The following is a 71,754-nucleotide window of genomic DNA, read 5'->3' on the forward strand; positions in this document are numbered from 1 at the left end:
TCTTCTTAAAATTCCTCCATGGCTATCAAAAAGCCAAATCAAGATTAATTTATCTACTGTCCTGATGTTTGCATACACACAACAAGAATGGTAACTGACTACCTTTGCTGGAATTTCATGGTTGAATCTTAATGTGCCCCGTAGGGCCAGGAAGCCAAGCCATCCAGCTGCCATCAAGCCTGCCTGCAGTATCTGCTGAGTTAGGTGAATCCCTCACCTGTAGCAACTCCACCTGAGCCCATGCTCCAGGCTTTAAGGCCCATCTCAGTAGCCCTCCTACTTGTTGCGGCCCAGAGTGTGTGGGGTTCTGCAGGGATGCAGAGGCATCTTTACTGCTCCCCTTCTACTCTTACCAACCGCCAGTGATGGTAGGGCATCAGCCTGACGCTCCAGCGCCAGCCATCTTCAGGGCTCCCAAGCAGGATACCAGGCTTTCTTCGTGGCATTTTTACTGGCTTCAAGTCTTTAGAGCTCAGATAGGGCTCTTCGAAACATGATACTCCAGTCAAAGTTTTCCGTTAATAAAACCACTATTAGGAACCAGTCTTACTGAATCTATGCAAAGAAACGTACTTATTTAGCATTGCCAGATTTCGGAGGAATTACATAAGGAGAAAAACATACTGATCTACTCTAAGATTTTCTGACTTTCCTTGCTAATTCCTTTTCATGGATTTAAAACAAAACAGTAACTGTTGGCATAAAACCTTCTTTCTATGCATAACCATGCCTCAGACCTTCTATTCTAAACAGGCTTTTTCCAGCTTTACTACCCCTGACATGGCATGGTGACTCAGGCCTGCAAGACAGTATTACAGGCTGCCAACTGTTAGCTGTCTCTCAAAAGAGACCAAAACCTGATGGGCACCCTTCCCTGCCCAGTTGGGCCCCTGCCCTCTTGGCAGCTAGGCACCCTTTACTTTTGGGGGTCACCCCACACAGCTCCCTTCCAGGACAGCCAACATACATTCAAACCTGCAAAAGAATCAAAGGTTAATATAACATATCAATACAATGAAACATAATATTGGCATCATGGCCGCTTTAGGCAGCCAAATCTTCTGCTACCAAACATGTGATCCTATAAATTGTCCTTGTCTCTTTGGAGCCATGTCCATGAAGATGCCGGCATTATCTAAATGTATTACACAGTATTGTGGGGGCTCCTGGTGACAGGAGTGATCGCGAGTCATGTTACCGGCATCAGGCAGGTCGAGCACGCCGTAGCTTGAGCGGGTTGCGTTGATCTCGATCGATGCTCCATTTGGTGATGAAGTCTTTCCGGATGGACCCAGGTCGCGAGGCCGTCTACCTTGAGAGCGGTGGGGGTCGTCAGCACCACAATGTAGGGACCCTTCCAACGTGGCCCTAGGGTCTCCCGGCGGTGCCTTCTGATGTAGACCCAATCTCCTGGTCTGTGCTGATGAGGAGTTGGGGTTGGGCTGGTCTCATAGATGGCGCGGAGGCGCGGCCAAATGTCCTCGTGCGCCCTCTGGAGCCCTCTCAAGGAAAGAGATTGTTAAAGAAAAGCCACCCAGTCCTCGCCAGTCTCCGAGTCAGACAGATTCCTCCTCTCTTGGAGAACTTCAAAGTCCTGATGGCTTCTAGGTAACCCTGTTTATCAGTTACAGCAGCAACAGGTACCAAACCCTTTCAGTACATTTGACCAGCTTCATTCCCGCTCACCTTTACAGATTCTAAGGCCCATTGTCTTCCTTTAACCAGCAAGCCAAATGACACTGGCCTGTATTATTTAATTCAGCACAGGCAGGGGGAAGGTCCCATGAAATCTCTGCCCTGAGGAACTGTGAGCCCCACCCTTAAATGTCCCAATCAGACTAGAAAAGCCACAAATACTTTTTAAATCTACCCCAGAATTCCAAAATCCCAACCCAGCACCGAATATCACATAGCAAATCAAAGTTCCCAGCAAACAAACAGACAGAGATGTTTACTAGTTAGGCGGGCAGATTCCACCTCTGACAGAGAGCAAGCGCTCTTGGGGCAAGCGTGTGCCTTTTTTTTCCCCACAGACTTCCACACTTACATGAACAAATAATTATACCCAAGTAGACATACAAACATCAAATAAACATCCAACTTACACCCTTTCAGTGAGCAGACAGGAACAGATGTGGAGGCCTCCCTTTCCCACATCCCAGGACAGGACTTTTGACCTACGTCTCATCCAGATAGAAATGGTACTCATATTGAACAAGGAAATCAAGACTAAATAGACACAATAACTAGATACATTCCCCATTAAGAACTTCGAGGTGCATGCCACATTTATACCACAAAATACCAACAAATCAGTTTCAGTTGTGTCGAGATACAGAACAAGTCCCTGAACAGAGGCAGTAGAAAACTGCCTAGGAATGCTTCTTTTCTACCTTTTTAAAAGATAGGCCAGATCCGAACCCTTAGCCAGTCCGAGCTTTGACTTCCCTCCGGAAGTCCCAGAGATGGTGAATACCATCTAGAAGCCATTCCTCCAGATACAGGACAAGTACCTTAGAGATTCTTGATAATCTACATCAGTAATCCATTCACACAATCCCCCAAAAGTTAAAGAGGAAGGAAAGAACCATTCAATGTCCTTCAAGAGGATTTCGGCGAAACAACAAAATCGACAGATTTAACACATTGGAAAACCAAGGCCAGAAGTACCCTCAGACGTTTCAGGGGTACCAAGGAAGGAGAAGTTAGGCCACGTCCAGCCCTTTTCACAATCCACCATCAGTGACAAGTCCCAGTTCACTGGTTTACCATTCATTTAATATTTCTTTTTCCTCCTATCATACCAAGGCCATGCTTTCCAGGTAGCTAGAACTTTTAAACCACAGTTTCTACCTGAAATAATTGTACTTTACTTTAGAAATTGGATTACTGCTATCCTGGCATAGCTGCTAAATTTCAAAATGGTCACAATTTTCCTGCTGGGGAATTCAAGAAGCAAACCCATAACTATTAAGGCCAAAACAGTCTTGGGTTTTTATTCTGTACACAGCAAAAGGTCAAGTTCAGCTCAAAACTATGCGCACTCGTTTTTAAACTGGCCTTTTCCTTTACATGTGCACAGAAATCCTGGATGCATTTATGAATTTGTAAAAGCTTTTCAATTCTCTATCTACAAGCCCTTTAAGAAATACAAGCTCTATTGTCGGCCCTTATAAAGCCAACTGCTCAAAACATTGGTCTATCATACCACTAAAATTATATTAAGACCGTGATTGCTAATTTAGTATTAAATAAATCTGGGAGGCAGGCACACGTTCTGGCCCATCTGCATTTCCTTAGTAAAACTCTGCCTTAAAACTCCACCCCTGAAATCCCATCCTGCCTCAGTGAGCAGACATTCCTTTTGTGATTGACTAAGTCAGAGGGAGGGGCCTGCTGTTCCAAGATGGCGGCCCCCAGGGGCACGGCATGCCATGCGGCCAACATGGCAGCTGCCAAGTCAGGCAGCTCAACATTGTGGCGGTCTAAACTGTTCTCTGACAGAAAATATGATTTCCTCATTCTCACAATAAACAAAGGAAGAGCAAATCAAAACCCCTAAAAGAGAGATGGCCAACATTATATTGCAGAACTTTTTAAAATCTTAGGTAGCAAATTAAATATGCTAGCCCAAAACCCTATCCGAAAATGGACGGTGCGCACATTAGTTTTAAGCCAGCTTTTCTCCTAACACGTGCACAGAAATCCCAGACGCATTTACTTGGGGAGGGGGTGACCTATTTCCACAGACCCTCACTCAGGCGGCCGCCCGACCGCCACACAAAGGAGGGGGGAGGGCAATCCCCCTCCCTCCACACTCCCACACTTTCACCAGACATTCATTCAGACTTTAAACAATCCATTCAATTCCTAACAACTTCCCAACTCCTGAGGGAGCTCTAAAGCCTCCCCCAATCTCCTTGAAATGATCAATCACAATACCCAAAGGAGCAGTCTGAGTCCATCCCATAACATCCGTCCAGTACAAACACAGAACACTAAACAGGGCCCGAAAATACAGGCTTCCAACTCCATGGAAGCAACTAGACGTTGGCCTTACGCCAAACTGGCAGGAGCGACCTGCCTTGTCTCAAATCCGCGAGGGGTATATCCATCCCTCGTGAGGGGCATATCCATCCCTCCTGGGGTGAGGGGCATATCCATCCCTCCTGGGGTGAGGGGCATATCCATCCCTCCTGGGGAGCGGAACGTCTTCCAACTCTCCCCCGCCTGTGGTCGTTCATGGCGCGTCCGCCTAGACACCTCAGGCAATTACAGATTCCAGAAACGAGCTCACACTGAACAGAACATACAACGACACACACATACCGCGGTCAGTCAGACTCTTCGGATCGGGGGTCCCTCGATGGTCTTGGGAATCCCGGATGAGCCCCCAAATGTTGTGCCCAGATTTCATGATTCCCAAGAACCCACAGGGAGCCAGCGAGTCCGATGCAAAAGCAAAGAGTCATTCATTTCAAACCTAGGTTTGGCTCCCCTGCCACACTCACCGATGCAACGGTAAGCTCCAGTGGCCGAGAGAGAGAACTCTGTGTGGAGAGAGGTTTTATAGGGGTTTGGGGTAAGGGGAGGAGAAAGGACTGTGGGCCCTGCTGATTGGCCAGGCGTGAGTACACAGGATGTGGTCATAGTGATGGCGTGCACTTCCCTTGACTATCTTCCGGGAAGAAGCTTGCTGAGCACATGGCCAAGTTAAGATGAAGGGCATAGCCCTTACCCTGGGGCAAGGTGGAGGGCGTACTCCTCGCCCTTTCATTCTCTCCAGCGAAGTTCTTCTGTCTCTAGAGAACGTTCTGTGTAGGTTCTGTGCCTAGGTTCTGTCTCTCTTAGTTCTGTCTTCTTACATCTGTATTTATACCAGTTGATTCAATCCTATCAATCTCTATTACAAAGGTTAAGGCGTTTCTTATCTCCATTCCAGGGAGTAAAGATTATGTAGCTTAAGCGTGATTGTTTATAGTTAAAGTGATTAACTACCCGCCTGGCACTTAGTTAAGAGGTTTTATTCCCTCCCTAACTTCAGGGGAAAATCCCTACCTGGGGAAACAACCTTTCTCAGAGAGGAGACCTTGGTTAAAACACATAGTGCCAAGAAGGTGAGCAAACATATTAAGAACAATATGCCATATATGCCAGGTCCCTTGAAACAGCAAGGATGGACCGGCTCCCGGCAACTTAAGAATGAAATAAAAATATTTTTTCTTTTAATTTATATGTATTTTTTTTCAAATAGCTACTAAATTATTATAAGTGCTTATTAAGTTATATGAACTTAACACTTAATGAATGAAACTATTAAGTACTTCTTGTGACCTGGGCGTTTAGTGAGGAAAGTACTGAGATATTAAGAGCGCCAGAGGTTTAGGTTTAGGAGCTTCTGGCCTAGTGGTTAAGAGCTCTATACGCAAATTCTGTCCTCAAGCTCTATATCCAAACTTCACGTGTTCCAATCCCAGCTGAGCTGCCTACTAGCTGCATGACTGATGGGCAAGTTTCCTAACCTCTCCCTGGGCCTCCGTTTCTTCACCTCGGTGTGATGAGGGTTGAGTGAAATGGCATTGTTAAAGCCCTCAGCCCAATGCCTGCCCCACCATGAACACCAGATAAAGGGGAGAGAGTTATATAAAGAAAACTGCGGGTTTCCAAAAGAATGCAGTGTGTTCTGCATTCCTTCTCCACCTGTCCAACGAACAGGCTGACCTAACAACCTTTTTCCTTGGGCCTTGGGAGATAAAGTCAAATCTGGAAACAGGCACCTGTGTGAGGGTCCTGTCCTAGCCCAGTCAGCCCTTCGTCACCAGGCAGAAGCCTACAGTCTGACAAAGGCAGGCAGGTTGTTTTGGTCAGTTGCGAAGGACACTCTATAGCACAGTGAGGAGCCCTGGGGCATCTGGCCACACTGAAGGGAAACAAAAGAAAAAGTTGTGTGCTTTGGGACAGGGTGGAGTAGGCTCAAAGCAAAGCTGTGTGTAGTCAAATCTAGATTGCGAAGTGGATCTGAGGTCCCATTTCCTTAGCAACTACAATGTTACGATAGATGTGGAAGGGAGGGTCCAAAAATCCCTTATCTAACGTTGTCTACCTGGGTTGTAATTTGAAGCTGCTTCTCTGTGTCAAAGTGAATTAGGGGCTCCAGGCAAGGGTGGGATGTTTCACTAATACAGCTCCAAACAGCGAAGTAATTTCTGTTCTGTCTGTGATTTTAGAGAGCAAGATTTCTCTGTGAGTAAAGAAAGCAATAGGTGGTGAAAACACAAGACAATAATACAGACGATGTCTTATAGAATTGTACACTTGAAACATATAATCTATTAACCAGTGTCACCCCAATACATTCAATTACAATTTTAAAAGGAAGAAAGAAGCAGTTCTCATGACACTTTGCAGCTGCAGCTTGTCCTTGGGAGAAAATGGTGTTTCCTGTTTTACACGGTAGCTGGCCTTATCTTTGTTATCCCAGCCCAATGAATCGCAGGGCATATTTTTAACTTCTCATTTCTTGTTAATTTTCATTTTCTCAGTCCCAAGAAAGAAGGAGGGGAGGAACTGTGTGGCAGCCAGGTAGGAGGAGATGTCAACTGCAGCCCGCCTTTCCAGCAGCAAGGAGGCCGATAGCAAAAGGGGCCTGTGTACCCCCCAGTGCCCACGGTGTGGTGGGTGCTCTGAGAGACCAGCTGGGGATGGGCAGGGCCTAGATCACCTGGAGAGAGGAAAGACAGGCCAGAGGGCTTTCACAGCCTGGAGGCACTCCCCTTCCCCACTCCCCACCTTCTTCTCTGGCTTGTGGCTAGCTTTCCTGGGAACTTCCATATTACCTCAGACCACAGTGAACACCTGTATTGGGAGAACTAGCACCAGCCTGTCTCTGGCTCTCAGAGAAATCCTGGGTGGAGTTGCCAGGTGCTTTTCTAATGACTAGAGTGGCGCTTTGACATTGAATATGGTCTCAGCCTCTGATCTCCAAGGTCTGGCCACAGTCTCCCTTCCCAGCTCACTGCATCCCTGCCCGTTGTCTTCACTGTTCTGGGATAATCCCCACCTTGAAGCCATACAGACCTGGTTTCAATCCTGCCGACCTCACCTACTGATTCTGGCAACCTGGATCGATTGCTTGCACTTGTGCCTTGGTTGCCAAATCTGATAAATGGGACTCAACTAATATCTACCTTACAGGGTTGTTAACAGAGTGAAATGCTCAGTTGCTCTGGCTCCATCTTATTCAAGACTTCTTTGTTCCCAGGGCCTTCATAATAGCGCTTTCTTTTTTTTTTTAATTCTCATCCAAGAATATTTTTTTCCATTGATTTCTAGAGAGAATGAACCTGGGACTGGGAGCTCACCTGGAAATTCGGCCCATCCTCTCCAAATGGGAGCTGCCCATTATCATGGAAAGATTAACAACCTTGTTGTAGAAACCAGAGCCAGCAGCCCTTTGAAGACCCCCAGCCTTTGCATACCTGCAGGCCTTTGCAAATCCCCATATCTGTAAGCTGTCCATCTGGCATACCCTTCTGCCTCCTTCCCCATGTAATCTTTGTCCTTCTACTCAATATAAGCAGCTTGCTTAAGGTGTGGTGCAGAGCAGACTTTTGCGGCTGACCTGCTGCTCTCCTGTACTGCCAGCAGTATTGGAATAAATGCTCATACATGATTCAACCCTGTCTCTGCTTAATTGGCTCAAGTAGTGACAGGCAGTAAGGACCCATTGATTGCCCAGTTACACTAGTGGAAAGGCTGAGACCTAACTGGCATCAGAAGGTAGAGTAGGGGGAACGGGATATTTATATCTCTTGTAAGGGTCAGTCAGAGTAACCGGTCAGACCAGGTGCAGGTGAGGGACAGGGGTAGAAGGTCCACTGGAAACTGGGTGAGGTGGTTTACTGGAAGCCTAAGGCGGTTAATCATGAGACCTATAATGAGAATAACAGGACAATGGCTGGGAGGGGTGAGAGCCCCAAGCAGAGCATAATGGAGCACAAGAAAGTGCCTAAAGGGAAGTATGTGCCCTGGATGGGGAATCACACACTCTAACCACTTAGCAAAACTGCCCAGGGCACAATAGCTCCTTCTTTAGACGTGCTAATCTTTAAAGCTTCAGGCTTGTGTGTGTGTGTGTGTGTGTGTGTGTGTGTGTGTGTGTGTGTGTTTCAGGTTTGGGTTTTTATAAAAACAGCCTTTCCCATTTTCCCTCCCCTTGATATAAAAGAATCCTAAACTCCATACTTTAAAAATGGACTTGAGGATCAAGGCTCCTATCTTCTCTGTTGGTGCCTTCTTGATAACAAACATTCCCTTACTCCAAACTCTGACATCTTAAGTTTTGGCCTTTTGAAGTGTGGGGCGCATGGACTTTGAACTGGCAACAGGAGGTTTGGGAGGACAGAATGAGGTGAAATATAGATGGCTGCCAAGCATAAACTGTGTGCCCGTAAGTGTAAATCCCTTCCCTCCTGGTGCTGTTTCTGCCCCTGCAATGTTCTTGCCCACTTCCCTTCACCAACCCAAATCCAAAAAGCCTCAGAGCTCGACGGAAGTTCCTGCCCAGCCCAGCCCCTCCTCTGAACACACCCCCCCCTCCCATCAGGAGAGTTTCAGTTTCAAAGAACAGCCTCTTCAGGTCCCAGCCCCCCAGCTGTGGCCCCAGCATTTGGTCCTGCAACATATCTCAGGCTGTCATTTGCCATTTCATGGTGAACCAAAGAAAGATGGAACTGGATAAGCCCTATGGGGACCCACTTGGAACCCCAGACTTGATATAAAGATTATTTTAAGCTGAAGACATTTGAGAGTCAACAGAAGCAGATAGAAGCCTTCTCAAAACATCTCTTATCTAACTAAAAGCAAAAACTTCTGAGAAGTGAGGACTGCCATAAATTCCTTCCTTCGGGTGAGTCTGCTCCCAGGAGAAAGAACAAGAGCACATGTGCCATAACTCCCCTCTCCAGGGACATTTTATGGCTCTGAAGACAGAGACCACATGCACCTACAGAAGCAAACATTCTTATCTCCCTTTGTTCTCCCCAAAACCCACTTGTCTTCCCTAAAGAAACCTATTTGTTCTTCCCATAGGAGCCTTTTCTCCCCATCACTTTTCCCAGCTAAGTTAGACGAGCCCCAAGATCTAACCCAGTGGTTCTCAACCTTCCTCATGCCGCGACCCTTTAATACAGCTCCTCATGTTGTGGTGACCCCCAACCATAAAATTATTTTCCTTGCTACTTCATAACTGTCATGTTGCTACTGTTATGAATCGTCATGTAAATATCTGATATGCAGGATGTATTTTCATTGTTACAAATTGAACATAATTAAAACATAGTGTGGACGAAAGGGGCCACACGCTGACCTGACAAGCTCAGGGAAGGCCTGCGTGGCAGCCTAGCAGACTCAGAGACCTAAAATAACCACAAAGGATGGTCTGAAATTAAACTTTGACTAAAAGCAGTTATGGTAGGCAGTTATGTCCTAAGCCAGTATCTTCACTGACAAGATCAACTTTGATCTTTACTGAGCCCATTTGCCTTTTTGCCTCTAAGATAACATTCCCTTGAAATGTCTGGGTAACTTGTAACTTCCCTTTTTCTGGAGCCCCTGGAGCACAGCCAAAAGTTCTGGGCGCCAGGACAGATACTACAAATTCCTTCATTATCATGTTAATTGATCCTGCACCCACCTAAGTATGTGTCCATCATTTTACTTTTTATCCTATCCTAGAGGTTCCCCCCCCCCCTTCACTTAATCCCACCTCCTTTAGTCTGTCACCAATGAATTTCATGTAACCCACCTATGTCCCTCCTTTGATTGCAATGTATAAACACAATTGTAACCCCGCTATTCTTCGGAGCACTATCTCAATTCGTTGAGGTTCTACTTCCCAGCATATGTTGACAGTTTGGCTCAAATAAACTCACAAAAATTCTTTACAGGTTTCAATGGTTTTTTTTACGTTAACAATAGTGATTAATCACAAAAACAATATATAATTATATATGTGTTTTCCAATGGTCTTAGGCGACCCCTGTGAAAGGGTCGCTCAACCCCCAAAGGGGTTGTGACCCACAGATTGAGAACCTCTGTTCTAACCACTCCTTTGAGTCATTCACAGAGCATGCCCATGGGAATGTGATCCAGCCGTAAATAAACTGCCCCATTCTCTCTCTCTCTCTCTCTCTCTCTCTCTCTCTCTCTCTCTCTCTCTTCTCTGTGATATTTTCTCTGAAGGTACACAAAAATAAATCAATTGCTTTTATTATGTGACTGTGAAGTATCGACTCTTCTGCATCCAATAAAGAACCAAAGATTACTTTTGTAACATTAAAATAGTCACTTGTAAAGATAATATCAATTGAGACCGTCTTGCACTGTGATTAATCCATTATAAACAAATGCCAATCTTAAAAACACAATTCCAAAAAAAAGTGCAGTTACACTGAGTATAGATAAGAAAGTACATGAATGCCCTAGCTGATTTGGCTCAGTGGATAGAGCGTCAGCCTGCGGACTGAAGGGTCCCAGATTCGATTCCAGCCGAGGGCACATGCCTAGGTTGCGGCTTGATCCCCAGTGGGGGCTCTGCAGGAGGCAGCTGATCAATGATTCTCTCTCATCATTGATGTTTCTATCTCTCGCTCCTCTCTTCCTCTCTGAAATCAATAAAGAAATATATTTTAAAAAAAGAAAGTACATGAACTCATTGGTTGTGCTATACCAAATGGATGGAAAGTAAAATTGATTTTATACTGTAGGTCAGTACACAAAACAGTTTATTCTTATAGTATTTATTATTGTGTTATTGTATTATTTGCTATATGAGCAACTGTAAACCTACTTTTGCCCCACACTGTATAAATAACTAACTAAATAAAATCCTATTTCTTCCCTGTATATGTACTTAGATTCCTTGTATAAATAACAGAACACTTCATTCCATTCACTTCAAAAGAAAGAACTCTTTAGAAAAAGATTGAAAAGGTTTGATAATTAACTCTCAAATTTTATGCTTAATTTTTCCACTTCTATCAATTTCCTGACATCCTATATAATAAAAGAGGAACGTGTAAATTGACCGTCCCTCTGCAATGCTCACCAGCCAATCAGGAGTGAGTATGCAAATTAACCTGACAAAGATGGCAGGCTGATTTGGATACACAGGCGCCAGGTGGAGAGCAGAATGGGAGAGCCAGCGGCTTGGGGGGACGTGGCTCCTTGGTCGCTCCCCCAAGGTGCCGGGCAGAGACCAGAGCGGGATAGCCGGCGGAGAGTGGAGTGTCTTGGGGAACTTGGCTCCCCAAGCCACCAGACGGAGAGCAGAGAGGGAGAGCTGGTGGCTTGGAGGACTTGGCAGATTGGGAGGTTGTGGGACGGAGGCAGAGCAGGAAGGGAAAACCAAGAGTGCGGGGAGCACCAAGAATTCTGGGAATAGTAGTTCTGGTGGCAGCCCCAGGACTGGAAGCAGAAGCCCAGAGCGCGGGGAACATCAGGAATGCTGGGAATTGTAGTTCTGGTGGCAGACGGATTTCCTAGACACTAGAGCAGAGTGAGCCTGGAGCAAGTTACTATTGAGGTGGGGGATGGAGAGAAAGCAAAGGTGAGAGACATCAGTAAAATCAGAGTGTCTAGGAAAAATAAAGGGAAGATATCCTAAAACTTCCAGGAAATCTCCACCAATGAAGCAAAGAAAAAAAAAAGCCTCTATTATGCTGTGAGCAGCAAACCAAACTGGGTTGGGGTCTCAGACAATTCGCTCATATGATTGCAAAGACAGACAGAAACTCCTGGATTGGAGAGGGCTCCCCTGAGGGCTCCCAGATTGAAGAGGGTGCAGGTCAGGCTGAGGGACCCACCCCTCCCCCGGTGCACGAATCTTTGTGCACTGGGCCCCTAGTATGTAACATAAGCAGTAAAATCTTTTCAGTAAATTGAGCAATTGAAGACTCAAGTAAAAACTCAGATAAATGTCTTTAAGAACTCTGGCAAGTGACATATATCCCATGTTGCCTTTGGTTTCTCATCTCTTCTTTGCTTCAAATTCCCCATGCAAGTTTCTTCTTTCCCCCCCCCCCAACAACCTGTGAGTTTTCAGCTTCCCTTTGGACTTTTACAAATTTGTGGCAGGCAATCACTTTGGCAATTTTTACATCAAGCTATTGGGTAGATAGTTGGTGGCTCAGTTCCTCAGTCTTCTCTATATTTTACTCATCCATAGCCTGGTTTATGCTCTTTTCAAGGCCCAACTTCTCAATAGTTTTTTTTTAAATACATTTGTGTGGTTTTTAAAGTATATATATTTTTTTATTGATTTCATAGAGGAAGGAAGAGGGAGAGAGACATAGAAACATCCATGATGAGAGAGAACCATGGACTGGCTGCCTCCTGAAAGTCCCCAACTGGGGATCAAGCCCACAACCCGGTCATGTGCCCTTGACCGGAATCGAACCTGGGACCTTTCAGTTCACAGGCCAACACTCTATCCACTGAGCCAAACCAGCTAGGGCTCAATATTTTCCTTTTTAACAGTAAGTTCAAACCTGCCATTGACTCTAAAATTCTTAGTTCCTTTCACTGGGTTTCACTTGAGGACTGCCCACTATGAGATTCTTCAATTTACCTTTTCTAGAGCATTTTCTTTTTTTTCCTTATGAATCTTGAAGTTCACAGTGTTTTTATGAATTCTTGAAATTTATTCCACATAAGAAAGGGAATTCCAGAAGAAAACTCTGTATAGGCATTTACATTTGCTTCTGCTTTAGTTTTTAGTCCATCTGTAGGGAAATCTGAGATCTCTGCTTTTGAAATGGTCCCATCTTTCTTATCTTCCTGTAAGTGAAGTCCAGAGTCTAATGTGTCTTCATCTTCAGAATTCAACTCAACATCACTTTCGTTTAAGCCAGAAGGTAGCGCCCACTCCATATCTTCTCTTCAGTCAGGAGCTGCTGCCCGGGAGCTGCAGGCCCTGACCTCTCAACATCAGATGGTAGAGGGAGTTTTTCCTCCTAACAAAGATTCTTTCCTTGACCAAACTCTAGTCAGACTCCTCTGAACTCTCTTCTCCACTAGGCCCTGACTTTTGGGTTTGCAGTTCATCTTTGTATTGCCACTTTTATCAAGAATCCTGCTGAGTCGGTTTAGTGAAACCTCCCACTGTTGTCTGACCACCTTGATACCTTTTCACTATGGCCTGCCTTCAATAAGGCAGGAAGGTATGGTCAATTACCCTGTTTTGCCTGTCATTTAAGCAAAGCATGACCCTGCCTCTTAGTAATTTTCTACCCACTGATCCCATCCTCCCACCCACATCTGGGTGATAAATCTCTACTTTTCCTTATCGTGTTCACGGTTGAGCAGGATCTTTCCCCTACTACCAAACACCATTGTAATAGCCCATCTTGACTAAAGTCTGCCTTACCAACTTTCACAAGTGTCATGAGTGATTCTTTCTTTATACCTCCCCTTCCCCCCAATTCCCAGCCAGTATCATCTGGGCCAACCCCCTCATTGTATATGAGAAAAAACAGAAGTGAAGCAGCTAAACAAGAGAAAGATTAAGAGTTTGGACTCTGGGGCCCAGATTCATTGCCATTTACCAATTGTGTGACCTCAAACAGGCTACTTAATTTGTGTTTGAAAGGGTAACATCTACAACATGGGGCAAATAACAGTGACCATTTCACTGAGTTGTTGTAAAAATTAAATGAGTTAATATCCATAAAGTACTGAGAACTGCCCAGCAGAATAAACACAATATAATAGTTTCGTTTTATTTTTAAAAAGCTCTGGCCTGAGGATACTCCATTACTTAATGAGAACTGAATGGACACACTTTCCTGTCCCAGTGTTATAATACTAGGACCAAGCAAAAATAATTCATCTGCTTGCTCCGGGAAATATCAGCTCCTAAAAAAGATAAGGCTCTAAAGTTGAGCGGTTCTCAAACTGTGGGTCGTGAACAATGAAAATACATCCTGCATATCAGATATTTACATTACGATTCATAACAGTAGCAAAATTACAGTTATGAAGTAGCAAGGAAAATAATTTTATGGTTGGGGGTCACCACAACATGAGGAACTAACTATATTAAAGGGTCGCGGCATTAGGAAGGTTGAGAACCACTGGTTCAAGTCAACCAAAAAAATTTGAAGACCAACAATTACAAGCATTATTGGATGAAGATGCGTGTCAAACTCAAACACAACTTGCAGAAAGATTAAACATTGCTCAGCAAACTATTTCTGATCCTTTACAAGCAATGGGAAAGATTTTAAAGAAAGGAAAATGGGTGCCACATCAACTGAATGAAGACAAATGGAAAACCAAAAAGTCATCAGTAAAATGTTGCTTCAACGGCATGAAAGAAAGTCTTTTTTTGCATTGAATTGCAACTGGTGATGAAAAGTGGATTTATTTTGAGAATCCCAAACGCACGAAGTCATGGGTTGCTCCAGGTCAACCATCAACACCGACTGCAGGGCCAAATCGCTTTGGAAAGAAGACAATGCTCTGTGTTTGGTGCCTGATTTAATCTTGTGTTGTTTTATAGGTATGCTGTATGGGCTTGTAGCCTAGCAGCAAGAGGCTATATCATATAGCCTACATATGTAGCAAGCTATACCATCTAGGTTTGTGTAAGTGTACTCTGTGATGTCCGCACAATGATGAAATTACCAAGTGATGCATTTCTTAGAACATATCCCAGTCGCTAAGCAACATGTGACTGTACTAAGTGGGAGATGCTTGTGAGACAATCTGGCCATTGGACATATGGGTCTAGAACAGTGATGGCGAACCTTTTGAGCTCGGCGTGTCAGCATTTTGAAAAACCCTAACTTAACTCTGGTGCCGTGTCACATATAGAAATTTTTTGATATTTGCAACCATAGTAAAACAAAGATTTATATATATATATATATTTAAATATATTTTATTGATTTTTTACAGAGAGGAAGGGAGAGAGATAGAGAGTTAGAAACATTGATAAGAGAGAAACATCGATCAGCCGCCTCCTGCACACCTCTTACTGGGGATGTGCCCACAACCCAGGTACATGCCCTTGACCGGAATCGAACATGGGACCTTTCAGTCCGCAGGCCGATGCTCTATCCACTGAGCCAAACCAGTTTCGGCAAGATTTATATTTTTGATATTTATTTTATACAAGAGGCCTGCTGCATGAAGAGATTCATGCAATAAGCCTTCCCTTCTCCTCACTGCCAGCACCAGTTTTCCTCCGGCACCGGGACCCAGGCCTTCGCTCTGGGCGGAGCCGCCTTCTGTCCTCTGTCTTCGCAGCCCCGGCCGGAGCCACCTTCCGTCTTCCATCTTCGCTCCGCCACTTGGAGCCTACGTATGCAAATTAACCGCCATATTTGTTGGCAGTTAATTTGCATATTGTGCTGATTAGCCGATGGGAGGCGTAGCAAAGGTACGGTCAATTACCCTGTTTGTCTATTATTAGATAGGATATTTTAATGCTATTTAACAAGAAAAATCAACCAAAAAAATGAGTTCGTGTGTCACCTCTGACACGTGTGTCATAGGTTAGCCATCACTGGTCTAGAACTTCAGAAAGAAGACTTACCCAGAGGTTGGGTCTTGCAAGGCAGAAAACTAGTTGGGTGGGGCAGAATTTATGACTTAATAGATTGGTGGGTCCTGGAGGCAAGGGTATTGAAAGTCTTGATGAGCAAGCTGTAATTATATATATATATATATATATATATATATATATATATATATATCATTTCTTTTAGAGGGGAAGAGAGAGAGAGAGAGAGAGAGAGAGAGAGAGAGAGAGAGAGAAACATTGATGTGAGAGAGATTTATTGATTGATTGCCTTCCTCAAAGGCCCCTTCAGATTACATTCCGATCAATGGCACACGCACTTTCTGAGCAGCACTTCAAAACATACGAAGATGTGGAAAATTGGGTCTCTGAATGGTCTGCCTCAAAACAAGAAAAATTCTATTGGGACAATATCCACAAATTACCTGAAAGATGAGGGAAATGTGTAGCTAGCGATGGACATTACTTTGAATAAAGCACTTTTTGATGTTTCTCTTGAAATTATCGTGTTTTCTTTGATTACAAAATTCGAATTTTTAACCGGTAAAGGGTCAATCCACATTAGTAACCGGTATCTGCACTGTTAACCGGGACACCCAGTACATTCAAAGCTGAACTCTTGATCCCTCCTCCCAACCTGTTCTGTGCTTCTACTCGGTCTTTGTAAGTGGCACCTCCCTGGTCACCCAGTTGCTCAAGCCAGAAACTTTGATTCTTTCTCCTCCCTTAATCTCCACATCCAAAGCCTCAGTAATTTCTACCAGCTCCGCCTCCAAACACAGTGCAAAAAACTCCCCTCCCTTCTCCTCTAACTTATCTCCTTGCCTTTGCTCTTGTCTCCCTAACATTCACCCACTCTCAATGTAACAGCCAAAGGGAAAAGCACAATCAGATCACATGGTCGCCCCACCCCCATGACAACTTTCTAGTGGATTCCCATCACACTTGGAAAACAATCCAAATCTCCTGTCACTGGTCCTGCTGCTTCTCCAATCTTATTTCAGGCGATCACTGCCCTTGTTCACTGCACAGAGCCTTGCCAGCTATGCTCAGAGTCTGCCTTTCGGAGCCCAGGACAATGCCTGTGTATATTTGGCAGTTGTGGCATGTTGACTGCTTCAATGGCCTCCTTTCTTCCTGTAATTGTATAGGCCCCTGGCACTTTGTGTCTGAGGTCAACGTGTGCCCGCTTTGGCCAATAGGATGTTAGCAAACATGACTGCAAGCAGAGGTTTGGAAAGCACATACGCACTCCCACTTGTCCTCCTGCACAACTGGGCTTATTTTTCTTGGGTCCTGCCATTGTCATGACAATGTACCCTGCTGGTCTGCTGAGGGGATGTGAGAGGAACGCAGAGCAGAGCTGAGTCAGCCCAGCTGAGGCCATCCATGGCCAGCTGACTCCCAGATGTGCCAGTCAAGAGGAGCAGAACCACTTACCTGACCCACAGCGGACTTCAGACTCATAATGAGCCATCTGAGACCACAAAAACCAAAAAGCCAACCTACAGACTCACAGATAACAAGAACTAGTTATGACTTTAGCTCACTATGTTTTTGTGTAATTTATTATACTGCATGACTGTGAAAATAGATAACTGGTAAAGCACTCAATGAATAATTGTTGGCCGCGAGAGTACTGGTGAGTTTTAGACACTAGAGCCAGGCAGGAGATATGGCAGATTCCTTTGGGCTGAGGGGACCTTTCAGCAGATCCCATGTCGGGGTTTTGGGGGGGGGGGGGGGGGGGGGGGGGGGGGGGGAGGGCAGCTCTCTGTGGGTTTTTAGCTCTCCTGCTCTTTCTGGCTAAGAAGAAAGCCAGGGGTTAGTGGGAATGTTCTAAAATGGAGGCACCCAGGATGACAGTAAGGCCCATGGACACGCCTGTATTAATTTCCTGTTGCTGCATAACAAATTCCACACTTAGCAGCTTAAAACAACAGAAGCTTACTATCTCACAGTTTCTGTGAGGCGCCCGTGCCCTCTGGCAGTCTCACCCCTCTGAAATCAAGGCCTCTTGTCAGCCAGGGCTGTGATCTCACCCATTTCAGGATTCTCTTCCAAACTCTCGAATTATGGGCAGAATTCAGTTGCCCACAGTTGTAGGACTAAAGTCCCTGCTTTTCCCTTGGCTGTTGGCAATGAGGGTCACTCTTAGCTCCCAGAGGCTGCCCCAGGTCCTTGCCACATGCCCCCTCCAGAGACCCCCTCCCAACACAGTAGCTTGCTTCCTTCCTGAGGCAGCGAGAGAGGCTCTCTCTGACGTGTCGCCTTCTTTAAAGGGCTCACCTGAGCAGGGCAAGCCCATGATGGATGGTCTTCCTTCCGCTTAATTCAAGGTCAGTGGAGTAGCGACCTCATCACAGGAGTGATATTCCCTCACATTCACAGGTTCTGCTCACACTCATGGGGGAAATAACATGGGGTGTGAGACGCTCCCCTGAGTCAGTCCGGCGTCCTGCCTCCAGCAAGAAGGAAAAAAGGAGGAGCAGATGTCTCGCTGCCCTCCTCCCACTCCCTCCCGGTCTCCGTTTCCCTTTCTAAGCTGCTCTCCGTGAGCCTCTGACAGGATTTGACCATGTTGGGAGGAGAAGAGGACAGAAGGCAGCAGTGGGATTTGCAGAGTTGTGGGTGGGCCTGAGCAAGCCCCTGGCTCCCACTTCCTCTGCGTTCTCCGGAAGCCATTCTTTCCTGCAGGCAGCCAGCCTGGCCAAGTCTAAACCAGCCACAGCCTCATGAGGCAGCCTCTTAGGTCTGCTCAGATCCTAAGACCTTAGAAGGGACACCTTTTGCTGGTCCCCAGAGAACAAAGGTGGGGGAAGAAACTCACCTCTACAGCACTGGAAGGTGGGAGAATGGGCATGGCTGAACCCCGCCCCCAACACACACACATTACACATCTTCCTCCACAGGCCCGCATCTCCTAACCTCTAAGGGACCCCAGGAGACTTGCAACCAGGGGAGCAATGGGCAGTGGAAGCTTGTCCTGGGCTAACCCCCTGAACCTGTCCCCAAGGCCCCCTTTTTCTGTGACTCTCCCGTGGCTCACTTCTTTCCCGGGACATTTCTAGGGAGCCCAAGCAGCCCCCCGCCACCCCTTCTCTCCAGTTGCTTCTTCTCTCCTAGGCCCTTCCTTGTCTCACTGTCCCCAGCTTTAATAAACGTACTCTCAAAATAAAAAGAGAAGGGAAAAGAAGTGAAGGGCATCAGGGCATGCTATCCCCAAACATCCACTTTAGCAGAAGCATGTTTTTGAGGTGAAGGCGATTGAGAATCAACAGGCGCAGGAAGTTCTCTGCCCTCTTTTCTGCCTAAAAGGCCATACATTTCCCTCGTGAAGGTATCCCGTCTCCCAGGAAAAGAATGACTCATCACCAGAGACAGCATCAGCACTAAGATGAATCTGCACAAACAAAACTTACTGAAATACCCCTTATCATCCACTGGTTTTCCTCATATATTTCCTCGTCACTTCCCCACAATTTTTCATCCCATCAAGCCCAAGCCCTCTTCTTTCCTTTGTTAAAATGGTGTATAACATCCCCCCCACCCTCACCCCACCCCCCACACCCAGCTAACCACTTCTTTGAGTTTCACTTGTGGGGGTGAAACAAATGTCCCTCTACCCTCCAGATTCTTTTGGCTGGTCTAATAATCACACAGACACCAGGCAGATTAGCAAGAGAAATAACCAAATTTAATACATATACATGGAAATCCCACATACACGAGAGGTTCAGAGACAGAGACAGAACATTGTCTGTAAGACACCCTGAGCTAGGGAAGAGGGAAGGTGCCTTGGGGCCTGCAAAGAGTCATTGCAGGATAAGAAGAGCAGATACTTAGTAAATAAATGTTCTCCCTGTCATATAAGGTGTGTCAAAAAGGTTATCTCTGACCATCCCTTATTACGGACAAGGACCATCATTCAAGTCTTCTAGGTAATTAAAGGGAGGGGCAGAAGTTTCTCTTGAGCCTGAAACTAAAATTGCTCTTAGCTCAAAACAATCCACATACCACTGTGGACAGAAAGGGGCCACGTGCTAACCTGACTAGCTCGAGAGGCCTGCGTGAGGGTCTTGCAAACTCAGAGACCTAAAGTAACCACAAGGACGGTCTGAAATGGAAACCTTTTCATTAAAAAAGCAGTTTGTAGTGGGTAGTCATGTCCTAGGCCAGTATCTTCCCCCAACAAAAATCAACTTCGATCTTTACAGAGACTATTGTCTTTTTGCATATAAGATAACATACCTGCCCTAACCGGTTTGGCTCTGTGGATGGAGCATCGGCCTGCAGACTCAAGGGTCCCAGGTTCGATTCTGGTCAGGGGCATGTGCCTTGGTTGCGCATGGTGGGGGGCATGCGGGAGGCAGCTGATCGATGTTTCTGACTCTCTGTCCCTCTCCCCTCCTCTCTGTGGAAAATCAATGAAATATATTTTTTTAAAAAAAGATAACATACCTGTGGAATGTCAGGGTAACTTGTAACTTCCCTTTTTCTGGACCCCTCAGGGCACAACAAATGGCACCAGGGCTAAAGACCACAAATTCCCTCATTGTTACTGTTATCATGTTAATTGTTGACTGTTAACTATACTATGCCCACCTATATAAAAGAAGCATTTATCTATCATTTTACTTTTTATCCAATCCCAGAGGTACCCTCCACCTGTTGGGCCCTAAGACCCCCGGAGAGTCCAGCAGAGGAGGCGACGACCCCAAGTCAAACGCAGAGACCGAGGCTTGATGCAAGAGCAAGAGGATTTTTATTACAAGCGCAGCGCAGGGGCTCTCAGGCAGGCAGGCAACAACACAAAGGAAGTGCTGCTGACTGGAGCCCCGAGCAATTGCAGAACACGGGTTTATAAAGGCAAAAACCACACGCAGGTGGCCGGAAAACAGGGAACTGGGTTACCAGTTAACTCATAACTCATCTTTTACAGGGACAGGTCTTTGTTATTAGTTGACTCATTTCCTAAGGGGCCAGGGTGGTCTGGTATGCGCAGGCCGATCCCGAGGAGTGATAAGATAACTATGCTATGACCAGATCAGGGCGCCAGAGCTTTACGGGAAAGGTCAGGAGGGGGAAGTTCTCTTTAATCTTTACATTAACCAGAGCTTACTGGAAAAGCTGGTCCAGGGGGAAGGGGGGGGTTTTCAGCGGCCTTACATTCCCCCCTTTTCTTGTGGGAAGTTCCAATCATGGAACTACAGGCTAATGTTTGAGGGTACAGGCTGATACCGCTGTTGGAGGACCATTACCTGAACTGCACTAATCCGGTCCTGGATGAAGGCGATTAAGCGGTTTACTATGCATGGCCCGAATGTCAAAAGGAGGAGTAAAATGATCAGGGGTCCCACGAGAGAGGATATCAGGGTTGTGAACCACGGTGAGCTGTTAAACCAACTTTCAAACCAGCCTTGCTTGGCCTCTCGCTCTCTTTTGCGAGTTTCTAATCTCTCCCTAAGTTTTGACATGGAATCCTTTATCACCCCTGAATGATCAGCGTAGAAACAGCATTGTTCCCTGAGAGCTGCACACAGCCCTCCCTCCTTTAAGAATAGGAGATCTAGTCCTCTCCTATTTTGTAGGACTACTTCAGACAAAGAGGTTAGAGACTCCTCAAGTTTAGTTATGGAGTGCTCTATATGCTTGAGGTCTTCATCTATAGCAGCTCTGAGCTCCTCAGTATAGGTGGGGCCTTTAATGAGGGCTGTTGTCCCTGTTCCTACTCCTGCCGCGACCCCTAGACCTAGGAGAGCAGCCAAGGTCAGTGAAACAAGTTCCCGTTTATCCCGATGGGAAGGAGAATAGGAGTCAAATTCTTTTTCAAATGCATTAGCTTGATAATACATGATCCTGGGGACTAGTTGGACAAGGATACAATAATCTTGAGAACGGTTAAAGGCCTGGGCTGCTAAACATGGAGTAAGTCCCGTACTACAGGCCCACCATCCCCCTGTTGGGGGCACTAAGTAATAGCTTGCAGAGGAGGGATATGCCAGGTTCTCCTTGCAGAGATGCTGGCGGTCCTTTGGCACTTGTCCTATACATGTGCCTTGCCCTGAGACCTCAGTAAGGGTCAACTTCCCCTGCTGTCCCCACGAACAGTGGTCATGGCTGGTGGTGTTGGTATAGTTTCCCTGGAAGGCTATGCCCTCATAGTAGGGGGGCCCTGTAGTTAGGCAGAGCCAGCAAGACTCAGTTAGGTTAGACTTGGACATGTTTAAAGAACTAAAGGCCCCCTCTACCAAGCCTAATAGCCTCTGACCTGAGTTTGTCTCTAGTTCTATGGGGTTGGCCTGTTCCTCCCTGGAGGCTGGGCTAGTTCCTGCCACGGTGGTGGTGGCAAGAGGCCTTTCTTTCGTGGGGAGCTGCCGGCTGGACAAGACGGTGTTGGGTCCTACTGCAACTGGTGGCCTGTAATCCTGTACATCTAATCTTATCTTAAAAAGGAGGCCATCATCATGTTGGTCCTTATACAGCCGGATCCCCCATGTCACTCCCCAGCGCCACTTGTTTAGGTCGTATGACCGCCCAGCTGAGGTGAAGGAGATATTCAGGGCGTTAACCCAACCCCTATGTCCGGAGGTTTGGCTCTCATTTCTCCGAACCTGGATGAGGTCCCACTCGGGGGGCCCTCTGATCCAATATCCAGTACCAGTTGTCTCACATCCCCATTCTGCACAGAAATACTCTCGTTCAGATCCACAATTCTTTCTATGTCCCTGCCTGTCTTTGGGGCATACATAGAATTGGGTCATCGTAAGACGCTCACGGGCCCCCAGATAACTACAGTGAACTCCAAATTGCAAATCTCTTCCTTTTCCTATGTAAGCTCGGGTCTCTATACCTGCTTTAGTCTCTTCTACTGTTCTCTCAGGGAGGTCCCATAGTCTGTATCCTGCTGCCATAGCGCAGAGGTCTGGCGTTAAGTCTGGCCACCATGTCCCTTTAGGTGCTATATTGGTGACCGACCAGGCCGTCTGTCCGGTGTGGGGGGACATTACCCTCCAAGTTAGTCTCTTTGGGGCATGGGGGTTGCTACTTATCAGCGGCAGGCTCAGCAGGAAGAGGGCGGCGGCAAATCCGTAGCTTGAGAGGGTTGTCTGTCTTCTCCACAGTCCATCCATGATCGGTGTCGTCTGATGGGGGTGCCCGCTTGACGTGGGAGGCGTGGATCCAAGCAGCTACACCGTCTACCTTGACCGCTGTTGGGGTTGTCAGCAATACCAGGTGGGGTCCCTTCCACCTCGGCTCGAGATTAGCGGCCCGATGGCGTCTGATGTACACAAAGTCTCCGACCTGGAACTGGTGGGGGACTTGCAGTTCTCCTGGTTGGTAGAGGGCGGCCAGGGGAGTCCACACCTCCTTCTGGACAGTCTCGAGGGCCTTCAGCCTGGCAAGCAGGGATTGAGGGGTGTGAGTGTCTGTGGGCACGGACCAAGGGTCAGCGGCTAGGGGCGGAGGGGCCCCAAACAAAACCTCGAACGGTGTCACCCCCAAGGGGCCTGGGGTGTTTCGCGCGCGGAAAAGGGCAAAGGGAAGGAGGACCGTCCAGTCTGCCACGCCAGTCTCTAAGGACAATTTAGTCATAGCCTCTTTTAATGTTCTATTCATTCTTTCTACCTGACCTGAACTCTGGGGCCTGTAAGCACAATGCAATTTCCAATCCGCCCCTAGTATCTTGGCCATTCCCTGACTTACCTGGGCAACAAAAGCTGGACCGTTGTCTGATCCAATTACCTTAGGAATTCCAAACCGTGGAAAGATGTCTTCTAAGATCTTCTTGGCGACCACAGTTGCAGTTTCTCTTTTGGTAGGGAAGGCTTCTACCCAACCTGAGAAGGTATCTATGAAAACTAAAAGATATTTATAACCGTATCGGGCGGGCTTCACTTCTGTAAAATCCACCTCCCAGTAACTCCCGGGCCGGTCTCCCCTGAGTCTGTGTCCGGTCCCGACCTGGGATGAATGTACATTTACCAGCTGACACGCCTTGCATTGCTTAACTACTTCTTCTGAAAGGCGATCGAGTCCTTTGACATAGTGTCCCGTTGCCCGGCTGGTGGAGCTGAGGTGTTTGGCCCCCAGGTGGGTAAGGCGATGCAGTTGTTGGAGGTAGGCAGTGGCTGCCGCCCTTGGTACTACCATTTTTTCCCCTGCAGTTCTCCACACTCCTAGTTTGTCCTTATGGTATTTTTCTGGCCTTTTAAGCAGGTCTTTTTCCTCCTCTAGGGTGTAGAGGAGGGTCTCTGGCTGTGGTGCTGCGGGGCCAACAGCGAGGGCGAGTAGCCGGGGCCCTAGAGCGGCCTGCCTTGCCTCGGCATCCGCTTTCCTGTTTCCTATAGCTGTTTCCGAGGTCCCTTTCTGGTGGCCGGGACAATGGATGATAGCTACCTCCTGGGGGGCATGAATGGCTTCTAGGAGGTCGAGGATTTCCTTTTTATTTTTAATTTCCCTTCCTGCTGAGGTGAGGAGACCTCTCTGACGGTATATAGCCCCGTGCACATGAGCAGTGGCAAAAGCATAACGACTGTCAGTATAAATATTAGCCCGGCTGTTCTCTGCCAGCCTGAGAGCCTGTGTCAGAGCAATTAATTCAGCCTTCTGGGCCGAAGTCCCTTCGGGCAAGCTACTAGCCCAGATAGTCCGGTCCTTGCTGACCACAGCCGCTCCCGCCACCCTCTTACCTTCATAGAGGTAGCTGCTTCCATCCGTGTACCAGGTGAGTTGAGGCTCTGGCAAGGGGGAATCTTTGAGGTCTCTCCTCGGCCCTGTTTCCTCTGCCAGAATGTCACGGCATGAGTGTAGGACTTCTTTGCTCTCAGGATTTACTTCCGGTAGTAAGGTTGCTGGGTTGAGAGCTACCGGAGCCCCGAAGCGGATTCGATCTTCACTTAGCAGGAGACTCTGGTAGTGAGTCATCCGGGCGTTGGATAGCCACCGGTCCGGTGGCTGCCGGATAACACTCTCGAGAGTGTGTGGGGCCACCACAGTTAGTTTCTGCCCCAAGGTAAGTTTGTCCGCATCTCTTACAAGCAGGGCAGTAGCTGCAATTGCTCTTAGACAGCCTGGCCACCCCCTAGCCACTGGGTCTAGTCTCTTGGATAAATAGGCTACCGGCCTCTTCCAGGGGCCTAAGGTTTGAGTTAGGACCCCCCTGGCTACTCCCTTTCTTTCATCTATGAACAGAGTGAAGGGCTTGGCCACATCTGGTAAGGCCAATGCCGGCGCCGAGAGAAGAGCCTTTTTAATGTCGTCAAAGGCTTTCTGATGAGTCTCCCCCCACTCGAAGGGGTTCCCTTGTTTTGTCAGCGGGTATAGGGGCTCCGCTAGGGTTGCAAAACCTGGAATCCAGAGGCGGCAGAATCCAGCTGTTCCCAGGAACTCGCGTACCTGCCGGGGGGTCTGCGGTCTGGGAATCTGGGTGACTGTGCTTTTTCGGGCTTCAGTGAGCCACCTCTTTCCCCCTTCTAGTGCGTATCCTAAATAGGTCACTCTCCGCTGACATATCTGGGCCTTCTTGGCCGAGACCCGGTATCCTAGGCGGGAGAGCTCTAAAAGCAAGGCCCCGGTACCTGTTTCACAGTCCTCCTTAGTAGCTCCGGCGAGGAGAAGGTCATCCACGTACTGGAGAAGGGTGACTTGCGGGTGGTCAGCACGGAAAGCAGCCAGGTCTTGATGAAGAGCCTCATCGAAGATAGTGGGGGAATTTTTGAATCCTTGCGGAAGTCGGGTCCAAGTCAGCTGCCCCGTTATTCCCGAATCTGGGTCTCTCCACTCGAAGGCGAAAATTTTCTGGCTGGCAGGATGCAGTCTTAAGCAGAAGAAGGCATCTTTTAAGTCTAGGACTGAATACCACACATGGGACGGAGGGATAGAGCTTAAGAGATTGTAAGGATTGGGGACCGTGGGATGAATATCCTGTACCCTCTTGTTGACTTCTCTTAAATCCTGCACCGGTCGGTAGTCATCAGTTCCGGGCTTTTTTACCGGGAGGAGTGGGGTGTTCCACGGGGAGTGGCACTTAACGAGGACTCCAAGGCGTAGGAGGCGTTGGACATGAACCTTGATCCCCCTCCAGGCTTCTTTTGCCATGGGGTACTGTCGTACTGCAATCGGGGTTGCAGTGGACTTAAGCTCTACTATCACGGGGGGCCGTTCGGTAGCTAAGCCCATCCCCGCGGTTTCAGCCCAAGCTTTGGGGTATTGCTGTAACCATCCCGCTATCCTCTCGTCCTTTCGGACATTACTCTCAAACAGCCGATGCTCGTCTTCGAGCTGGAGTGTCAAGAGAGTAATTGGCTCTCCATGTTGGGTCAGGGTCGGCCCCCGTGGGGTGAAAGTGATCTGAGCCCCCATTTTAGTTAGCAAGTCTCTTCCCAGAAGGGGGGCTGGACACTCGGGTATTACTAAGAAGGAATGAGTCACTCTTCCCGTGCCTAGATCAACTGTCCGGGTGGTGGTCCAGGAATATTGCTCATTTCCCGTTGCCCCTATCACCCAGGAGGTCTTCTGGGAGACTGGTCCTAGTGGTTTCTTAAGAACTGAATATTGGGCCCCTGTGTCTACCAGAAAGTTAACAGGCTTCCCCTCCACCTTAAGAGTTACCCTAGGCTCGGGGAGGGGATCCGAGCCCCGACTTCTTCAATCACTATCTTCCTGGAGTGCCAGCGCCTTCTTTGCTAGTCTCTTTGGGCACTCCCGCTTCCAATGTCCTTCTTCCTTGCAATAAGCACATTGATTCTTCCTTAACGGTGGCCTGTTGCCCAGGGCCCCTGCCTGTCTTCCTTTTCCTCTCTCCTGTGGCTTACTCCCTTCTATTGCTGCGGCCAAGATACGGGTTAGTCTCTGCTCTTCCCTTTTTTCCTTTTTCTCCTCCTTCTCCTCTCTCTCTCTCTCCTTCCGCTGCTCCTTTTCCTCCTCGGTCTCCCTCTTATGGTACACTTTCTCTGCTTCCTTAACTAAATCTTGGAGGGTAAAGTCCTGCAATCCCTCAAGTCTCTGCAGCTTTTTCTTAATATCTAATGCTGACTGCCCTATGAAAGCCATAGCTACTGAGGCCCTCTGCCCCTCCGAGGTGGGGTCAAACGGGGTGTACCGTCTGAACGCCTCCATTAATCGCTCGAGAAAAACAGAAGGCGGTTCAGTGGGCCCCTGTATGACCTCTCTTACCTTAGCCAAATTCGTGGGGCGCCGAGCTGCCCCTCTGAGGCCGGCCACTAGTGTCTGGCGGTAGACCTTCAGGTGCTCCCTACCTTCTGCCGTGTTGAAGTCCCAGTCCGGCCTGGCCAGAGGAAAGGCCGCATCCACCAAATGAGGGAGTAGAGTCGGCCGGCCGTCGGGGCCAGGGGCGTTCTTCCGGGCCTCCAAGAGGATCCGCTCCCTTTCCTCTGTAGTAAAGAGAGTCTGAAGAAGCTGTTGACAATCGTCCCAAGTGGGCTGGTGAGAGAACATAAGGGACTCAACCAGCCCCGTTAGACGCTGGGGATCCTCTGAAAAGGGAGGGTGGTTAGTTTTCCAGTTATAGAGGTCTGCCGAGGAGAAGGGCCAGTATTGGAGTGGCTGGAGCGGAGCCGTTTCATTATCGTCTCCGCGGGGGGGTGGAGGCCCGTATGGTCGGAGAGGGCAGGCTACGGTCGAATCTGGAGACGCGGGATGTCTCCTCTGACTCCGGGTTCCCTGGGCCGGTCCCTCTGTTGGAGGGGCGGGAGGAGGTGCTGAAGGCTCCGGTCTCCCCGGCGGCTCTGGCTGGAGAGGAGAGGGGTAAGGGGGTGGAGAGTCCAAGAGGAGAAGATCGGTTTGAGAATCTGCCAGGGGACGTTTCGTCTGATCTGCGGCGGGAGGGGCCTGGGCCACGAGAACCCGGGAGGTTCCGGATGGCAGCCAGGGTTTCAGCCAAGAGGGAGGGTTCTGGACCAGGTCCTGCCAGACGACAATATACGGCTGCTGGTCTGGATGGCCCGCCGGGCCTGATTGGAACACCTTATTCTTTACTGCAAAAATAATAGACAGGTCAAAAGTCCCGTCCGCTGGCCATCCCACGCCTAGGGCTGGCCAGTCGGATGAACAGAAAGTCTGCCAAGGACCCTTCTTAACACTGACGGAAAGATTGAGTCCCCGACTCCGGACGTCCGTCCAGTGTGCTACTGTAAGAGAAAGAGGGGTGCTGCTTCCGTGGCCCATGTTACCTGGATGGGAGAAGAGGAGTAAAAGACAAAAACAAAGAACAAACAATGACGCGACAAGACACCGGATCCACAAGAATTTACCCAGATACAGAACGGCCGCTGAGGGATGATATCCCTCCCTAATGCTAGTCCGGCCGGACACGCGAGTGCCCGTTGCCGGACAGCCAGAACCTGAAGTGACCAAGACCTCTTGGTCACCGCCCGATCCTGGGGCGTCCCCCAGGGTGACAGTTTTTCTGGCCGAAGCCCCTACGACCAGAGGAGCCGACTCCTTACGGAGCCGACACCCTGTCTTCCTGAAAAACCGAAACTAAGAACGAACAAAGGACAAGACAAACACTGAATGACTCCGGAGTCTGCTTACCTCCAAGACCGATCCCAGCGCTTGAAGGGGGTCGCCTAATCCCGGACGAGCCCCCAAATGTTGGGCCCTAAGACCCCCGGAGAGTCCAGCAGAGGAGGCGACGACCCCAAGTCAAACGCAGAGACCGAGGCTTGATGCAAGAGCAAGAGGATTTTTATTACAAGCGCAGCGCAGGGGCTCTCAGGCAGGCAGGCAACAACACAAAGGAAGTGCTGCTGACTGGAGCCCCGAGCAATTGCAGAACACGGGTTTATAAAGGCAAAAACCACACGCAGGTGGCCGGAAAACAGGGAACTGGGTTACCAGTTAACTCATAACTCATCTTTTACAGGGACAGGTCTTTGTTATTAGTTGACTCATTTCCTAAGGGGCCAGGGTGGTCTGGTATGCGCAGGCCGATCCCGAGGAGTGATAAGATAACTATGCTATGACCAGATCAGGGCGCCAGAGCTTTACGGGAAAGGTCAGGAGGGGGAAGTTCTCTTTAATCTTTACATTAACCAGAGCTTACTGGAAAAGCTGGTCCAGGGGGAAGGGGGGGGGTTTTTCAGCGGCCTTACATTACGACATTTCCTGTCGTTTTCAATCACGGACATTACCCGTGGAAAGCTGGGAAATGACCAGAAAACTGATAATATTTACAACTCAGGCCACTTTGGGGAGCGTTTTCACTTGAATGTGCTTTCAAATATTAGGAATTCATGTTTATACAGCTCCAAATTTGTGTAGAAAGACTGTAAGTAAGGACTACACTGCTTATGTTTACAATTGAGGCCGCATTTCTCGAGCGGCTTTTTTGTGAATCAGTTAATATCCTGTCGGTTCCAGTAGATAATTGTAAGAAAAACCTCTTATTGTGGTAAAACTCTTAAAATACGCAATGAGAGTTCCCAAAAATGATTAAAAACTTGTAATAAACACTTGAAATACAATTTAATAGATTCTTACTACATTTCCTGTCGTTTTCAATCACGGACATTACCCGTGGAAAGCTGTGAAATGACCAGAAAACTGATAATATTTACAACTCTGGGCACTTTGGGGAGCGTTTTCACTTGAATGTGCTTTCAAATATTAGGTATTCATGTTTATACAGCTCCAAATTTTGTCGAAAGACTGTAAGTAAGGACTACACTGCTTATGTTTACAATTGAGGCCGCATTTCTCTAGCGACTTTTTTGTAAATCAGTTAATATCCTGACGGTTCGAATACATACTTGTAAGAAAACCCTCAAATTGTGGTAAAACTCTTAAAATACGCAATTAGAGTTTGCCGAAATGATTAAAGACTTGTAATAAGCACTTGAAATAAAATTTAATAGATTCTTACTGTTGGGCCCTAAGACCCCCGGAGAGTCCAGCAGAGGAGGCGACGACCCCAAGTCAAACGCAGAGACCGAGGCTTGACGCAAGAGCAAGAGGATTTTTATTACAAGCGCAGCGCAGGGGCTCTCAGGCAGGCAGGCAACAACACAAAGGAAGTGCTGCTGACTGGAGCCCCGAGCAATTGCAGAACACGGGTTTATAAAGGCAAAAACCACACGCAGGTGGCCGGAAAACAGGGAACTGGGTTACCAGTTAACTCATAACTCATCTTTTACAGGGACAGGTCTTTGTTATTAGTTGACTCATTTCCTAAGGGGCCAGGGTGGTCTGGTATGCGCAGGCCGATCCCGAGGAGTGATAAGATAACTATGCTATGACCAGATCAGGGCGCCAGAGCTTTACGGGAAAGGTCAGGAGGGGGAAGTTCTCTTTAATCTTTACATTAACCAGAGCTTACTGGAAAAGCTGGTCCAGGGGGAAGGGGGGGGGGTTTTTCAGCGGCCTTACATTCCCCCCTTTTCTTGTGGGAAGTTCCAATCATGGAACTACAGGCTAATGTTTGAGGGTACAGGCTGATACCGCTGTTGGAGGACCATTACCTGAACTGCACTAATCCGGTCCTGGATGAAGGCGATTAAGCGGTTTACTATGCATGGCCCGAATGTCAAAAGGAGGAGTAAAATGATCAGGGGTCCCACGAGAGAGGATATCAGGGTTGTGAACCACGGTGAGCTGTTAAACCAACTTTCAAACCAGCCTTGCTTGGCCTCTCGCTCTCTTTTGCGAGTTTCTAATCTCTCCCTAAGTTTTGACATGGAATCCTTTATCACCCCTGAATGATCAGCGTAGAAACAGCATTGTTCCCTGAGAGCTGCACACAGCCCTCCCTCCTTTAAGAATAGGAGATCTAGTCCTCTCCTATTTTGTAGGACTACTTCAGACAAAGAGGTTAGAGACTCCTCAAGTTTAGTTATGGAGTGCTCTATATGTTTGAGGTCTTCATCTATAGCAGCTCTGAGCTCCTCAGTATAGGTGGGGCCTTTAATGAGGGCTGTTGTCCCTGTTCCTACTCCTGCCGCGACCCCTAGACCTAGGAGAGCAGCCAAGGTCAGTGAAACAAGTTCCCGTTTATCCCGATGGGAAGGAGAATAGGAGTCAAATTCTTTTTCAAATGCATTAGCTTGATAATACATGATCCTGGGGACTAGTTGGACAAGGATACAATAATCTTGAGAACGGTTAAAGGCCTGGGCTGCTAAACATGGAGTAAGTCCCGTACTACAGGCCCACCATCCCCCTGTTGGGGGCACTAAGTAATAGCTTGCAGAGGAGGGATATGCCAGGTTCTCCTTGCAGAGATGCTGGCGGTCCTTTGGCACTTGTCCTATACATGTGCCTTGCCCTGAGACCTCAGTAAGGGTCAACTTCCCCTGCTGTCCCCACGAACAGTGGTCATGGCTGGTGGTGTTGGTATAGTTTCCCTGGAAGGCTATGCCCTCATAGTAGGGGGGCCCTGTAGTTAGGCAGAGCCAGCAAGACTCAGTTAGGTTAGACTTGGACATGTTTAAAGAACTAAAGGCCCCCTCTACCAAGCCTAATAGCCTCTGACCTGAGTTTGTCTCTAGTTCTATGGGGTTGGCCTGTTCCTCCCTGGAGGCTGGGCTAGTTCCTGCCACGGTGGTGGTGGCAAGAGGCCTTTCTTTCGTGGGGAGCTGCCGGCTGGACAAGACGGTGTTGGGTCCTACTGCAACTGGTGGCCTGTAATCCTGTACATCTAATCTTATCTTAAAAAGGAGGCCATCATCATGTTGGTCCTTATACAGCCGGATCCCCCATGTCACTCCCCAGCGCCACTTGTTTAGGTCGTATGACCGCCCAGCTGAGGTGAAGGAGATATTCAGGGCGTTAACCCAACCCCTATGTCCGGAGGTTTGGCTCTCATTTCTCCGAACCTGGATGAGGTCCCACTCGGGGGGCCCTCTGATCCAATATCCAGTACCAGTTGTCTCACATCCCCATTCTGCACAGAAATACTCTCGTTCAGATCCACAATTCTTTCTATGTCCCTGCCTGTCTTTGGGGCATACATAGAATTGGGTCATCGTAAGACGCTCACGGGCCCCCAGATAACTACAGTGAACTCCAAATTGCAAATCTCTTCCTTTTCCTATGTAAGCTCGGGTCTCTATACCTGCTTTAGTCTCTTCTACTGTTCTCTCAGGGAGGTCCCATAGTCTGTATCCTGCTGCCATAGCACAGAGGTCTGGCGTTAAGTCTGGCCACCATGTCCCCTTAGGTGCAATACTGGTGACCGACCAGACCGTCTGTCCGGTGTGGGGGGACATTACCCTCCAAGTATGTATCTTTGGGGCATGGGGGTTGCTACTTATCAGCGGCAGGCTCAGCAGGAAGAGGGCGGCGGCAAATCCGTAGCTTGAGAGGGTTGTCTGTCTTCTCCACAGTCCATCCATGATCGGTGTCGTCTGATGGGGGTGCCCGCTTGACGTGGGAGGCGTGGATCCAAGCAGCTACACCGTCTACCTTGACCGCTGTTGGGGTTGTCAGCAATACCAGGTGGGGTCCCTTCCACCTCGGCTCGAGATTAGCAGCCCGATGGCGTCTGATGTACACAAAGTCTCCGACCTGGAACTGGTGGGGGACTTGCAGTTCTCCTGGTTGGTAGAGGGCGGCCAGGGGAGTCCACACCTCCTTCTGGACAGTCTCGAGGGCCTTCAGCCTGGCAAGCAGGGATTGAGGGGTGTGAGTGTCTGTGGGCACGGACCAAGGGTCAGCGGCTAGGGGCGGAGAGGCCCCAAACAAAACCTCGAACGGTGTCACCCCCAAGGGGCCTGGGGTGTTTCGCGCGCGGAAAAGGGCAAAGGGAAGGAGGATCGTCCAGTCTGCCACGCCAGTCTCTAAGGACAATTTAGTCATAGCCTCTTTTAATGTTCTATTCATTCTTTCTACCTGACCTGAACTCTGGGGCCTGTAAGCACAATGCAATTTCCAATCCGCCCCTAGTATCTTGGCCATTCCCTGACTTACCTGGGCAACAAAAGCTGGACCGTTGTCTGATCCAATTACCTTAGGAATTCCAAACCGTGGAAAGATGTCTTCTAAGATCTTCTTGGCGACCACAGTTGCAGTTTCTCTTTTGGTAGGGAAGGCTTCTACCCAACCTGAGAAGGTATCTATGAAAACTAAAAGATATTTATAACCGTATCGGGCGGGCTTTACTTCTGTAAAATCCACCTCCCAGTAACTCCCGGGCCGGTCTCCCCTGAGTCTGTGTCCGGTCCCGACCTGGGATGAATGTACATTTACCAGCTGACACGCCTTGCATTGCTTAACTACTTCTTCTGAAAGGCGATCGAGTCCTTTGACATAGTGTCCCGTTGCCCGGCTGGTGGAGCTGAGGTGTTTGGCCCCCAGGTGGGTAAGGCGATGCAGTTGTTGGAGGTAGGCAGTGGCTGCCGCCCTTGGTACTACCATTTTTTCCCCTGCAGTTCTCCACACTCCTAGTTTGTCCTTATGGTATTTTTCTGGCCTTTTAAGCAGGTCTTTTTCCTCCTCTAGGGTGTAGTGGAGGGTCTCTGGCTGTGGTGCTGCGGGGCCAACAGCGAGGGCGAGTAGCCGGGGCCCTAGAGCGGCCTGCCTTGCCTCGGCATCCGCTTTCCTGTTTCCTATAGCTGTTTCCGAGGTCCCTTTCTGGTGGCCGGGACAATGGATGATAGCTACCTCCTGGGGGGCATGAATGGCTTCTAGGAGGTCGAGGATTTCCTTTTTATTTTTAATTTCCCTTCCTGCTGAGGTGAGGAGACCTCTCTGACGGTATATAGCCCCGTGCACATGAGCAGTGGCAAAAGCATAACGACTGTCAGTATAAATATTAGCCCGGCTGTTCTCTGCCAGCCTGAGAGCCTGTGTCAGGGCAATTAATTCAGCCTTCTGGGCCGAAGTCCCTTCGGGCAAGCTACTAGCCCAGATAGTCCGGTCCTTGCTGACCACAGCCGCTCCCGCCACCCTCTTACCTTCATAGAGGTAGCTGCTTCCATCCGTGTACCAGGTGAGTTGAGGCTCTGGCAAGGGGGAATCTTTGAGGTCTCTCCTCGGCCCTGTTTCCTCTGCCAGAATGTCACGGCATGAGTGTAGGACTTCTTTGCTCTCAGGATTTACTTCCGGTAGTAAGGTTGCTGGGTTGAGAGCTACCGGAGCCCCGAAGCGGATTCGATCTTCACTTAGCAGGAGACTCTGGTAGTGAGTCATCCGGGCGTTGGATAGCCACCGGTCCGGTGGCTGCCGGATAACACTCTCGAGAGTGTGTGGGGCCACCACAGTTAGTTTCTGCCCCAAGGTAAGTTTGTCCGCATCTCTTACAAGCAGGGCAGTAGCTGCAATTGCTCTTAGACAGCCTGGCCACCCCCTAGCCACTGGGTCTAGTCTCTTGGATAAATAGGCTACCGGCCTCTTCCAGGGGCCTAAGGTTTGAGTTAGGACCCCCCTGGCTACTCCCTTTCTTTCATCTATGAACAGAGTGAAGGGCTTGGCCACATCTGGTAAGGCCAATGCCGGCGCCGAGAGAAGAGCCTTTTTAATGTCGTCAAAGGCTTTCTGATGAGTCTCCCCCCACTCGAAGGGGTTCCCTTGTTTTGTCAGCGGGTATAGGGGCTCCGCTAGGGTTGCAAAACCTGGAATCCAGAGGCGGCAGAATCCAGCTGTTCCCAGGAACTCGCGTACCTGCCGGGGGGTCTGCGGTCTGGGAATCTGGGTGACTGTGCTTTTTCGGGCTTCAGTGAGCCACCTCTTTCCCCCTTCTAGTGCGTATCCTAAATAGGTCACTCTCCGCTGACATATCTGGGCCTTCTTGGCCGAGACCCGGTATCCTAGGCGGGAGAGCTCTAAAAGCAAGGCCCCGGTACCTGTTTCACAGTCCTCCTTAGTAGCTCCGGCGAGGAGAAGGTCATCCACGTACTGGAGAAGGGTGACTTGCGGGTGGTCAGCACGGAAAGCAGCCAGGTCTTGATGAAGAGCCTCATCGAAGATAGTGGGGGAATTTTTGAATCCTTGCGGAAGTCGGGTCCAAGTCAGCTGCCCCGTTATTCCCGAATCTGGGTCTCTCCACTCGAAGGCGAAAATATTCTGGCTGGCAGGATGCAGTCTTAAGCAGAAGAAGGCATCTTTTAAGTCTAGGACTGAATACCACACATGGGACGGAGGGATAGAGCTTAAGAGATTGTAAGGATTGGGGACCGTGGGATGAATATCCTGTACCCTCTTGTTGACTTCTCTTAAATCCTGCACCGGTCGGTAGTCATCAGTTCCGGGCTTTTTTACCGGGAGGAGTGGGGTGTTCCACGGGGAGTGGCACTTAACGAGGACTCCAAGGCGTAGGAGGCGTTGGACATGAACCTTGATCCCCCTCCAGGCTTCTTTTGCCATGGGGTACTGTCGTACTGCAATCGGGGTTGCAGTGGACTTAAGCTCTACTATCACGGGGGGCCGTTCGGTAGCTAAGCCCATCCCCGCGGTTTCAGCCCAAGCTTTGGGGTATTGCTGTAACCATCCCGCTATCCTCTCGTCCTTTCGGACATTACTCTCAAACAGCCGATGCTCGTCTTCGAGCTGGAGTGTCAAGAGAGTAATTGGCTCTCCATGTTGGGTCAGGGTCGGCCCCCGTGGGGTGAAAGTGATCTGAGCCCCCATTTTAGTTAGCAAGTCTCTTCCCAGAAGGGGGGCTGGACACTCGGGTATTACTAAGAAGGAATGAGTCACTCTTCCCGTGCCTAGATCAACTGTCCGGGTGGTGGTCCAGGAATATTGCTCATTTCCCGTTGCCCCTATCACCCAGGAGGTCTTCTGGGAGACTGGTCCTAGTGGTTTCTTAAGAACTGAATATTGGGCCCCTGTGTCTACCAGAAAGTTAACAGGCTTCCCCTCCACCTTAAGAGTTACCCTAGGCTCGGGGAGGGGATCCGAGCCCCGACTTCTTCAATCACTATCTTCCTGGAGTGCCAGCGCCTTCTTTGCTAGTCTCTTTGGGCACTCCCGCTTCCAATGTCCTTCTTCCTTGCAATAAGCACATTGATTCTTCCTTAACGGTGGCCTGTTGCCCAGGGCCCCTGCCTGTCTTCCTTTTCCTCTCTCCTGTGGCTTACTCCCTTCTATTGCTGCGGCCAAGATACGGGTTAGTCTCTGCTCTTCCCTTTTTTCCTTTTTCTCCTCCTTCTCCTCTCTCTCTCTCTCCTTCCGCTGCTCCTTTTCCTCCTCGGTCTCCCTCTTATGGTACACTTTCTCTGCTTCCTTAACTAAATCTTGGAGGGTAAAGTCCTGCAATCCCTCAAGTCTCTGCAGCTTTTTCTTAATATCTAATGCTGACTGCCCTATGAAAGCCATAGCTACTGAGGCCCTCTGCCCCTCCGAGGTGGGGTCAAACGGGGTGTACCGTCTGAACGCCTCCATTAATCGCTCGAGAAAAACAGAAGGCGGTTCAGTGGGCCCCTGTATGACCTCTCTTACCTTAGCCAAATTCGTGGGGCGCCGAGCTGCCCCTCTGAGGCCGGCCACTAGTGTCTGGCGGTAGACCTTCAGGTGCTCCCTACCTTCTGCCGTGTTGAAGTCCCAGTCCGGCCTGGCCAGAGGAAAGGCCGCATCCACCAAATGAGGGAGTAGAGTCGGCCGGCCGTCGGGGCCAGGGGCGTTCTTCCGGGCCTCCAAGAGGATCCGCTCCCTTTCCTCTGTAGTAAAGAGAGTCTGAAGAAGCTGTTGACAATCGTCCCAAGTGGGCTGGTGAGAGAACATAAGGGACTCAACCAGCCCCGTTAGACGCTGGGGATCCTCTGAAAAGGGAGGGTGGTTAGTTTTCCAGTTATAGAGGTCTGCCGAGGAGAAGGGCCAGTATTGGAGTGGCTGGAGCGGAGCCGTTTCATTATCGTCTCCGCGGGGGGGTGGAGGCCCGTATGGTCGGAGAGGGCAGGCTACGGTCGAATCTGGAGACGCGGGATGTCTCCTCTGACTCCGGGTTCCCTGGGCCGGTCCCTCTGTTGGAGGGGCGGGAGGAGGTGCTGAAGGCTCCGGTCTCTCCGGCGGCTCTGGCTGGAGAGGAGAGGGGTAAGGGGGTGGAGAGTCCAAGAGGAGAAGATCGGTTTGAGAATCTGCCAGGGGACGTTTCGTCTGATCTGCGGCGGGAGGGGCCTGGGCCACGAGAACCCGGGAGGTTCCGGATGGCAGCCAGGGTTTCAGCCAAGAGGGAGGGTTCTGGACCAGGTCCTGCCAGACGACAATATACGGCTGCTGGTCTGGATGGCCCGCCGGGCCTGATTGGAACACCTTATTCTTTACTGCAAAAATAATAGACAGGTCAAAAGTCCCATCCGCTGGCCATCCCACGCCTAGGGCTGGCCAGTCGGATGAACAGAAAGTCTGCCAAGGACCCTTCTTAACACTGACGGAAAGATTGAGTCCCCGACTCCGGACGTCCGTCCAGTGTGCTACTGTAAGAGAAAGAGGGGTGCTGCTTCCGTGGCCCATGTTACCTGGATGGGAGAAGAGGAGTAAAAGACAAAAACAAAGAACAAACAATGACGCGACAAGACACCGGATCCACAAGAATTTACCCAGATACAGAACGGCCGCTGAGGGATGATATCCCTCCCTAATGCTAGTCCGGCCGGACACGCGAGTGCCCGTTGCCGGACAGCCAGAACCTGAAGTGACCAAGACCTCTTGGTCACCGCCCGATCCTGGGGCGTCCCCCAGGGTGACAGTTTTTCTGGCCGAAGCCCCTACGACCAGAGGAGCCGACTCCTTACGGAGCCGACACCCTGTCTTCCTGAAAAACCGAAACTAAGAACGAACAAAGGACAAGACAAACACTGAATGACTCCGGAGTCTGCTTACCTCCAAGACCGATCCCAGCGCTTGAAGGGGGTCGCCTAATCCCGGACGAGCCCCCAAATGTTGGGCCCTAAGACCCCCGGAGAGTCCAGCAGAGGAGGCGACGACCCCAAGTCAAACGCAGAGACCAAGGCTTGATGCAAGAGCAAGAGGATTTTTATTACAAGCGCAGCGCAGGGGCTCTCAGGCAGGCAGGCAACAACACAAAGGAAGTGCTGCTGACTGGAGCCCCGAGCAATTGCAGAACACGGGTTTATAAAGGCAAAAACCACACGCAGGTGGCCGGAAAACAGGGAACTGGGTTACCAGTTAACTCATAACTCATCTTTTACAGGGACAGGTCTTTGTTATTAGTTGACTCATTTCCTAAGGGGCCAGGGTGGTCTGGTATGCGCAGGCCGATCCCGAGGAGTGATAAGATAACTATGCTATGACCAGATCAGGGCGCCAGAGCTTTACGGGAAAGGTCAGGAGGGGGAAGTTCTCTTTAATCTTTACATTAACCAGAGCTTACTGGAAAAGCTGGTCCAGGGGGAAGGGGGGGGGGTTTTTCAGCGGCCTTACAAACACATCTACTAAAAAGCAGATTTACACAAAGGTAACTATAGGACTCCCCCCTAGACACGGCCTCCCGCTGATTTTAATAAGGAATTCCCCTCCAGTGCCGCCCTCAGTTTGGATTTGACTCTCCACTCGTTGGAGTGGGCAGAGCGTAGGGAGGCATAGACTTCAGCAGCCCTTCATTTGGTCCTTAAAGTTTTAGGGGCTTGAGGCTCTGCTCTTTGCAGACCAGCCGCCTGGGGGCGACAGAGAGGCGGGCTCAGTCCGCGAATGGACCTCCAGTCCAACTGCATGGCTTGAAAAAGCACCGAGGTGGGTCTTAGCGAGGTGGGCCTTCCTGGCTTCCTTCCCATAGTCCCTGGAAGACCCTCCGCTCTGGGATGGAGGTTAGAAACTGCAGGGGCTGGGCTGGCTGTGGCTGCAGGGCGCCGCGCGGCCACCAGGGGTCACTCCTCTCCAGGCGCTCAAACCAGAGAGCACGCGGCCGGGCTTCACCTCACCTCCTCTCTCGCCAAAGCTTCCTGGGCTCCCGGGACTGTCCTCCACCCAACAGTTCAGCTGCCAGCACTCCCACCCTCCTTGCCTTGATGCTGTGGGATCAGAGAGGGGTATTGAAGTAGAGTTATCAGGTAAAATACAGGAAAACGTAATTAAATTCGAATTTCAGATACACTTTTTGTGCATAAATATGTCCCACACAAAGTTTAGCTAAATCTGGCCACGCAATCTGGAGGCAGACCCACGCAATCAGATTCCAACCTCACCATTCACTGAGCCTCTGGAGCAATCCTCTTCAATTTTCTGAGCCTCAGTTTTTCAGTCTATAAAATGGGTCATGGCACTTCTTCGTGGGGTAATAGAAAGTCTATTGTGTTCATGTATGGGCTCAATAAACTTTAGCATGTTTTCTTTTCATTCCTTAGATGCCACTGAAGCTTGACTCGACAGATGTGATATCTTCTAGCTAAAAGCTGACCACAAAGGAGACTGCAGGAGCCTGGAGGCTAGGGGTTGCCAAGGAGGATAAAAGTTACAAATAACTTCATTGCCAATGTTAGGAGCTTCCTGAAAGATCCATTTAAAGTTACATACCCCCCAGGAGACATTTGGCAATGCAAAAGACAGTTTTGGTTTTTATGACTGTGGGTGGGAAGGGTTACTGGCATCTAGAAGCTAGAGGCCAGGAATTGTGTTAAATATCCTTCAGGGCACAGGCCAGCCCCAAGAAGTCCAAAGTGCAGAGGTTGAGAAACTCCGATTTAAATGGATGTCAAACTCTTCAATAGTGAGAAGTCAAATAAATAAAGGAGGAGGCCAGTGGACTGAGGTGGCAGGAATGCTGAGGAGTCCTGAATAAGCAAAGCGAAATCTAAGCCTGTAAATGCCTCAAGGTTGTGAAATGGAAACCTAAGAACAACAATCACAAGTAATAACTAGCCAATCAAGAATTTCCTTAGTCTGCTTCTACTTTTCCTATATAAGTTTTCCTCCCGCTCCCAGCTGTGGAAGGCTTCTAACCACTTCTGGTTTGGCACTGCCCAATCAAATCCATTTTATTCAAATAAATTTTTAAATTTTAACATGCTTCATTTTATTTTTTAGCAGTTTGAAACCTCAAGAGGCCGTTTACTCCCCCAAGACTCTTTAAAATCTTTGCCTTAAAATCCTAGCCTTGCTGGGTTCATCAGTTCTCAACTATGGTAACATGATCCTCACTCGATTCTAATCAAGTCCCCACATGAGAATACCCACCTCGGCCAGGCTTGGCCTCCCTCCTCCAAGATGCTCCTGAGACTCCCGTAGTGTCTGCCTCAACACAGTGAGAACAAACTTAATGTGGCCTGTTAGGTCGAGGGAGCCCAGGATCAGGTGCATGCAGATGTGTGACGAGATAATGGACCCTCCCTGGAATTTCTAACAGATCTGCGTGCCAGACACAGATACCTCGGCTCCTCCCTGGAATCCACAAGGACCCCCACACAGATACTGACTCCTTCCTGAATACAGCGGACCCCTGCTGACCCCTGGGGTGGGGGGTGGGGGGGACTTCCTCAGCTCATGCCCCCGCCCCTCACCAAACAACTGTATAAAAAGAAGCCCCTCCCTCCCTGTTGGCGCGAATCCACTGGCCCTGCCCTTGGGGTTCGTGGGTCGCCGGGACGCAGATTAAAACTTTTCCTTCCTTTCTTCCTTCCTTTCTTCCTTCCTTCCTTCCTTCCTTCCTTCCTTCCTTCCTTCCTTCCTTCCTTCCTTTCTTTTTTTCTTTCTCTCTCTTTCTCTCTGTCTCTCTATCTCTCTCTCTCTCTCTCTCTCTCTCCCTCTCTTTCTCTCTTCCTTTCTTTCTTTCTTTCTGATTGACTCGACTCTCTTTGTTTCTACGCCGCCTCCTGAGCCACCTAACATGGTCTTCAACATCGTTTCGGCGATCATTTCAAGGAGCCAGTGTCCCACAGGCACCTTTCCTCCCTCCCCTGGTTGTAAGGTTGGCTGCTCACGGGTCTCCATTCCTGCGTGAAGGGGCGAGGGGAAAGGGGACCAAGCCCAGGCCTCCAGGCAGGCCCAGACCTCCAGAATGGGCAGAACCCATCACCACAGCCTCCCTTCTATCCCTGGGGGGCATTCTGGTGCTAGGGAGGCCAGGAATGGCTCCCATTGTTCACCCAGGGAGTTCCAACTCCCTGCCCTGGCTCAGTTAAATATAATTGAGCCTTGGCCGAGTGGGTCAGCTGGTTGTGCCTTGTCATACAGGGCACTGAAGGGTTGCTGGTCGATGCATATGCCTGATGATCTCCAGCCAGGCGTTGGAGAGGTGGCCAATAGATGGATGTTTAAGGCTTCTTTGGGTCTTCATTGCCTTTGGAAGACTCCCTTTCTCTTAAAACTCACACGACATAAATGTGTGTGCTTTTCATTTGTTAATCTGTCCTTTGTTACAGAGACCCGGCAGAGAACCCAGAAGGGCAGAAAGTAAAAGATATTTTCCCACTTTGATTCCGGCAGGATTTTCTTGTGTCTTTAATTGCAGAAACCCCCGAAAGGGGGGTCCTGCTGCACTGCGGTCCTCCAGAGCCTCTGGCCACCAGCAGTTGAGACAGTAGCAGGAATTAGGAGTCAGCCAGTGGAAGCACAAAAGGGAAGGCGGCTGTTCAGAGGCAGCAGGAGGCCGTGCCTGTCAGCCAGGCCATGCAGCCGAGGGCCGCTGCTGGAGAGAGAGAGATTCAAGTGAGACAGCAAATGAGTTTTCCTAGCAGCTCATCTTTTGATTCAGTGGTGAAATATTGCCTGGTTGTACTTTAATCACCTCCAGGGGCTTGCAAGACATCCCCAAAGAGATTAAAGTGATTTCCCCAGAAAATACCAGGACTTGATAGCTCAATAAGGAATGAAAAGGAAAACATTGCCATATAGGAGAAAATAATGATTTCCTCCTGTTCATAGGCAGATACCAGGCATTAGAGGCGTAGCAGCTGGGAATGCAGACTGTAGGAGAATGGAAAATTACCGGGGGCTTACAGTCTGGGCTTCTCCCTCATCCACCAGGTCCTGAGACAGTAAGAAAAGAGTGAGCAGCATCCTGGCTGGGTCCTGACTGGCTCCCAGCTCCAACTTGTGATGAAATGTAAACTTCCTTTGTGCTGTAAAGGCCCTAAATACATTCTGGACGACCTCAGAACTGAAGACTGAATTGAAGCACATTGTCTGTACTAACAATTCTCTTTTCTTTTCTTCTTCTTCTTTTTTTATAATATTCTTATTGATTTCTAGAGAGAAAGGAAGGGAGAGGGACAGAGAGAGAAACATGGGTGCAAGAGCAGAATATCCATCAGCTGCCTCCTGCATGCCTCCCACCGGGGCTGGAGCCTGCAACCTGGGCATGTCCCCTGAATGCAGGTTGGCCCATGGAATGACGCCCAACCAACTGAACCGCAGAGGCCAGGGCTCAATTCTCCTTTCTTACATTTAAAACATTAGCTCAGATTTCAAACTTTTAACTATAATGAACAGAATAGCTTCACATTTACACTCAAATGCCTTTTTATATGGCTACCACCCTCCGAAAGAGTGAGAGGTTTGCTTCCTGTTTCATAAAGGAAATAAAATGGGTTAAATGATAAATACTTCCCTTACGGAAATAAAACACTACTCACTCATTGCAAAGATCATTTTTATGTCTTTTAAATAGTGGGGAACACTTGCTGGAACTAAATCCATAGACGTCTCACAGCTTTATTTGTTCATTCTATTTTGGGCTCCATTATTGAAGCAATTTCTGTTGGTAGACATTGTTCTAACAATAATTTTTTGAGATGTTAATTTTTTTTTTCTTAATGCAATAGAATTGAGCACATCCCTCTCAGGATAATGCGGGGGGGGGGGGGGTGCAAGAGGGAGAGATCATATTCCCAATTGGATTTTGTATTGATCCAGAATGTATACAGATACACAAATAACCAGGTTTCTACGAAGGTTTGAGACCTGAGAGACACAGAAAGCTTCCCGATGGCCCAGCCGTCATTCTTGTTTGTTGCTATTGTTATCCTCACCCAAGGATATTTTATGCATTGATTTTTAGAGAGAGTGGAAGGAAATGAAGAAAGAGGGAGGGGGAGAGAGAGAGAGAAAAAGAGAGAGAGAAACATTGATGTGAGAAAGACACATCAATTGGTTGGCTCACACACGTGCCTCTACTGGAGCAGGGGATCAAACCTGCAACCCAGGTATGTGCCCTTGACTGGGAATCAAACCCGCCACCCTTCAGAGTGCAGGTTGACACTCTAACCATTGAGAAACACCGGCCAGAGCCCTGCTGTCATTCTTGTAATTCCACTGGGATCCTCCTCTTTGAATTAAAAATATATTTTTATTGATTTCAGAGAGGAAGGGATTGCAGAGACCTTGCCCAGGGCCGGGTTCCAGGCTCTGCAGTTTGTGGAAGGTGTTGGTGGCCACATGCCAGTCCATCGTCTTGCTGGGGCTCTGGTGGTAGACCGCCTTCTCCTCCTTGAGTGCCTTCTCTGTGGCTTCCTGGGTGGAGGAGCAGAACTTGAGAGACTCGTGCATAAACAGGCTGAGATGGCGTTGAGAAAGCAGCCTTCTGAGAACTCTGCACAGGTGGGCCGCGGACCGCGAGCTTGCGGGGCACAGTGCTGGTGGCCATGGACGCCTGGTGTGACGGGGAGGGTGCCTCTGGGAGCTGGCTGCCCAGCACCTGGGCCTTGGGAGGCGGGCTGCTGATGCTGGCCTGGAGACAGCAGGGCATGAGGGCTGGCAATTGTCCTTGTCCTATTGTTGCCAACAGCTGAGAGGTGGATGAAGGGGGACTTCGGGGCATGCTGATTCTCTGGGAGCCTGCTCTGCTCGCAGCTGCAGGTCACACAGCTCCTGGGCGGTGGGAAGCCTGGTGCGGGGTGGGGCCAGGTCTCTCCTCACAGACTCTGGCTGGATGATGAGACATTTGGGGGCCCAGCTGTATATGGGGGGCACCGGAAGCAGGCCGCCAGGGCCAATAGGCAATGGCAGGGTCCCTGGCAGGGAGGCAGGGGCACTAGGGTTGGGGCAGGGCAGGAGGCACCCAGCTCGGCCTCCTGAGCCTGCAGATGGTTGGGAGGAAACCAGCTCGGTGCCGTGGCCCTCAGGAGGGTTGGAGCTCGCACTGCTTCACTTCTCCTGGGTGCTGACATGGTCCTTGCTCTCCTGGGCTCTGGTGTCTAATGGCCTAGGCTGGGTGCCCTCAGCCCTTATGTAGGCTGAAAGCCTGTCTCCAAGCAGATTAACTCGCTCAGCCAATGAGTCCTACTTGATCTCATCTTCTCTAGACTGGTTTTCAGAACCCAGGCCACCTGGAGTCAGATGCACACACTGATCCCACCCTACTTAATCCGATATTCTCTGGACTGGCTTCTAGAATCCCGGAGCTCCCTCGGGACTGAATCAACAGGAGGGAGCTCTGAGTGCAGAGGGTGGGCCCCATCCTCTGCTCAGTTCTCCCTGTGCCAGGCCACTGAGTGCCTCAGAGCGACCCGACAACCATGCCTGTCTCTCGGCCAAGGGGAAGAAGCCAAGGCTCAGAGAGTCCAAGACCACACAGCCCAGGTCGGGAACAAGACAGGGATCAGGCGGTGTGACCTTGCGGGAGGGGTCACCCACCCGCATCTCACTCTCCCTGTTCTTGTCCCTTCCCCTCCCCCCCACCCCCAGGTTGGAGCACAACTCTGATTCAATATGTGTCCCAGCACTTGTCTGCCAGGACCCGGGGTGTGTGGGACTGCGTCTCCTTGCCTTGCTTGGTGAGATGAGAGGTCCTCTATGTCTCCTGCCCAGGGGACAGAGTGGCCAGACACAATGGCTCCTCGTCCTCCGCCTTCTCTTCTTTGGGGGCTGGAACACATGGTCATCCCTCCATAAGGGTTCCTCCTAATTTTTCGTCTTGCTAAACAAAACCTCTGAACCCATGAAACAGGATAACTCTCCCTTTCTTCTCCCCCAAGTCCCTGGCCGCTAACATTCCATTTTCTGTCTCTGTGAATTTGACTACCTCATTGAAGTGGAATTCTACAGAACTTGCCTTTTGGGGCCTGGCTAATGTCATGAGGCATCCTATCCTCAAAGGTCATCATCCATGTTGGAGCATGTGTCAGAATTTCCTTCCCTTTTTAAAGCTGAACACTATTCCATGGTACATGTCTAGGCTCCATTTTGCTTCTTATCCATTCATCTCTCCAGGCACATTCCTCAGTGGCTGCTTCCATCTGACATGTTGTGAACACAGGTGCCCAAATATCTCTTCAGGACCCTGCTTTCCATTTCTGTGTGTATATACCCAGAAGTGGCACTGCTGGACCATTTGGTAATTTTATTTAAGTTTTAAGTTTTTGTTTGTTAATCCTCTCCAGAGAATATTTTTTCCATTGATTTTTAGAGAGAGCTGGAAAGGAGGGAAGGGGGAGAGAGAGAAGGAGAGAGTGAGAGAAAGGGAGGGAGGGAGGGAGGGAGAAAGAGCGAGAGAGAGATAGAGATAGAGAGATTTTTTGATTGGTTGCCTCCCACACACACCCTGCCTGGAAGCTCGGGGTCATACCCACCACCGAGGTATGTGCCCTTGAACAGAAATGGAACCTTCAACCCTTTGATTCATGGGCTGATGCTCCACCCACTGAGAAACCGGATAGGGCTTTCAATTTTATTTATTTTTTATCATCATTACAAATTTTAATTACATATATCCTATCCCAGGGGTGGGCAACCCCGGGCACGCATGCCAAAAATGGCACGCCAGTAACTTTTGCTGGCACGTGAAACCCTCTCTTATAATCTTCCATTTACAGTTTTTTTCTTAACATTGACTTTTTTATTTTTCAGATAAATTCAGTGTAGGTGCATCTTAGATAAATAAATAATTTTACATAACAAGTTATCTTAAAGATCATAGACATGGATTGACGAGAGAGGGGAAGAGCAATTTCTATGCCTCTGCCTTAACTCTCCCTGCCTTCCTAGATCCGACCAGCGTTTTGGTTTCATCCACATACGCTAGTGAATCTTTGTTCTCAGTGATGAATTTTGTTAAGTCTTGTAATAGGCGTAGCCTGACGGATGAAAGTAGTAGCTAGTGCATATCTCTGAAGGTCAAGAAACATAAACCTGATGTAAAATCTCTGTCATCAGTGATGCAGCAGCAAAAGTCCCACTGATAATATCAAACGGAGTCATAAAGTTTTCTGTCGGACTATCAGTGTACATGTATACATTAAAAAATAAATGTATTTTCATCATCATATATTGTGTTTTTGTCGCTCAAATGAATTTTATTATTTCTTCAAGGTTCTTCACATACGTACACCTTAAGAGATATCAAGTAGGCATAAAATGTTCTCAAAGAATTAGGGTTGGCACGCAGAAGAATTTTGAGTCAGAGATTTTGCTTGTTTTGGCACACACTCACAAAAAGGTTGCCCACACCTGTCCTATCCTATATAATAAAAACCCTGGGTGTAACGTCATGACAGAGGCTCGACCAACCGGAAGGAAGTCAGTCCTGCAGGGGTCATCTTGGAAATGGCTGCACCCTCCTTGAGTTGTTTCCTGGGAACGCGAGGTTTGAGGCAGGAACCTACCCTTGGAGTATGGAGGCATATCTTTATAAAGTTTTAATACATTGTATTAGAGGTCATGGTAGTACTGTTTTACCCACAGCATCTACAGGAATTGCTGCAAATTTACTTCTCGGTGGAAGCACCTTTCATTTCCAATATAAATTACCCATTCCTCTAAATGAAACTTCAATTTCTAGACTCAATATAAACAGTGAAGTTGCTAAAACTATTAAAAAGGCCCAACTTCTCATTATTGATGAATGCACCATGGCATCCAGTCATGCTATACAAGCCATAGCCGGATTACTAAGAGAAATTTGAATGTTGTCTTTGGTGGGAAAGTTCTCCTTCTTGGAGGGGATTTTTGACAATGTCTCAGTATTGTACTGCATGCTATGTGATCGGCCATAGTACAAGCGAGTTTGAAGTACTGCAATGTTTGTGGATGTTTCAGAAAGTTGTCTCTTACAACAAATATGAGATCAGAGGACTCTGCTTATAGTGGATGGTTAGTAAAACTTGGAGATGGCAAACTTGATAGCAGTTTTCATTTAGGAATGGATATTATTGAAATGCCCTGTGAAATGATTTGTAATGGATCTATTATTGAAGCTACCTTTGGAAATACTATATCTATAGATAATATTAAAAATATATCTAAACGTACAATTCTTTGTCCAAAAAATGAGCACGTTCAAAAAGTAAATGAAGAAATTTTGGGTATACTCAATGGAGATTTTCACACATATTTGTGTGATGATTCCATTGATTCCACAGATGATGCTGAAAAGGAAAATTTTCCCATTGAATTTCTTAATAGTATTACTCCTTTGGGAATGCGGTGTCATAAATGAAAATTGAAAGTGGGTGCAATCATCATGCTATTGAGCAGGCATCCTCAAACTATGGCCCGCGGGCCACATGCGGCCCACCGAAAACATTTATCTGGCCTGCCGGGTGTTTTTGCCGCCGCTGCCTGTCCTGCTTAGCAGCCGACTTGTCCCGGGCCCGCAGTGCGCATGTGTGGAATGTCTGAGGGACAGTGAACTGGCCCCCTGTTTAAAAAGTTTGAGGACCTCTGCTATTGAGAAATCTTAATAGTAAATGGGGTCTTTGTAATGGCACCAGATTTATTATCAAAAGATTATGACCTAACATTATCAAAGTTGAAGTATTAACAGGATCTGCAGAGGGAGAGGTTGCTCTGATTCCAAGAATTGATTTGTCCCCAACTGACACTGGCCTCCCATTTAAATTGATTCAATGACAGTTTCCCGTGATGCCAGCATTTGTGATGACTATTAATAAATCACCAGGACAGACTCTAGACAGAGTAGGCATATTCCTACCTGAACCCGTTTTTGCACATGCTCAGTTATATGTTGCTTTCTCTTGAGTTCGAAGAGCATGTGACGTTAAAGTTAAAGTTCTAAATACTTCAGCACAAGGGAAATTAGTCAAGCACTCTGAAAGTGTTTTCACTCTTAATGTGGTGTACAGGGAGATATTAGAATAAGCTTAATCACTTTATCAGTCATTGTTTGCATCACTGTTGCTTTCATATCATGTTTTTGTTGTTTTTATATCATGCCTCTGTTATATCATTTTGTTACTGTTTATTTATTAATAAATTTATATATTATTTCATATACAGTTTATTAATTTTCTTTCATCTCTCACACTTCTATTATAGAGAAAGGGCAAATAGCAATATTAAAATATTTCTGTTAATTAATTCCCTTTCAAAGAACAGGAATTTTGTGCACCAGGCTACTACTATTAAAATAGTATCTCAGAGGGGAAAGGAAAGGGGGGAGGTAGACAGAGAGAGAGAGAGGGACAGAGAGACAGAGAGTTGCCTCCCACGCACACCCTGCCTGGAAGCTGGGGGTCAAAAGCACCACCGAGGTATGTGCCCTTGAGTGGAAATGTAACCCTCCACCCTTTGATCCGTGGGCTGATGCTCCAACCATTGAGATAACTGGACAGGGCTATTAAGTTTAATTAGATTTTATCATCATTATGATTTAAAAATATATATATATATTAAAATTACATCTCAGAGAGGAGGGGAGAGGGGAAGAGAGAGAGAAACATCAATGATGAGAGAATCTTTGATCAGCTGCCTCCTGCATGCCCCACCTTGGGGGTGGAGCCTGCAACTCAGGCAGGTTCCTGGATCCGAATGAAACCCAGAGCCATGGCAGTCGATAGGAAATAACATGATGACAAATAACACAACAGATGTACTATAGTTTACTGAACCATTCCTTTATTGTTAGACATGTGGGGCAAGAGATAGATGTGATCACAAAGCACTTTCCAAAGTCATAGTCCTGTCCACAAAATGCTGGGCTGCGGTCAGCGCTCAGTCTCGGCATCTTGTCCCATCTTCCAGATGACCAGGCGCATGCAGGCGCTGGCGTCCTCGCTGGAGCTGTGGCCATCCATCCGGTCCTGGATGACGTATCCGAGGTAGTGAGCCGCGAGGTTGCGAAGGGAGTGCTTATAGGGGAGGCCGCGGCGGTGCGGGAAGAGCACCGATGTGTCCAGCACGGTGCCGTGGATGAGCTTCAAGGCCAGCAGGTCGCTCTGCAGGCTGTGTCCGATGAGGATGGTGTGGGCATTGAAGAGCGTCAGCAAGGCGGCCTGAACGTCCTGGATGGAGGTGCTGGTGTGGGCCAGGTCAGCTTCGGTGACTCCGGAAAACCTGGTGTTGTAGTCGACGATGTCGCGGTCTGGCCTGACAAAGGTGTCGTACACCAGCCGCAGGGCGCTGTCCACCACGCTGACGCGGGTCAGCTCCAGGCCAGAGGTGGTGTAGCACATCTCACAGTCCAGGGCGTAGATGCCGGGGTGAGCCCCTGGGGGCAACTCTTTGTCCAAGGTCTGTACAAAGCCCTGCAGGTCCTGCTGGCGGCCGTCCTGCACGTGCTGCTGGGCCACCTGGCAGCCAGGGGAGCCGATGGGGGCCGAGCAGCACGTGTACTGAATCTGCCAGCCCCCAGCCGCTGGAGTGGGGCGCAGCCACCCCCAGTGGTAGTGACATTCTTCCTGGTGCACACAGTGGCCCGAAGGGGCTACGAGATACTGGGTGCCACAGCGGCAGCACAGCCTGCAGGAGGCATCTTGGGGCGGCTTCTCTTGGGCGGTGAAGAGGACAGCGCCCCCGGGCTGCTTGGGGTGCGCGAAGGGGTAGCCATTCTCCTTGAGCTGGGCCTGGGTGAGCAGGTGCTCCTTGAGGTGCTGGTACAGGGCAGCCCCTTGCAAAGGATCCTCTTCAGGGGGGCTGTTCGGGCGCTGCAGCGAGAAGCTGGTCTGGGCGGCCAACTTGCCCCCCAGCACCACCTCCTGGCACACAGCCCCTCTGTCCTGGGTCTTGTGGAGACCGGCTCTAGGGCCGGGTTCCAGGCCCTGCATCTTGTGGAAGGTGTTTGCCGCCATGTCCGGATCCATCCTCTTGCTGGGGCTCTGGTGGTCGGCCGCCTTCTCCTTCAGCTCCTTCTCTGTGGCTTCCTGGGTGGAGGAGCAGAACTTGAGACCTTCGTCCATAAAGAGGCTGAGATGGCGTTGACGGGTGATGGTGGGCACTTTGCCCCCACACTCTTTTGGAGGAACGGGCTTCTGAGAACTCTGCTCAGGTGGGCCGCGGGTTACGAGTTTGGGAGGCACAGTGCTGGTGGCCATGGACGCCTGGCCTGATGGGGCGCAGGCCTCTGGGAGCTGGCTGCCCAACCCCTGGGCCTTGGGAGGAGGGCTGCTGCTGCTGGCCGGGAAGCGCCTCTTGGCACCTGCAGCCAGGCAGGGCATGAGGACACGGGCAATCCTCCTCTTGTCTCTGGCAGCTGAGCGGTGGATGGAAGGGGACTTTGGGGCCGGATCCTGGGCAGCCTGGGGCAGGCTGGCTGACTCCATGGGAGGCTTGTCTGCTCCCTGCAGCAGGTCACACAGCTCCTGGGCGGGGGGTAGCCAGGTGCAGGGGGCCAGGCCTCTCCTCACGGACTCTGGCTGGTTGATGAGGTATATGGGGGCCAAAGTGAATATGGGGGACACCGGGCGCAGGCCACCAGGGCCAATAGGTTGATGGCAGGGCCACTGGCAGGAAGGCCGGTGCACCAGGGTTGGGGCAGGGTAGGAGGCACCCAGCTCGGCCTCCTGAGCTTGCAGATGGTTGGGAGGAAACCAGCTCGGTGCCGTGGCCCTCAGGAGGGTTGGAGCTCGCACTGCTTCACTTCTCCCGGGTGCTGACATGGTCCTTGCTCTCCTGGGCTCTGGTGTCTAATGGCCTAGACTGGGAGCCCTCAGCCCTTATATAAGCGGAAAGCCTGTCTCCAAGAAGATTAACTCACTCAGCCAATGAGTCCTACTTGATCTCATCTTCTCTAGATTGGTTTTCAGAACCCAGGCCACCTGGAGTCAGATGCACACACTGATCCCACCCTAAGTAATCTGATATTCTCTGGACTGGCTTCTAGAATCCCGAGCTCCCTCGGGACCAAATCAATAGGAGGGAGCTCTGAGTGCAGAGGGTGGGCCCCGTCCTCTGCTTAGTTCTCCCTGTGCCAGGCCACTGAGTGCCGGAAGCTGGTCCATCCTTGCTGCTTGACACATTTGCTGCAGGGAATAAACATCTGCACAGCATATGTTTCAAGGGACCTGGCGTATATGGCATACTGTTCTTAATATGTTTGCTCCCCTTCTTAACGTTATGTGTTTTAACCAAGGTCACCTCTCCGAGAAAGGTTGTTTCCCCAGCTGGGGATTTTTCCCTGGATTTAGGGAGGGAATAAAACCCCTTAACTAAGTCCAGGTGGGTAGTTAATCACTTTAACTATGAACAATCACGCTTAAGCTACATAATCTTTACTTAGGATAATCTCCTTCAGTTACTTCCTTGTAGCTTAATAGAACAATAGGGTAACCTTGAAATGGAGATAAGAAACGCCCTGCTGAAACCGGTTTGGCTCAGTGGATAGAGCGTCAGCCTGCGGACTGAAAGGTCCCAGGTTCAATTCCGGTCGGGGGCATGTGCCTGGGTTGTGGGCACATCCCCAGTAGGAGATGTGCAGGAGGCAGCTGATCGATGTTTCTCTCTCATCGATGTTTCTAACTCTCTATCTCTCTCCCTTCCTCTCTGTAAAAACTCAATAAAATGTATATATATATAAAAAAAAATTATAAAAATAAAAAAAGAAAAGAAACGCCCTAACCTTTGGAATAGAATGGATAGGATTAAAATCAACTGGTATAAATACAGATGTAACAAGACAATAAACACAGAACCTGGCTATGATGATCACCTGAACACTGCCTCCGTGTCCTTCATTCTTCGCTGACTCTGTCCACACCTTTGGGAACCCCTGGACCTGCTGGGGCTGGACCCCAACAACTGAGTGCCCCAGAGTGACACGACAACCATGCCTGTCTCTGGGCCAAGGGGAGGAAGCCAAGGCTCAGAGAGTCCAAGACCACACAGCCCAGGTCGGGAGCAAGACAGGGATCAGGCACTGTGACCTTGTGGGAGGGGACACCCGAATTTCACTCTCCCTGTTCTTGTCCCTTTTGATCTCCCGACCCAGCATGGAGCACAACTCTGATTGAATGTGGGTCCTGGCACTTGTCTGCCAGGACCCGGGGTGTGTGGGACTGCGTCTCCTTGCCTTGCTTGGTGAGATGAGAGGTCCTCTATGTCTCCTGCCCAGGGAACAGAGTGGCCAGACACAATGGCTCCTTGTCCTCCGCCTTCTCTTCTTCCGGGGGCTGAAACACATGGTCATCCCTCCATAAGGGTTCCTCCTAATTTTTCATCTTCCTAAACGGAACCTCTAAACCCATGAAACAGGATAACTCTCCCTTCCTTCTCCCCCAAGTCCCTGGCCGCTAACATTCCACTTTCTGTCTCTGTGAATTTGACCACCTCATTGAAGTGGACTTCTACAGAACTTGCTTTTGGGGGCCTGGCTGATGTCATGAGGCATCATATCCTCAAAGGTCATCATCTATGTTGGAGCACGTGTCAGAATTTCCTTCCCTTTTTAAAGCTGAACAATATTCCATGGTACATGTCTAGGCTCCATTTTGCTTCTTATCCATTCATCTCTCCAGGCACATTCCTCAGTGGCTGCTTCCATCTGACATGTTGTGAACACAGGTGCCCAAATATCTCTTCAGGACCCTGCTTTCCATTTCTGTGTGTATATACCCAGAAGTGGCACTGCTGGACCATTTGGTAATTTTATTTAAGTTTTAAGTTTTTGTTTGTTAATCCTCTCCAGAGAATATTTTTTCTATAGATTTTTAGAGAGAGTTGGATGGAAGGAAGGGAAGAGAGACAGAGAGGGAGAGAGAGAGAGAGATATTGATTGGCTGCCTCCCACTCACACCCTGCCTGGAAGCGGGGGGTCAAACCCACCACCGAGGTATGTGCCCTTGAACAGAAATGGAACCTTCCACCCTTTGATCCATGGTCTGATGCTCCACCCACTGAGAAACCGGACAGGGCAGTTATATAAAGACCTCACATGCCGAAACCGGTTTGGCTCAGTGGATAGAGCGTCGGCCTGCGGACTGAAGGGTCCCAGGTTCGATTCCGGTCAAGGGCATGTACCTGGGTTGCGGGCACATCCCCAGTGGGGAGTGTGCAGGAGGCAGCTGGTCGATGTTTCTCTCTCATCGATGTTTCTAACTCTCTATCTCTCTCCTTTCCTCTCTGTAAAAACTCAATAAAATATATTAAAAAAAAAAAAAAAGACCTCATAAAACTCAACAGTAAAAAATACCCAGTCAACTCAACTTTTAAAAATGGGTAAAATGTTTGAACAGACACTTCCCCAAAGATATGTGGATGGCAAAAAAGCACATGCAAAAATGTTCAACATAAGTAGTCATTAGGGAAATGCAAATTCAAACCACAATGAGATCCACTACACCTACTAGAATGGCTAAAATTAAAAGCCTAATGAACCCAAGTTCCGGTGAGGATGCAAACCAACTGAATGCTCCTATGTTGCTAGTGGGCATGCAAAATAATACAGCCTCAACGGAAAACAGTTTGGCAGTTTTATATAAAGTTAAACATTTTACTATACCAGGGGTGGACAAACTTTTTGACTCGAGGGCCACAATGGGTTCTTAAACTGGACCGGAGGGCCGGAACAAAAGCATGGATGGAGTGTTTGTGTGAACTAATATAAATTCAAAGTAAACATCATTACATAAAAGGGTAAGGTCTTTTTTTTTTAGTTTTATTCATTTCAAATGGGCCGGATCCAGCCCATGGGCCGTAGTTTGCCCACGGCTGTACTATACCATCCCAAAATCCCAAGAGAAATGAAAATCTGTTTATAGCAGCTTTATTCATAATTGCCAGAAACTAGAAACAACCCAGTGCCCTCAAGCAGAGCATAGAGAAATAAAATGTGGTGCATCCATATAAAGAAACGTTATCTATATATATAAAAGCCTAATATGCAAAGTGTCCCCTTGGGAGTTCCACCGACCAGGAGTTTGATCACTTGCTATGATGTGTGCTGACCTCTAGGGGGCCCTGATGACATCCTCTGAGCCCCTGGCTCCAATTCTGCAGAAAGCAAGAACCGCTTCTGAACTCTCCAATTACTGAACCATTAAGTAACCTTTCCTGTTGGCTAGTGTCTCTTTACCTGGGTCTTCACTGTCACAGTTAAATACTCCCCATGGTCATGTACTGAGAGTTCCATTCAGGTGAGTTCAGACAATGGACATGGACACCTGCTTTGGGCCGGGCACCGAGGGCACAGGGCCCGTGAAGACACGGTCTCTGCCCTGGAGGAACTCACAGTTTCATAGAGGAGACAGATGTGTCAGCACTTTCCTAGCCTGGGCAGCTGACACATCTGCTCCTCTATGAAACTGAGTTCCTCCAGGGCAGGAACCGTGACAGCTGAGCTGAGTCTTGAAGCATCACCCAGGTGGGAAGGGAGTCTTTTGGGCAGAGGCATAAGCAAAGGCCCGGCAGAGAGGAACAGCATGATGTGCACAGAGAAACACAAACCTTTGGGTTTTTCTAGAGGAGTGCTGTCCAGTGAAACTCTCCCCGTTGATGAAAAATGTCCTATTCATGCTGTCCGTTATGTACCCTATAGCTATTCAGCACCTGAAATGTAAATAGTGCCACTGAGAAGCTAAATTTAAAATTTGATTTTATTTTAATTAACATTTAAAGGCTGCATGCGCTGGTGGCTACCATATTGGACAGTGTAGCAACTCTAGATAGTATCTGTAAGGCAGGGAGGGAAAAGGGGCTAAGCAAGCTAGGAGAGCTCAGCAAGGGGCTGGAGAGGCCTTTTAGGGGTGTTGGACTTTAACCTGTAGGCCAGCGGTTCTCAACCTGTGGGTCGCGACCCCTTTGTCGGTCGAATGACCCTTTCACAGGGGTCGCCTAAGACCATCCTGCATATCAGATATTTACATTACGATTCATAACAGTAGCAACATTACAGTTATGAAGTAGCAAAGAAAATAATTTTATGGTTGGGTCACAACATGAGGAACTGTATTTAAAGGGCCAGAAGGTTGAGAACCACTGCTGTAGGCGATGGGAAGTCTTTGGAGGGCTGAAAGGTGACCTGGACCAGGACCTGGATGGAGCAGAGGAAGACTGAAAATTGGACATCCCTGTAGCCTGAGGGAGAAGTTATAAGGATCTGAAATATGGCAAAGGCTGAGGGCTGGTGAGGAGGGGACTGATACCTGAGGCTTTAAGAGGATGGAATCGGCAGGATCAAGTAGTCTAGTTTTGGAGGGTGGAGGGTTTACAAGAAAGATGGAATCTTGGGTGGCGGGCTTGGACGGGGTACTGCTCCCAGGCAGAGGGAGGTTTGGAGAGAGTCCTGCAGTAGCTGCTGAATTTCAAGGCCCCACTTCCCTATAAGACAGGCTCTGTCAAGGTCAAAGATGTAGGTCAAAGATGTAGGTCAAAGAAACATCTTGCCTGCCTGCTGTTTCTTGTTCATGTGAAGGATCTTATCAGCTTCGAGTCAGATTGCAAATATTAACACCAATTTCCACAGGACCAACTGCAGGAGTGGGAAGGCTCCCAAGAAACAGAGAGGCAGTTTAAAGCCTTTGGTAATTAAGAGAACACCTGAGTTATTTAGTAAAGTCACTATCACTGAGAGTCAAGACTGTCTACTCACTGGACCTCCTCAGTGGAACGGGTGGGGAGCAGACTCCCCTGAGCTTCAGGACAGAAATCCCCTGAGCAGCCTGGATTTCAGGGTGGAAATGGGGGACCCCAAGCCCAGTAACTTTTTAAAGTAACCAGAGACATTATTCTCTGAGATGGGCTACCAATGTCCCCTCCAGCCTTCGTTTCCCATGATTCATTCATTCACTCATCAAATACTTATTGAACAATTACTATGTGCCAACCCTCTGCTGGGCCTATTGGAACAAAAGCCATAGACCTTGCCTTGAGGGAGCTCTAAGTTTTGTGAGATGATATAATGCCGGGGTCCAACCCCAGCGGGTCCAGGGGTCCCCAAAGGTGTGGACGGAGTCGGCGAAGAAGGAAGGACACGGAGACAGTGTTCAGTTGATCAGCAGCCTATCCAGGATCTCCAGCCAGGATCTCCAGCCAAGTTCTGGTCTGGATCTCCAGAGAGGTTCTGCTGTTTATTGTCTTGTTACATCCGTATTTATACCAGTTGATTTTAATCCTGTCAATTTCTATTACAAAGGTTAGGGCGTTTCTTATCTCCATTCCAGGGAGTAAAGATTATGTAGCTTAAGCATGATTGTTTGTAGTGATTAACTACCTGCCTGGCACTTAGTTAAGGAGTTTCATCCCCTCCCTGACTTCAGGGAAAAGTTCCTACCTGGGGAAACAACCTTTCTAGGAGAGGCATCCCCTCCCTGACTTCAGGGAAAAATTCCTACCTGGGGAAACAACCTTTCTTGGAGAGGTGACCTTGGTTAAAACACGCAGCGCTAAGGGGAGCAAACATATTAAGAACAGTATGCTATATACGCCAGGTCCCTTGAAACATATGCTGTGCAGATGTTTCTTTCCTGCAGCGACTGTGTCAAGCAGCAAGGATGGACCGGCTTCCGGCAAATTCCCCCTTTTTTATTTTTTAAATGATAGCGCATGCAAATCAGTGGCCACCTCTCAGATTGGGCCATTTAAGTCTCGGAAGAAGAGTGGCAAGCAATGATAGTGAGCATAGCTATGAATATAGTGGATGGAGCGCAGAAGGAGCCCCATTCCTGTAGAAGGTTGCCAGCCTCTTCAGTCAAGGGATTTCAGCTGTCCTCAAGTTGTTGGTTTGGTTGTCTTTGTTGGTCTGGCTAGCGGGCGGTGTCACTGGCGACAGGCTTCCCGAAGCGTCAGCAAGTTGAAGGGCTGCATCAAAGAGTCCATCAGGGCCGTGGTTGATGGTGGTGTCGATGTCCGAGGAGGAGTAAGCTGTGCCCTCTGGATCCAGCTGATATGGAAAATGGAGGGTAGTAGAAAAAGAAGAGAAAGCAAAAGAACTACAAGGCATGGAAGTGTTTAGAAAAAAGAGGGAGAAGAAAGGGAAGAATGCAGCATCCTGACACAGCCCTTTCCTTCAGCTGCCCCTTTCCCTGTGGTCCAAGGTAGAAATGGGAAACAAGTCCTGTTGCAGTGAGAGGGCAGCTGCTGTCAGCCAGTCTCTGTCTTTACCTGGGTCCCGATCTGAGCTGGGCATGGGAAGCAGGAAGCAGCCATGGGGACAGGAGACCTTCCTCAGAAGGGGCGAGTGTTCAAGCCCCTGCACCATTGGGGAGGGGGGTCTGTGCCCCACCTTTGTTGCACCCCAAGTTTTCTCCTACTGGCCCCCGACTGTGCCTGTCTTAGGTTGCCCCACCCTGTGGAGTCTTACCCGTCATTGACTACCAGCCATCTCTGGGCCAAGTAGGGTGATGTGAGGTTCAGTTTTGTCTCCTTGATAGCCTATGTCCCTCTGGCCTCCATGCCCAGCAACTGCCTTGGGATCCCCTTGCCTGCTGGCGGGGCTCTGGCATTGATCATAGGGAACTCAGGTTTCTTCTCTAGAGAGGGCCCAGCTTACGCCATTGGGCCAGAGACAGATCCATGGTACCAGCCACCATGCGGCTTCAACCTCAGCATGAACAGAGAGCTCAGGCAACAACTATGGGCAATTGGATTGTAAGAAGAGGGTCCCTCTTGACACAAGGGTAAGAGGGGCCAATACAGGACAAAGGAAAGTCACGGAACAGGGCTCTCTCAGCCCAGGATGTCAGGCTCTTGGCACAAGACAACTCCATGTATGGGGCATATACCAAACACCCCTAGTCACGGCATAAAAGGGAGGTGCCCTTCCTGGAACAGTAGGGTAGGGAGATTCTAGAAAACGCTGTGTTCAGGAAAGAAGGAGAAAGGCCAAAGAACCAGCAAACAAGTAGTTAGATTTTAAAAAAAGGAAAAAGGAAAGGAGATGTGGGGCAAAGCTGGGACATGTGGAAAGACAAAACGGAGGCACATGTGATCCTCCCAATGGACAGATTGTTCCAGCTCAGGTCTGCACATCTGCTGCAGACGGGCACTGGTCAGGTGTGCTATGATGAGGCAGAAATGGCGGGCGGTGAGACATAAGGTCGGACTAGACGGTCTGGAATCCACACAGGTGAGTCTGCGTCCTGTGGAAATATACAAGCATATCCTCTCCCCTGGGTTAAAAGTACATCAGGTCCCTTCCAGGCTCCTGTAAACAAGTCTCTCCATTTGACGAGGCTTTAGGTTTAGTTAGATCAGGGTTCCACTGCCTGTACATCGGGGAATTTCCCTCAGAATCTACATTTAGTATATTAATTACAAATAGAGTATGTTGTAGAACATGATGAGGAGAGGAATATTTAAACTCATTTTCTTGTAATATTTTGTAACAGGAGTAAATCAAACACCGCTGGGGCTATATAATAGAACTCCCATTTGAGATAAGATATCTCTTCCCCATAATGTAAAGGGGATAGTCGTAATTACATAGGGACAGAATGTTCCTGAATGTTGATCTTCATCAGCCCAAGTTAAAATCTGAGAACTCTTTTTTACATTAGATGCCTTGCCTAGTCCTACTAGGGAAGTGGAGGTGGTGTGCGTGGGCCATGAAGAGGGCCAATCCTTCTCTGCTATGCAGGAAACATCTGCTCCTGTATCCAATAGACCTTCAATTGGTTTTCCCTGAATTTGTAAAATTTTTGTAGGTCTAGTAGCATGGATTTCTTGTATCCAAAATGCTGCATCACTAGATCCAAAGCCTCTGGCCCCTCTAGCTTCCTGGGTAACAGCTGTCCCTATTTTATGTATTGGTAACAGGATTAATTGGGCAATTCTCTGGTTGGGCTGAATCTGTATAGTTGTGGTGGGTGGGGAAAGTAAAATCTGTATTTCTCCTGTGTAGTCTGCATCAACAACTCCTGGGATGACTAAGATCCCCTGTAACGAGGTGGAGCTCCGCCCTAATATTAAACCTACAGTTCCCTCAGGCAGTGGCCCAGACACTCCTGTAGGAATGGCTGCTACTGGCGAGTCTGGGGTTAGTACTGCATGGGTGGTTGAGTGGAGGTCCAATCCTGTACTGCCTGGGGTTGCCCTGAAGAGGTCACTGACTGATCGAAATTTGCAAAGGGGTTGAAGGTTGATGCCCCTATTATTGCAGGGGCCTGGGGCTGGCCCCTTCTCAAGTTTCCCGATTGAGGTGATGGGATATAACCTCCTTGGGAGCTATTTGTAAAGTTTAAAGGCCGACCATTTTTATGGTATTTTGATCTACATTCCTTTGCCCAATGGAATCCTTTCTGACATCGGGGACAAACGGTTTTTGGAGGATTAATATTATTCCCTAATGTATTTCCAGGCTGTCGAGGAGCTTGCCATCTGGCCTGAGTATTATTATTTTTACTTGGGCATTCTCTGCTAAAGTGCCCAGATAAGCCACAAGAGTAGCAGTTCATATTTCTTTTATTACCTGTAGTATTGCTGGCTTGTCCTATAGCCTGTACATAATGAGGGTATGTCTCCCCTTTGAGAGCTGCAGCTATAGCTACACCCTGTATAAATGCTGGACTTACATCAGCACACTGTTTTATAAAATCATTTATAGTTCCTGTTCTGCGAATCGGCCTTAATAAAGCCTGACAGGTATTATTAGCATTTTCAAAAGCCAGTTGTTTGATTAGGATATCGGCTGCCTCTTTGTTATTGATTACTCTCTTGACTGCCTGTATGAGGCGAGAAAGGAAATCCTGATATGGTTCCTCGACCTTCTGTTTAACCTCTGTAAGGGTGGTTGTTTCTCCTGCTGTATAAGGTAGGGATTTCCAGGCACTTACTGCACAACTGGTTACTTTGGTAAGTGCCTCTGTGGGCATATTCATTTGCTCCTCAGCCGTGTTAAAATCACCTTCTCCTAATATCATGTCTAGGGTTATTCCTTTTCTGGTTTTTTCGCTAGTGGCTACAGCTTTCTTAGCAAGATCTTCATATTCAGTTTTCCATAATAAGTAATCGCCTCCTGAGAGACAGGATTTACAAACCTGTGACCAATCATAAGGAGTCATCCATTTACTGGCTAGGGTTTCTACCAAGGTTTGTGTGTAAGGAGCTAGAGGTCCATATTCAGAGCAGGCCAATTTTAATTCTTTAAGTACTTTGTAAGGTATAGGCTCCAAGGTGGGGTTTCTATTCCCACCAGACTCATTCTCATATGTAACTGGGAAGCAGAGTGAGAATTCAAGATCTCCATTAGCTTCAGCTTCTCTTATTGCCCTTTGAAATTTAGACATGGAGCTCATAGGAGCCACAGGACCTGGTTTAGGCTTCCTTTCTAATTTGGGGAGCCTGTTTTGAATGGGAGGGCCATTCTCCTCTCTACTGACTGGAAAGGAACAATGGTCATGTTTATGATATTTATTCTCCTCCCGATCAGTAGGCATAGCTAAATTGCTTTTAGATTGAGCTGAAGACAATGATGATGTGTCCTCTCTGGGTGGAGCTGAGGGACTATTTAAATTTTGAGAAAGTTCAACCGTTTTTGCCTCTGGTGCCAAGGTGTCACAGATTGAATCCCAGAGGGAAAAGAAACATGGCAGGACCTTGTCAGATTCATGGTGTTTCTTTAATTGCTTTCCTACTTCAACCCAAGTTTTTAAATTAACAGTTCCATCCTCTGGAAGCCATTGACATACTTCTTCTATAAAACTTTCTGTCTCACTGGGAAAAACCTCAACTCCAATTCTGCTAGTAAGCATATGCGTTAAAAGATTAATACAGAGTCTTTTTTCTTTAGACTCAGTATGACCCATCTTGTCAATCTAAGTTCTGTACTAACTACCCGCTTACCCTACTTATTCTCTATAGGGGGGTCTGAAGCACCCTATGGTGCAGTCCTATCCGTCCCAAATACGGGGGGACTTACCTAAGGGAACCCTGTTCGGGCGCCAGATGCCGGGGTCCAACCCCAGCGGGTCCAGGGGTCCCCAAAGGTGTGGACGGAGTCGGCGAAGAAGGAAGGACACGGAGACAGTGTTCAGTTGATCAGCAGCCTATCCAGGATCTCCAGCCAGGATCTCCAGCCAAGTTCTGGTCTGGATCTCCAGAGAGGTTCTGCTGTTTATTGTCTTGTTACATCCGTATTTATACCAGTTGATTTTAATCCTGTCAATTTCTATTACAAAGGTTAGGGCGTTTCTTATCTCCATTCCAGGGAGTAAAGATTATGTAGCTTAAGCATGATTGTTTGTAGTGATTAACTACCTGCCTGGCACTTAGTTAAGGAGTTTCATCCCCTCCCTGACTTCAGGGAAAAGTTCCTACCTGGGGAAACAACCTTTCTAGGAGAGGCATCCCCTCCCTGACTTCAGGGAAAAATTCCTACCTGGGGAAACAACCTTTCTTGGAGAGGTGACCTTGGTTAAAACACGCAGCGCTAAGGGGAGCAAACATATTAAGAACAGTATGCTATATACGCCAGGTCCCTTGAAACATATGCTGTGCAGATGTTTCTTTCCTGCAGCGACTGTGTCAAGCAGCAAGGATGGACCGGCTTCCGGCAATATAATACAGTGGAAAACATTCACTGGGACTCACTGTGCATCAGGCACTTGGCGTTTTATGTGGACTTGATCTTTCTAAAACCCTGTGAGGTAGGAACTGTGATGACCCCCAGTTTATAGATGAGGAAACTCAGGCACAGAGACCTAAATAACTTACTCAAGTATCCAGAACCCACTCACTTACCCTAAACTCCAAAGTAGGCGAATATTTTCTGTTGAGAGACTATACAAATAGACAATGGCTAGACCATGTATAAAAGTAGACCTCCTGCTCATTATATGCAGCCTCCAGGCAAGGAAACCAACTCATTGTCTACAGTAACCAGCCCAGGAAGCCAGCTTGCTATCAATAAGTCAGACGAGTAGGAAGTTACACCACTCCCTCTACCCACCAAACAATCATCCAGCAACAATGACCCCACAGATCAAAGACAGATTCTTAACTGGCAGCTTCCCTAATTTTTGTTCCTGCTCCCAATTGACGACCAACCATAGAAAGCCAAATATGAGTCCCTAACCAGTCACATAGGTTGCCACTCCTCATTAGCTCATCTTCAGCCTCCCATGGCAACAAGCTCCAACTTGAGCACACCTGTAGACTCCCCTTCTCCCCCAGGAAGCTTTCTGCTTCCTCTGCCCACCTTTGAGTCTCTGCCAATCACCGTGATGGCAGCTGACCCACCGTGTTTATTTCCCCACTGTAAAGGGCCAGATAGAAAATATTTTGGGCTTTTTGGGCCACACAATCTCTGTACTAAGTACTCACTTCTGCTGTTAGAATGTGAAAGCAGCCGCGGACAGAGTGAATGGGCGCAGAGCAATTGTGAGCCGGATTAGGGGCAGGGGCCTTGATTTGCTGAGTGCCGCTTTAATATGCTGCTCCTTTGATAATCATATCACTACAAACGCTGAGCTTCCAGAAAAAAGGATGGACACTTCTCCTTTGTAGAGAAGGGTTTCCTCTCTAATCACTTTCCCACCTGTTAATTTGGACCCGCCAGATTACGAGCCCTTTGAGGTTAAAGACGGTGTTTTATTCATTTTTCTGTTCCCTACGAGGCTTGCCTGGCCGCTCGCAGGGCACACTGTAGATTCTCAACATATGTTTGTTACAATGAGTTGAATTGAATTAAATCATGACAATGATTTGGCAACACTGGAAGCTTAAAGGCTGTTATTCCCATGGCGCGGAAGATAGACAGAGGCCCAGAGGGTTAAGTGGCTATTTATCTCGGGGTTGTTGCTGAGCAGGAATTGGGACCCTATCTTTCAGCCGCTTGGGCAGGATGGTGTCCTCCCTGGCCAGGCTGTTTGGCGGGCCCCAACGAGGCAAGCTGCTGCTGCTGCTGCTCCTTCTGTGATCTTATCTCTAAGCACTGACATGCCTTCCTGTCCCCTCCCATTTATCTGCTGTGAAATCTCGGAGGAATAAGTCATTCTATAAAATCCAAGACTTCTAGGCCATGCAGTTTATCCCTTAAGCCTCAGACAGCTTTAAAGGTTTGTACAGAGACCTTCTGAAGTGCACTCACTGCTCTTGCCTCGGTCTCCTCCATCAGAGAGCCCCGAGGAGAGTGTAGCTCTTTGTGCTAAAATGAGAGCCTTGGTTACAGACACCAGTGGCTGGGCTGCGGGGCAACTCCAGGTGCCCTCGTGACATCCAAGAAGATGTGTGGAGTAGTGGCCAATGACCTGGACTTCTTAGAGGTTGTTTTCTTTTTTAACTAGAGGCCTGGTGCATGAAATTCATGCAAGGGTAGGGTCCCTAGGCCTAGCTGGTGATCAGGGCCGATCTGTGGGGCAACCGGCAGGGTGATCAGGGGGCCCCCCACCGCTGGCATCTGCCTTGGCTGACCTGGGGCCTGAAGGCTGGGGGAAGCTCCTGCATTGAACATCTGCCCCTTGGTGGTCAGTGCGTGTCATAGCGACTGGTTGTTCCGCAGGTTGTTCTGCAGTTTGGTCAATTTGCATATTAGGCTTTTTTTTTTTAAATATATATATAGGATAGATAATTTTGTCTCCTCAACAGTTAGGCTGTCCACTATAATTTTGTGAAGCTGAAGGAAGGCCTCTCTCTGTCTGAGATAACACCCCTCTCCCCTTGTAATTTGATGGTTCTTTCCCGCTCTGGGCTTGGAGACTGTTAGGCAAGCTTGGTGAAACACACCCCCCCCCCCCCCCCCCCCACTCCCCCCCCCCCCCCCCCCCCCCGCAAGGAAGGTGTTGGGGGAAAACTTTTTCTCTGCTGACTGAGGTCCGGAGGTCAGGGGCCTGACCGTAGACAGAGTAACAGGAGAAAAGAGAACAGGGTTACTCACAAGCATTGAGATGAAGAGGCTCATTGGACATTAGAAATAGGGGCTTACAGACCAACTTCATAGGGGAGGGAAGGGGGAGGAAGGACTTCTAGGGGAAGAACAAAGGGCTATGTGTTTTGTGGGGGAAGACAAATGGACTTTTAGGGGGGAAGTGGGAGGCCTGACAATCTTGATGATGCTCATTGGTGCAGTTTCTCGTCGGTGAGAGTGGTGGGTCCTCCTCGGAGTGGAGCTCCCACAGGGAGGGGTCTTACACAGCTTCATTTTCCAAAGGCTCTGCCGTTCGGTCAGACAGAGAAGCCCCGGAAAGGCTTCTTTCTGCGTCTGCTCTTTCTCAGTTGTTTTCCATTGAAAATAATCTTCACACCAGCTCTGGAGAGGGGTCAAGGGGGTCGCCACAAAGGGGAAATGGGCTCCGGGTGAGGCTCGGAGAAATGCCTGAGCATTAGTGCCATCTATGGTGATGCTTCAGTCCTGGAAATAATGTTCTGATTCTTACCTGTGTTCTTTTTTTCTTTAAATGTTTTTGTTGATTTATTTTATTTTATTTTATTTTATTAGAGAGGGAAGAAGGGAGGGGGACAGAGAAACATCCATCCGTTGCCTCTCATATGCACCCAGGCCCCACAACTTGGGCAGGTGCCTTAACTGGGAATGGAACCCACAACCTTTTGGTACACAGGGTGGCGCTCAACCAACTGAACCACACGGGCCTGGGCTTACCTGAGCTTTGAGTAGTGACGTTGCCAAGTAGCTGAGTAATGGGTAGGTTAGGTATCTGTACAGAGACAAGTTGTAGACTCCATTTCCAGAGGCCAGCCTCCTGCTGTCCAGTTAATTAGAACTGGAGGCCTGTCCTGCATTTGTTCTAGGAGAAAATTAAAGGTCAGAAGCAACACAGTTACTACTGAGGAGTCCTGGGAAGGTTAAGTCCTAAAATTCCACCATTAGAGCTTCATTCCTGAGCTGAAGTTCCCCCTTGTCCTCCAGACATTAACAAGGGCTTCATTATTCTCTCTCTCTCTCTCTCTCTCTCTCTCTCTCTCTCTCTCTCTCTCTCTCTCCCATTCTCTCAAAATGTTAAGAATAAAGTGACACAAAATCATAAATGTAAAAAAGATGTACCAAAAAAGTAAAGGTATACAGAGCATACAAGAAAAAGCAAGTCTTCCTCCATTCTTCATGCACAGACCTGCCCCAGGAGTAACTAACTTCTAAGTTTTACATGCATATGCTTTTTAAACGTTTACATAAATGGTAAAATGCCACTTATTTTCATTTTTACTTTAAATATTACATATTTGAAATCAGTTTATATCAGTATTTAAAGAATTTTCCTGCTCTTATTATGGATGCAGAGGTAATTCACTGCATGGGAGGACCATTACGTATTTAACCTGCCTCCGGGTGATGTTATCCCTTCTTCAGTTGCCATTACAAATGGCAGCAGCATGAGTAGCCTTGTACAGAAGGGTTTGCACACATGTGCAAGCACACCAGTAAGAAAAAATTCTTAGAAGAGAAATTGCTGCAAAAGGGCATGAGAACTTGAATTTGGGGTGGGCATTTATGCTCTCCATTTAAAAATGCAGCGTAAAGCCTGCTGCCAAGGTGGGCAGACAGCCGTATGAATACAGCCTCGTGAGAATTTATTTTCTGCTAGGTGGAGGCAGCCTACACACACTTCCCTTTACAAGACAGTTTGGATTACTATACAATAGGCTTGCAAGAAATGTGGGGAGTTCACTGAAGTGAACAGTGTCAAGGAAATCATAAGCAATTTGTCTGTAAGCGAAAGAGGAGCAGATCAGATATCTTCACATCCAATCCAGCCCGACCACAGCCTCCCGCCTCAGTCCACTCCCCTGTTCCACCTGCCCCTTCAGCCTCCTTCTCAATCTGCTGCCCTCGAGCTTCACTTCCTTCTCCTTCCAGGTGAGCCCCTGTGTATCCTTTCAACTACTGCCCTCAACTCTGACCAGTTTTCCCCTCTGAGCCACCTGCTCTACAGATCCCAAGCTGTACCCTCTCCCTGCTCCTTCCTTCAGGTTACAGGGCAAAGCTGGGGAAGCCCCTCCTGGGGGAGATCACAGGTCGCAGGTAGCCAGGCTCAGCTGGGTGAATGGCATGGCCTGACAATCCTTTTATCTGTTTCTTTCGTTGTTGTTCATCCTCACCAGAGGATATTTTTTCCATTGCTCTTTCAGAGACAGTAGAGGGGAGGGGAGGAGGGACGGGAAAGAGAGAGAGAGAGAGTGAGGGAAATATCGATGTGAGAGGCACATTGAGTTGTTGCCTCCTGCACACACCTATAGTGGGGGCAGGGAACAAACCCACAACCCAGGAATGTGCCCTTGACCAGGAAGGGAACCCGCAACCCTTTGGTCCGAGAACCAAAAGGGTTGTGGGTTCCATTCCTGGTCAACACTCTAATCACTGAACCAAAGGGCCAGGGACTTTTACCTGTTTCTTGTCAGCTCTCTCTTCCATTACTCTACCTCTCTGTCTACTGCACTGGCCATGCCTAACTCCTCCTTCTGGGCTCTGGGTCTCCTGCCTTCTCATTTCTGTGGGAACCCTGTCAGTTATTTATTTTGATTTCTTTTGTATGTCTTTACTAGTTCCTCATTGTTCATTCTTTCTTCACAGCTAACAAAACTGGAATCAAGTAGATGCTCAACACATCTTTTTATAAAATCAAACTTATTCATGTATAATTTCCAAACAATAACATGAACATTTAGAGTATATACTCATTGTATTTTGACAAATGCATACTCCCATGTCATCCACACTACCCCCAATCAAGATACAGAACTTTCCCATTACCCTAGAATGTTACTTCCTGACTCTTTGTGGTCAATCTATGACACCCCTCTCCCCCTTCCAGGCAACTACTGATGTGATTTCCATCATCTGATTTACTTTTGTGTCTTGTAGGATTTTATAGAAATGGATTCATACACTATGCTCTCTTTCGTCTCTATCTTCTTTCACTCAACATGTTTTTTAGGTGTCTCCATGTTGTTGCATATATTAACATTTTGTTCCTTTTTAATGTTTAGTATTTCGTTGTATAGATGTACCACAATCTGTTTCTCTATTTACCTGCTGAAGGGCAGTGGTTGTTTCCAGGTTTAGGCGAGTAGGAATAAGGTCACTATCAACCTTTGGCCATAATTTTTTTTATGGTGGGGTAGTTTTATTTATCTTGGGTAAGTGCCTAGGAATGGGATTGCTGGATCATAGAATAGGTATGATTCACTTTATAGGAAATTGCAAACTGTTTACCAAAGTGTTATACCATTTTTACACTCCCATGAGCAATTATGAGAATTCCTGTTGTTCTACATCTTTGCTAACACTTGTTATTGTCAGTCTGAGTTTTAATAATTTGAGTGAGTGTAAAATGGTTTTAATTTGTGTTTCTCTGATAACTAATGATGCTATATACCGATGCTTATTGACCCTTTGCATATCTTTTGGAAATGTCTAAGTCTTTTCACTATTTTTATTGTGTTTTTTAAAAAAATTGATGTATGAGTTAATTCTTTATATAATCAGGATATAAGTCCTTTGTCAGAATATGAGCTACAAATATGGAGTAGGGTATAGACATATCCTAGTCCATGACTTGCCTTTTCATTTTCTTTCTTTTTTTAAAAAAAGTATATTTTTATTGATTTCAGAGAGGAAGGGAGAGGCAGAGAGAGAGAGAAACATCAATGATGAGAGAGAATCATTGATTGGGTGCCTTCTGCACAGCCCCTACTGGGGATGAGCCTACAACCTGGGCATGTTCCCTGACCAGGAATCTAACCGAGACCTCCTGGTTCATAGGTTGATGCTCAACCACTGAGCAACACCAGCTGGGCTGCCTTTTCATTTTCTTAATGATATCATTTGATGAACAAAGATACTGCCTATCTCTAAAGGTTGCTAAGAGGATTAAAATAGAAAGCCCTAAGCATCCTTGGTCCTGAGTGTAACCTGCATCCTGATGCTCCTACAGGTATCTGTGACCTTGGTCCAGTGTGTCTTTGGGTCTTCAAAAACTCCTTTACCTGAAAAAGTTGATAACCTTTCCATGCCCTGTCCCCTGGCTTCTCCAAACATTATTGCCTGCCCAACCTCTTTAATACCAGGGGAAAAAGAAGATAAAACTTCCTCACTTTAAGCTCTTACCCAACTTCTTCAATTTATAGAAAAATTCTTTTACAGACTCCAGCCCCTCTACTTCCCACTTCTGTACCCCCCAAAAGTGTTCTGTGTACATTTCTGTCATTGCATTTATCACATTTTAATATTTTAAATTATTTTAAAATTATTAAAGTGATATGTATTATGGTCTGAGTGTTTGTGTCCCCCCCGAAATCCATAAGTTGAAATCCTACCCCTGTCCCCCAAGGTGATGGTATTAGGTGGTGGGACCTTTGGGAGATGATGAGACCATGAGTGAGGTTAATGTCTTTGTAAAAGAGACCCTGGAGAGCTCTCTTATCCCTTCCACCATGTGAGGGCCCAGCAAGAAGGCAGCCATGTGCAAACCAGGAAGCAGGTTCTCACCAGGCACCAAATCTGTTGGTAACTTGACCTTGGACTTCCCAGTCTCCAGAACAGTAAGAAATAAATTTCTGTTGTTTATAAGCCACTTAGCCTATGATATTCTCTTATAGGAACTCGAGTAGATGAAGACAATTTGTTGGTGATGAAAACCTTCATGCAATGAAGGAGGGTACAAATGAGAAATTACAGTGTTCTTCCCTAGACAACCTGGTGCCATCTCAGAGATAACCATTTTAATTTTCTTGTGATTTTTCTAAGAAATATTATATCCCTAGCTATGTGTGCGCGCACACATACACACACACACACACACACAGCCCACATATCACACATATGTTCTTTTTTGTTTTTCCATAATGGAACCTTGCTCTACAAATCATTACATCCTTTGCTTTTTCCACTTCAGGGGCCTTGTACATCTTTGCAGATATGACACCTCATTCTTTCAACAGCTGCTTGGTGTTCCTCTGGGTGGGCGCACGGAGGTTATTACTTCAGTCCTCTCTTGCTGGACATTTAGTTTGGTGCTGTCTTTTGCCACTGGGCTGAGTTGTATTTTAATTGTTTGTCTGGGACGGTGTTTTTAATCTAACTGGGGAGGACAAGGGCTGCATTTTATTTTTGGTTGTATATCCAGCAAGTGGCTCTGTCCTTGTAAAAGCAATGAATTGGATTCATTCTAGTCCTCCAGGTTGCTCCTTCTCCAGGGAGGGTCTCCTCAGCTTTAATTTAATTTAATATATTACTTAATTCTTGCCTCCTCCTGGTTCAGCTGGCAGGTTAACCCCTTCAGAGGCAGCCACCTCCCACTGCCTCCTGGGTCCTCCAGGTTACCATGAAGTGTGATCTCAGAAGACCTCTCACAACCCATCCCTGTGGCCCTCGATTGGCTTTTTTCTGGGCCCTTCCTTAGGGAGCCACTGCTCAGAGTTGTCTTGGACCTTGGGTCCTCTTGAGAGTTGTCCTGCTTCTCCCAGCATCACTTCCCAGAGGAAGAGGCAGTTTATTCCCCCTCACACCCCCAAATTCAAGCCCCTGGCACCAATAATCCCCTGGGAGGCATTTACTGCCACTTCCCAGGCCTTTCACAACATGAATATTTGACACTCCTGCAGTGAACTAGATCTTTACAGCGGGGAAGGAGTATCTGTGCCACACGGCTGCGTGCTGGTCAAGAGCTGGGGCACGGAGGTGATGGGAGAGGATGGGGCATCTCATCTCTTTCACTCCAATGCAGAAATGAGATCCCTCATTGGAGCACCCAACCTTTCCCAGCAACGTGAGTGGGTGGCTGTCACCAGGCCAGCAGTCATTCCTGCTCACTGGTCCACCTTTGAGTGCTTCAAAACATCACTTGGATTTTTGCTTTGTCGTTTTAGTCCCTGTCTCTGCTTCTGTCCCATCACTGAAAACTAGAGGCCCTGGGCACAAATTCGTGCACTGGTGGGGTCCCTCGGCCTGGCCTGTGCCCTCTCACAATCCGGAACTCCTTGGGGGATGTCGGACTGCTGGTTTCGGCTCAATCTCCGCAGGCCAGGTGAAGGGACCTCACTGGTGCACAAATCCATGCACCGGGCCTCTAGTATCCATATAAGATCTTTGGTTAATCTCTTCCCGCCTTCCTCCTTCCTCCTTCCCTCTGAGATTCATCAGTCTGTTCTATGTTTCCATGCCTTTGCATTGAGCGTCTGCCCCCTGGTGGTCAGTGTGGATCATAGCTACTGGTCAAACGGTTGAACGGTCAAATGTTCGCTTAGGCTTTTATTTATATATAGATGAGAGCCCCATCTCTGAGACCCTCTCAACCAGTCCCCACATTTCACAGAAGGCAAAATGAGACCAGGGACTGACTCTCAAGGTCACACCCTGGGTGGCAGGTGGGAACAGTCACTGAGGGATCCTGACTCACAGCAGGGGGTGCTGTCCTCTCCGCTGACCTCAGCCAGAAAGGTCCGCCTACCACTGCTGCTGGCTGACTTCCCCTCCCCTGAGCCCTGGATGATGGGACCAGCTAAAGCTTACATAGAACTTCCTGTACTCCAGGTCCTGTTTCAAATGTTTTACATATATACACTTTTTAATTGATTAATTAGTTAATTGTTTAAAAAATATCTTTTTAAAAAATATTTTTATTGATTTCAGAGAGGAAGGGAGAGGGAGAGAGAGAGATAGAAACATCAATGATGAGAGAGAACCATTAATCTTCTGCTTCTTGCACACTCCACACTGAAGATCGAACCTGCAACCCGGGCATGTGCCCTGACCAGGAATGGAAACAAGACCTCCTCGTTCATAGGTCGACACTCAATCACTGAGCCATGCCAGTGGGGCTCATATATTCACTTTTTACATAACTCAGCACCCTATGAAGTATATTTTCTATTTTACAGGTGAAGACACTGAGGCCTGCAGAGGTAAAGTAATCTGCCCAAGGTCACATGGTGACAGAGCTGAGGTTCAAGCCATGTTAAGTTCTGCACCATCCTTCCTCTCAAAATAACAAACTATGTTAGGCTCTGTTCTAAAAGTGTCCATGCAATATTTCATTTACTCCTCATTACAGCTCTGTGAACAAAATACTCCAATTTAATCCATTTTATAAACCTCTCCGGGGCTCAGATAGGCCAGATAAACTGGTGAAGATCACTTAGCTGGTGGAGTCAGGAACAAAGAGAACTAGAAATATGTCACTTTGGTATGAGGATTATTTTGAGTTGAAGGCAATTAAGAAACAGCAGCTACAGGGAGAAAAAAGCTCTCTGCCCTCCTCCTACCTGGCTAAAAGCAGGATATTCATTTCCATTTGTAAAGTTGTCTCTCTTTTCCATACCAGAAGAGGAGGACAACTCTTTTTAAAAAAAATATATTTTATTGATTTTTTACAGAGAGGAAGGGAGAAGGACGGAGAGTTAGAAACATCGATGAGCAAGAAACATCGATCAGCTGCCTCATGCACACTTCCCACTGGGGATGTGCCTGCAACTCTTAATCACCAGAGGTAATTCTACTCTTATCAGCCCAGAGATGGCATTAAAGGTAATCTCCATAAGAAATCTTACTCAAGCCGAAACCGGTTTGGCTCAGTGGATGGAGCGTCGGCCTGCGGACTGAAGGGTCCCAGGTTCGGTTCCAGTCGGGGGCATGTACCTGGGTTGCGGACATATCCCCGGTGGGAGATGTGCAGGAGGCAGCTGATCGATGTTTCTCTCTCATCGATGTTTCTGGCTCTCTGTCTCTCTCCCTTCCTCTCTGTAAAAAAACCAATGGAAAATATTTAAAAAAAAAAAAAAAAAAATCTTACTCAAATAGCCCTCATCTCCCACTGGTTTCCTCCCATATATTTACCTTCGCACAGTTTGCCATCTCTAAAAGCCTAAACATCTTTTCTTTTGTCTTGTCACTTTTCTACAACTTTGTTAAGTTGCTATATAAACCCCAAGTTCTAGCCACTTCAGTGTCACTCATCACTGAGTTTCTCCCATGTATATGCATACTGTTTGCATTAATCAACTCTGTTTTTCTCTTGTTTAAACTGTCTTTTGTTAGTTTGATTTTTAGGCCTCCAGCCACAGAACCTAGGAGGGTACAGAAAATGTTTTTTCCTGTCCTACAGGACTCAATCCAGATCTGTCTATTGCAAAGCTAGACCTCATACTGCCTCAAAAAAGATGCTCAATAAATAGAGACTGAAAGAATAAATGGCCCTGTATTCCTTTACTCAGGCTGCCATAATAATAGGCTAGGCGGTTTAAACAACATAAATTAATTTTCTCACAGT

At 48.1% G+C, this 71,754-nt stretch overlaps 1 protein-coding gene and 1 pseudogene across 1 annotated transcript; both read right to left on the reverse strand.

Annotated features, from left to right (window-relative positions):
• Positions 1 to 6,712: 6,712 nt before the first annotated feature.
• On the reverse strand, positions 6,713 to 43,181 carry LOC118669433 (annotated as a pseudogene).
• Positions 43,182 to 48,375: 5,194 nt separating this feature from the next.
• LOC118669434 (RNA exonuclease 1 homolog) lies at positions 48,376 to 53,732 on the reverse strand. Its single transcript, XM_036335537.1, is given in 3 exon segments — positions 48,376 to 50,022; positions 51,646 to 51,774; positions 53,676 to 53,732. Coding segments are annotated over 3 exon segments (1,833 nt in total).
• Positions 53,733 to 71,754: the final 18,022 nt, after the last annotated feature.

Source organism: Myotis myotis, unplaced genomic scaffold, assembly GCF_014108235.1.
Source record: "Myotis myotis isolate mMyoMyo1 unplaced genomic scaffold, mMyoMyo1.p scaffold_m19_p_14, whole genome shotgun sequence".
NCBI lineage: Eukaryota > Metazoa > Chordata > Mammalia > Chiroptera > Vespertilionidae > Myotis > Myotis myotis.